Genomic DNA, 72,089 nt, shown 5'->3' on the forward strand with positions numbered 1-72,089 from the left:
TGGGTATTATTCTATGATGCAGTTCACAATTTTTTTATCAATTTTGATGGCATCTCTCTTCAAAGCTGGTAGAGGCTTCATACTACAGGGTTCTCTAGCAGTTGCTATCAGTAGTTCTCCTGGCTAGATGTCACAGTGGTGTAGATTTATTTATTTATTTATTTTACTGGATTTATATACCACCCTTTCCCGAAGGACTCAGGGCAGTTTACAGGGTATTTAAAACAAAGATCGATACAAAAGTTAAAAACAATGTCTGCGTAGACCTTGCATGGTTGACTACAAGATCTTTTCTCAGACTCCAGTATACTATAAGAAACTGCTGAGGAATATGCTGGTCACCCATACTGATTAGGAATCCCACTTTTCTAATCTTGTTGTTAGTTGCGAAGTCATGTCCGACCCATCACGACCCCATGGACAACGTTCCTCCAGGCCTTCCTGTCCTCTACCATCTTCTGGAGTCCATTTAAGCTCACATCTACTGCTTCCGTGACTCCATCCAGCCATCTCATCCTCTGTCATCCCCTTCTTCTCTTGCCCTCAACCTTTCCCAGCATTAGGCTCTTCTCCAGTAAGTCCTTCCTTCTCATTAGGTGGCCAAAGTATTTTTCATCTAAGGTCTGGTAATCATTTAAAATAATCTCCCAGAATACAACTGTAAATTGTTTCTATATTTGTACATATATACATACTCATAAACCTATTCCATTTCAGAGCAAGCAATGCTATGCACAGTACAGAAAATAATTAATAGCCCCCTCCCCCAAAACCCCCCCCAAAGAAATAAGCTTTATAAGAGTTTTCCTAACCTAGGCATTCAATGCTGATCTTAATGGATAATAAGTCCTCAGATTTATTTGTGGTTTGTTGTTTGTAATGTAATTTTCTTCTATAAAAGACAATTTCACAGTTTACCTTTCTCTACAGAGTTAGTCCTGAAAAAACAGATATTATAACAGAATCAAAAGATTCTATTCTATTCTATTCTATTCTATTCTATTCTATTCTATTCTATTCTATTCTATTCTATTCTATTCTATTCTATTCTATTCTATTCTATTCACCTCAGATCACAAAAAAACTGAGTGAAACAGTCTCATAGTTTAGTTTATTATATTATATTGTTTGTTGCATAATCATCCAGATGTTCAGACTGGATTTGGCATTTTTATCCACCTATGAAATATTTCCAAAGGACAGGCAGATACTACTGTTTGATGGTATTAGAGGTATTGTTGCAGAATATAAACTGTTCTATTTTTTTGCTATTGACTGATGCTGAATTTGTCAGTGCTGAAGTGTTCAAATGGTGATCCAGTTGTTTTGGGATTGCGCTCAAGGCACCTATTACTATTGGTACTATCCTTTGCTTTCTTTTGCCACAGTTGTTCTATTTCTATTTGAAGGTCTTTGTATTTTGTTATCTTTTCCAGTTCTTTCTTTCTCTGTATATTAATAAATTATTGATTCAATGTCATTTCTAAGGCTTGTAATTTGCTGCTAGAGCAGTTCATGACATGCATCCAATCCTTATGTTTAGGTCAAGGCAACTGTTGCAAAGCAAAGGCGAGGCATTCTCTGTCTGCCTGCAGGTACATAAAAGACCAGGCTATAGGACTCATCAGCACACCATCTTATCCTTCTGCCTTACTTTGCTCAGTTGTAATATCTCTTATTCCTTTTTTGAGCCAGTGAGTTCTATGTCATGTCAGTTTTCAACCGGCACACATATACCCAGCAGCAAATAAACATAGTGCTCCAGGTCGTGTTTTCTCTTTTTTTGTGTTGACAAAAGCAGTAAAATATACAATTGTTATTTTAAATCATTCAATTAAAATATAAATCAATCAGGTAAACCTTACAGAATGCAAAAGCAAAATGATAGTTCAGAACTCAAGGTCAAGAGATGTATGTTACAGTGTTGCCCAGATTATTCAATAACTAATCTATAATCTACAGTAACTTGATGCAGTATAGGAAGAAGCAGATTGCAGCAAGAAAAGAGGTGAAAATAGTGTTTCTTTTTAAAATCTCTATACCCAGAGCTTGAAACCTCCAAATTGACAGATATCGCTTCTCATTGGTTATGGATTTAATTGATTCAGTTCAAAGTGTTTGTTATCACCTTTAAAACCCCTCATGACAGATTACATCCCAGAGTTCAGAAGGAGCTGGCAGATGTTATCTCAGAACCATAGTACCATATCTTTCAAAAACCCTGGAGCACCGGGGAAGTACGTACCTGTTGATTGGAAAAGGGCTGATGTGTTTCCCATCTTCAAGAAAGGAAGGGGGGGAAAAACAGACCCAGGAAACTACAGACCAATCAGTCTAACATCAATACATGGGAAGATCTTGGAAAAGATAATCAAAAAACAGATCTGTGAACAACTAGAAGCAAACAAAGTTATAACCAGTAGCCAAATCATGCCAAACCAATCTTATTTCATTCTTTGATAAAGTGACTAAATTAGTATACCAGTGAAATGCTGTGGACATAGTATATACTTAGACTTCAGTAAGGCATTTGACAAAGTAGACCACAACCTGCTGCTTAGTAAGCTAGAAAAAGGTGGGATAGGCAACAACACCATCAGATGGATCTGTAGTTGGCTGACAAATATACTCAGTGAGTAGTCCTCAATGGTACTACATCCACATGGAGAGAAGTAAGCAGTGAGGTACCACAAGGCTCCATCTTAGGCCCAGTACTCTTCAATATCTTCATTAATGACTTAGATGGTGGAATAGAAGGGGAGCTCATCAAATTTGCAGATGACACCAAACTGGCAGAAATAGCCAATACCCCAGAAGACAATCTCAGGATCTAAAAACTTGAACAATGGGCCCTATCCAACAAAATGAGTTTTAATGTGGAGAAAAGCAACGTTTTACATTTAGGCAAGAAAAATCAGAGGTTTAAATACAGATTAGGTGAGACCTGGCTCAAAAACAGCAACTGTGAGAGAGACCTTGGAGTCCTAGTGGACGATCACTTGACTATAAACCAGCTTTCGGCAGCAGCAGCCCCAAATCCAAAATTTTGGATTGTATAAACAGAGGCATGGAATCAAGATCACGCAAAGTGTTAGTATCACTTTATAAAGCCCTAGTAAGACCACACCTGGAACACTGCAACTAATTTTGGTCTCCGTACTAAAAAAAAGATGTTGAGACCTTGGAAAAAAAAATCAAAGAAGAGCAACTAAGATGAACAAAGGCCTGGAGGCTAAAACATATGAAGAACTGCTGCAGGACCTGAGTTTGGCTAGCTAGTCTAAAGAAAAGAAAAAATAGGAGTGACATGATAGCAGTAATTTCAGTATTTGAGGGGCTGCCACAAAGAAGAGGGGGGGTCAAATTATTCTCCAGAAGGCAAGGACAAGAAACAATGATTGGAAACTGACCAAAGACAGAAGCAAACTGGAATTAAGAAGAAACTTCTGAACAGCGAGGACAATTAACCAGTGGAACAGCTTGCCTTCAGAAATCATGGACGCTCCATCATTGGAGATTTTTAAGAAGAGACTAGACAGTCATTTGTCTGAAATAGTATGGGTTCTCCTGCTTGAGCAGGGGGCTGGACTGGAAGACCTCCAAGGTCCCTTCCAGCTTCTATTCTATTCTATTCTATTCTATTCTATTCTATTCTATTCTATTCTATTCTAAATTTTTAGTCCTTTTTCTATTTAATAAACATCATCTAATTTCTCAGTAACACCAAAACAAAATAGGCAAAATAACACATTCAAAGTCAGATCTAATATTACTACATTAATAAGGCCCAATTTGCATTGAAATTTGTGTAGATGAAAATTCTGTTTAAAAATTTAAAATATGCGTTATTTATTATTTTATCTTCAAAACAGCTTAATAATAAAAACTCAAACATTATTAAATAAAACCAATCTATGAAAAATATAAGATAGTGCCAAGTGGACATAAGGGATGACAAAGCATAGTCAAACATAAAAGTAGCCATGAATAAATAATGTACTTTAAGCTAAAAGTAAACTTAGGAAAAAATAAATATTTTGAAAAGTTCAGGTTAAAAGATCTGGCCATGCAGAACACATTCAAGTTGTTCATTCAACATACCTAATTTTGATCTAGAATATAACAAACATACTTTTAATTAACTTTAATTTTCCTGTTGGTCTTTAAAGGTGATCCCATGTATAAAATTTGGAAAAATGCAATTTGAATGTTAATGAAGCATGGATAATTGTGGCTAGACAATGATTTATTATTTAGAATGACATTGATTTAGAATGACCTTGATCACCATTAGCAGCTGTTGATGGTTGGCAATTCCTATGATGATCATCAAATAGGTGATCTCTTTGTATATTGTTAATACAGGAGGATGACTAATATAGAGAAGAAATCATGGACTTTGGACACCATATCAGAGATTTGCTAAACAGGATCCAAACTTGGAAAAAAGAGCTCTGCTAAATAAATAGTCTAGCCTTCAGGAAAATGGAGAATTTTGTATCATATAAACAGGAACCTTTCATTACAGTACATCACATTAATGTGTAGGTACTTAACTAGCTTAACAAATGGAAATAAAGAATTTCATTGTAAACTTTTACTCTCAAATTAACTTAAAATTAAATTAATATTATTATTATTATTATTTAAAAAATGTTAAGGTAATTTGTGCAGCTAGACTGTGTCATCAAAATATTTTTCCCTTTCACAAACTTTTGTTTCTTATTTACTATCCAAGGAAGCTATGAATGCTGGTGGCAGTTTGGGAATGAAGAATAATATAAACTAACATTTAATTCATATGAAATAAAAATATTATGGGTGAGGATACTTGGATAACAGCATGAGATCTGTAGGAGATGACCAATCAGAGCACAAAGGCAGGGTCAAATGCATCATCAGTTTGGAATCTTTACACATACATAAGAGAGTCCAGCCCCCATGAATCACATTTACTCTTATCTAATGCAAATTTGACTTGACTGTTAGTACAGGGTCCCCACTCCGTGGTCTGTGAACCAGCACCGAGCTGTGGCATATCAGCAACTGGGCTGCACAAACAGGTGAAGCCCCATCTATATGCAGGCAGCATGTAAAACTATGTCCCCTCTGGTCTGTGGAAAACCCTTTCTCCACACAACCGGTCCCTGGTGCCCAAAATGTTGGGGCCCGCTGTGTTTTTAGATCAGATTCTTGTATGTAGGTAGCATGTAATAAACTTTTAGTGCTTTGAATTCAACTCAATCAAGAAATCAAGTTCCTGGTTACTTGCATCTCATAACATCATTGTGAGTCCCTAAAATACCAAATGCAAAACTTTGAATTTCTCGTGTAAATGAAAGCTCAGCTTACCAAGGTTCATTTTTCATTTTGATAATCTAACTGGAAAAAAAAACCTGAAACCAGACTGAGCTATAATTTTTCATGTCCTGATAAAATTTATATTAGGTTAAATAGAGATTGATTTACAATCAGTATAGGTTAGATCAGTGGTGGTGAACCTATGGCACGCATGCCAGAGGCAGCACTCAGAGCCCTCTTTGTGGGCACTTGCACCGCCGCCACTAGCAGCTCACGCAGGTCCATTAGTCTGCCACTACTGCCCGGAGCAGCAGCCCCACCCAGCATAAAGCAGGCAAAACGGCCAGCTACCAAGGTGTTAAAGCATCAAGATGACCACGCCAGTGGGCCACACACACCACCCTCCCTGAGGGAACCACAATGCTAATGCAGCCCTGGCACTTTGCAATAAATAAGTGGGTTTTGAGTTGCAGTTTGGACACTCAGTCTCTAAAAGGTTTGCCATCACTGGGCTAGATTAACATGTATAACACAGTCATACACCTTCTTGTGGAAGCTTGGTAAAGCTTATGACGGTAATTTATCAGCCTGATAGTTACCAATATGTTTCTGAATCAAATTTAATCTACTGATGATTTCATTTTAAGTCTAAACATGATTTAAATGGCCTTCTTCTCTTTTATGAATAAAGAATCACATGTGCCTTCACCAAATTCGTAGACATTACCCAGTAGAAGTCAGATCCTGAGGCAAAGAAGGATAACTTGGTACTACCGTATTTCCCGGCGTATAAGATGACTTTTTAACCCATGAAAATCTTCTCAAAAGTTGGGGGTCGTCTTATACACCCAGTCGTCTTATACGCTGGAAAATATTACTCACCTCTCTGATCTTTTCTCTTTCCTGCTAGACGGCGGGATCACTGGGTGAATGGAGGTAAGCGATGGCGACCCGTGGTTAAGCAGCTGACGGCGAACGGTTGATGGAGGGCAAACTCTCGTCAGCTCCTGGGGCAGCTACTGCAGCCGCCGCTGTTGCTCTCTCTAGGACTGGCCATGCTGGCGCTTCCAATGCTGGTTGTCAGGTCTCCGACGAGAGGAGGGGCAGGCGGTCCCCAGAGGTGCACCGCTTGACAGTAGAAAGGGAGCACCTTTGCTCCTGTTGAGGCACCACCTGACCCACACCGACCAGAAGAATTGCTTGCCCGGTCACAGAGTGCAGAAGTGAGAGCAGCAGCGCACCAAGCGAGAGAGCTCAGAGGAAAGAAGGTGAGCCCCCCCCCCCTTGGTGGGGAATGAGCAAAGCTGGGCCAATCACAGAGCAGGTGGAGCAGGGAAACATTACGGGGGAAAAGGGGGTGAGGTTTAAAAGGCGAGGTGGGCAGGACGTGGGCGTGGAGAGGTTCCGTTAGAAGTAACGGAGGAGGCTCCGGCCGCTTTCTGGATCGGAATGTGCGAACTGAGGGTGCCGCTACAGTCCTCATATTTCCCAAGGTTGCCCGTCATGCCAGAGGCATTCTTCGTAGCCCCAGATTCTTTAGCTCCCCACTTTTCTTAATTTGGGTGAATTTTGTGCTCTGTAGAGAAACATTAATACGCAAATGCCGATTGTTTAACCACACAAAACTCGGGGGAAACCTTGGTATTTGGGAACCGAAAGGCTTAAGACTTTTCATTTCTGTTTTATGCACGGGCTGGGTGGATCACGAAGTTTACCTCTTTTATTTTAGCAACATCGTGGCACTTATAAAAAAAGGGTACTAACGCTAAATGAGTTGTTAATATGCAGATTGTGTGCCAAGAACTGAAATATTGAGTTATTAGCCCAAACCCTATAATTTAACAGGAAAAGTAGGGGGTCATCTTATACGCCAGAAAATACGGTATTTTAAATTCTGGTGTTATTGAGTGAATTGATATCAAGTAATTCTGTTCTGAGTCTGAGTTGGTAAAAGGACAACCCAAAGGCTATAGTATCCATTTTCTTTCTGTATTTTTAAGAGCTTTGATGGGTGGAAGGTATCAAAGTAAAATAAGTCCCTTTGCATGTTTGATGTTCCTAAAAACTCTGAAACACCTTCCAAACAAGAATTCTAGCTTCATGTTAAGATTGTTGCCTTTGATCCAATAAATGTTAAAACCTATTTCATTTGCAATGCTCGCCTAATCTATTCTTTAGGGAGCAGCTAGTAATATTTTTACTTATTCTTGCAATCATGCTATCTCCCTTTTCTTCAAGAGTTTTATTTTTGTTCTTGTATCTCAAAATCAAACTCTTCATATTGTATCATTTCTATAAAAAGCAGCTTTTCTGGAACCTGCTTTATGCAATTTAATATTCTTACTTTTACTTTGCCTGATTATTCAGGCCTCAAACACACCAACTTCTTTCTAAGCCTAAGAAAGGCAACTTAGCTTAACATCAGTAGAGATGTGTATTATTTTGCAGCAGTCAACAAAGCAGTACAAAGCAGAGCAAAGAGGTGCTTTGCTTGTACTATACCTTCATTTAACCAAGCAGCCTTTTAATGATCTCTGCTGCCCTAGTTCTTTTTGCATATTTATAGCCACATAGTTTAACATTCATGTATGTAGTTTTAGTTAGATATTAAATCTGTACTGTATGTTAATGCAATTTATTCTATTATGACAAAAGAAAGGGAGGGAGGGAGGGAGGGAGGGAGGGAGGGAGGAAGGAAGGAAGGAAGGAAGGAAGGAAGGAAGGAAGGAAGGAAGGAAGGAAGGAAGGAAGGTTTTAGAGCAGACATGTCAAACTCGCAGCATCACATGATGTTGCACGATGTATCGGGACAGTTTTGCCATTGGGGCAGATGTGGCTTCCATGTGACCCGTTCAGCCCACGGTCCGGCAGTTTAACACCCCTGGTTTAGAGCAAGAATACATAAAACTTTTAATAGCTGACACCTGTGCTTGGTTGTTCAGCTAGGACTGTATTCTAAAAAGTGGGTAGAACATACGTATCTTTTATTGGGGGTCTTTTTTCAGTTATTAACCACTATATATAACAGAGACAAATTTAATTATTCATGAAAAATCAGACAATTCGTTAAGAGAACATTCATGTTGAATTGATAAGAACAGTCTTGCTATTCAGAACATGTTATCCTGCGCAGTCCAGCACACAATAGGTTAGTTTAGTTTTTATTTTAATACATACTGCAGAAGAACAGTTATATAGTACAAGGGTTCAGAGACCACAGAAAGAGCTCTAGGGAGACTTTTTTTCTATATTGATTTTTGAAAAGATAAAAGGGAGAATCATCATTGTTGAAGATGTAAGCCATTTGACCAGAGAGGAGGGAAATTTTATTCTAGGGGGAAGAAAAAAATCCAAAACACTTTACAGTACATTCATTTCACAGAGATGTAGGAAGTTGAAAAATGAAAAAAAGAAAAAAAAGAATATTGGAATGGAAGAAAGAATCACAAAAAAATGAAAAGTGTCCTCTTATACTTTTAATGTTTGAAATGCACATTGGTTATGATTCTCCCCTCTGCCCCCTTCTGGTTAATGGAGTAGAGAGAAACCACTGAGGTCATGTTCCTCTTTGCTGTCACTATATTACATTTCTGCTTGACAAAACAGATTTCCAGAACACTTTCACCTATATTTGAAGTGCACATTCTATGGCATTTTAACAATGTTGATAACACTGACAGGATCTTTACATAGGTAAATAACTTAAAGAAAGAACGAATGAGACATTTCAATTTAAACAGTTTCTCTTGGTTTTCTCTCCTTCCTAGATTTGATGCACTTTCTCACATAGATGGAAGAGATTCAAGTGTTTATAATGATTAAAGAAATGGCACATGTGAATGGAAATTTTTCCCCTGGAAAAATTCTGAGCTATAAACTATGTGCTATGTCTATTGCTCGTAGACTCTATTCTTGTTTATTAGACTTGGTTCTTTGTTCACATTCCTTATAAAGTGATTCTATTTCCGATGTTGCAACTACTTTGATAGAGTTCACCTTTCACTATTCCTGTCCAATAAAATTAAATAACTACATAGAGGTAGTTTATAAGAACCTTAAAGACCTGAATCTCCTAAGGCCTTTGGTGAGGAAGAGTAAAGACACTTTGCTTCATCCTTCTTTGATCTGTCATTTCTTCTCTCTCTTTCTTTGTTTCATTAACATCATCATGGTTGTCGTCATTGTCATCATCATTTTCACCTTTAAACGTTGTTAGTGTATCAATTATTATTTTATTTTGGAAGTTCTCAGGGTAGTTGGGAGTCAGGTCATATACAAATGTGATAGATAGATAATAAATAAATAAATAAATAAATAAATAAATAAATAAATAAATAAATAAATAAATATTTTGCTATTTGATAATAAATACATGAGAATTAGAGATAACAATATGTCTAATTTTTGTGCACCATATTCATAACAATAATAAGCAAAATAGTTTATAATATGCCAGAATAGTATTCATTGCTTTTTAGATATATTTAACTCTATATAATGTATATATTTTTTATTTTATTTATTTTAATCCCATTTATATCCCGCCCTTCTCCGAAGACTCAGGGCGGCTTACAATATAAGCACAAATGAAATGTGCTTAGCAATAGCCTTCATTCTATGTATATGCCTGCTTATTAGGGCTTTCACACACACCCCCAAGCGGCATTATTACAAAGTCAGCTTATTGCCCCCAACAATCTGGGTCCTCATTTTACCTACCTCGGAAGGATGGAAGGCTGAGTCAACCTTGAGCCTGGTGGGATGCGAACCTGCACTAATTGCAGGCAGCTGGTGTTACTTAAGGAGGCATTAGCCCACTGCTCCACCAAGGCTCTTACATATATATAATGTATATATATAAATCAGAGGGAGATGGGTGGTTAAGAAATATGAAATATAAATAAATAATAAAATATAGCTAACCAACTAGAATTTATAATGAAACATTTCATATGCTTGTTTTTAAAAAAAGTTTTATTCTTCTCGAATGATGTGTCATGTTTAAATTAATTTAAATTTATATCTCTCTGAAGAAAACAAACACTTTATCTAGTAGAATACCAGACAGTAAAAACATTAATGTCAGCAATTGAAATCTCTCTCATTTCATCTTGTTCTAAGTTGGATAACAGTATGATTCATAGCCCTTTGCTTTGGACCATAACCAATCATTTTGGTTGGTTGACAACCAAGCAAAACCAACCAAGTGAAAAAATAAGACAATGTAAAGACATAGAAACATTTTTTTCTAGTTGAAGCATGGCAAAGGCTAATGAAAATTGTATTTTAAAAGCATCTAGAAGTCCAATAACATATTAACAAACCGTAATAATAATTCCTAGCTGATAGATGATCTATTTCCTTTGTCCCTTCTGATAGAGTGCAGTCTAAAAATGTATAACTATCTTGCAATTGATGTAACTGTAAATTTGAATCTATAAACATTTTTTTATATTTTATATTTCTTTCTCGTTCTTTGAAAAAAATTGAAACCCTCATCTGATTAAGAAGTCTGAAAAACACGAAGTCTTGCATACATTTTTTGTGTTAATTAGACTAGTCTTAATAAGCACATCATCCAACCATGACTTTCTACATTGAAGGCTTTTGTAGACAGTACAAAATTTTGTTGGATTGACTTGATTAGAAAATGATTCAACTGATTAATTCTACTGAAGATTATTTTCAATGCAATACTTTTACTTCCAGGACAATTCAGCCACTGCTGTTTGTACTCTGACATGTATTGCCTAAAAATGAAATGGAGAACTGAAGGGAAATTCCCCAGCTCTGTGGTTCACAATATGCTATTTCCAACACTTTGCTGCATTGTCCCAGTATGATGATGATTTTTCCCATGGATCTAAATGACTATGATTGCCTTTAGTCAGTATTGCTACCTGTGACATAAACTTGCAAACCAAATAGCTATTTTGATAACATGGTAATACATTTTTCTGTCTCCATAGGCATCACACTTTCATAGTTGGTCAAAAAGACCCCTGCAGGTTTTTGATTGGAAAATCATGAGTGGCACATCTTTTGATGTAAAATCGAGCAGAAAGGAATAGGCATTCTCAAAAAATCAATTGGATTCCTTTGCTTAGAAGAATGACCCCAAATTTTTATTCTGAATATAACTGAACACAGTTCAGCCTTTCTCACCAGCTTAATATGAGATTGCAGCAACAGTAGTAGAAATTTAGTATACATTCAAACTGAAAAACCTTGATAGAATTCAGACATTGATAATATTCCTAGCCTACAATCATCACAGTACAAGAACTTTCTGTTTTTCTAAGGCAATGCTTTAACATAAAGTACAAGTGCTGAAAAGAGCACCATCCATTTGCTTCTCTCTTTCTCACCTTTTGACATATCATATATCTTTGTACTGTCTCTCAGTGCAAAAGTGGCAATATTTTAGAACCATTCACATAGAAAAGGAGAAAATAAAAATTAAACATCCAAAAGATGCCAAAATAATAACACTTGCTATGTATAAACATATGCTGAGCCATACTTATGAATATAAATATGGTCTTCTATTGAACTATTTAGATTTTTGTTATTTTTGAAATTAATTTGAAGATCTATCATTGGGTACAAAGGCATAATAAGATTTTGTGTATAGCAGAATTCAATATGTGACTAAAGGAGTGGTGTAAAGGCAAAGGGTTTGGTTATATTAGTCGCAATGTCTGCAGCTGGTCCAATGAAAAAGTGTACAAAAGAGATGGTTTGCATCCATCAAAGAAAGGGAATGAGTTATTTGGCAATAAATTCACAGATTTTCTGCAGAAATATTTAAACTGAACACCAGGGACAGTGAGTTAACTGATAATAGAATATTGCTGTCCCCAGCAGTCTAAAAATTATAGGGTTATCAGTGCATGTAACATAAAGGTGTGTGTGGACAAGAATAGCAACCTAGCTGCCAAGCAAAATCAAGCTTTTAACAGTGAGTGCCACACCAAGTGCACTAATTAAATAGGTGGTAAGAAAATAGGGGAACTCAGGCACAACACAAGCTATGTAGAAAGTAAACATAGGGTCAATCATAAAGGACTCAAATGTCTGTACACCAATGCACAGAGCATGAGCAATAAACAGGCTGAACTAGAAATTTAGGCAAATGAGGGCAGATATGATATTGTTGCCATTACAGAAACTTGGTGGGATAAAACCCACATATGGAACACACAGCTAGAGGGATTTAAATTATTTAAAAGAAATAGACCAAATAAAAGAGAAAGTGGAGTTGCTCTCTATATAAGAAATAACTACATTTCTACAGAAATAGAGCACAACAATGATGAAAACTGTCTTGATTTGGGTCAATATAAAAGGAGAAAAAAATGACACTGTCATAGGTGTATACTATAGGCCACCCAACCAAACAGAGGAAATAGATGAACTTTTTGCTAGTCAGCTAACTAAGGTATGCAGGAAGCACATCAGTATAGTAGTGGGGGACTTTAATTACCCTGACATCAACTGGGAGACAAACTCTGCACCAAGTGGAAGATCAGACAGATTCCTGACAAAGCTAGCAGACAACATTGTCTGCCAAAAAGTAGAGAAGGGAACTAGGAGATCAGCCATAATGGACCTAATTCTCACTAATACATATGAAATGATTGAAGGTGTTGAAGCCACAGGAACCTTGGAGGGGGAGTGATCTTGCAATATTGAAATTCAACATTATTCAAGCACAAGCAATAGAACACAGTCAAACTAGTGTCTTGGAATTTAAGAGAGCTAATTTCAATAAACTTAGAGAGAGCTTGTGAAGGATTCCATGGAGGAGAATCCTCAAGGGGAAAATAACTCAAGAAGCTTGGGAAATTTTGAAAAGTGAGATTATAAAAGCCCAGTCTAGCACAATTCCAACGAAGAAGAAAAATAACAGCTCTCAAAAGAAACCAGCATGGCTACATACTGTAAAAAACTATCTGATAACTTGAAAGACAAAAAGGACAAATATAAAAAGTGGAAAGAGGAGCACATAACTAAGGCAGAATATCAGCAAATAGACCGAGACTGCAAAGATGAAGTGAGGAAAGCTAAGGCTCAAAATGAACTAAGGCTTCTGACAAAAAAAAGCTTCTTTCAACGTGTAAAAAACAAGAAAAAAATTAAGGAAATTATTGGTCTATTAATGGGAGAAAGTGGCAAGAAGGTGACAAGCAACAGGGAGAAAGCAGAACTATTTAACTTGTTTTTTGCATCCATCTTTACACAAAGGGAAAAACATTCCAACCTAGCAAAAACAGTATCATAGAAAACAGATTAGAAACACAAGTTGAGATAGGCAAGAAAAAGGTAAGTGAGCAAAGTTCAAATCACCAGGATCAGATGAATTACACCCCAAGGTTCTGAAGGAAATGGCAGATGTGATCTCAGAACCACTGAATTATATCTTTCAAAGATCCTGGAGCACTTGGAAACTGCCAGAGGACTGGAAAAGAGATGATGTAGTTCCCATCTTCAAAAAAGGGGGAAAAAATCAATTCAGGAAACTACAAACCTATCAGTCTGACATTAATACCTGGGAAGATTCTGGAAAAGATAATCAAACAACAAATCAGTGAACACCTAAAGTCATTGCCAAAGGCCAACATGGGTTTGTCAAAAACAGATCATGCCAGACAAATCTTATTGCATTTTTTGACCAGGTAACAAAATTAGTGGACCATAGGAATGCTGTGGATATGATTTACTTGAATTTCAGTAAGGCATCTGATAAAGTAGATCACAACCTACTACTTGATAAGATGGAAAAAATGTGGGTTAGACAGCATCACCATCAGATGGATTCATAGCTGGCTGACTGGCCGAACTCAGCATGTGGTCCTCAATGGAAATGCATGTACATGGAAGGAAGTGTGTAGTGGGTGCTGCAGGAATCTGTTCTGGGCCCAGTGCTCTTCAACTTATTCATCAATGATTTGGATGAGGGGATAGATGGAGAACTCATCAAATTTGCAGATGACATCAAGCTGACAGGAATGGCCAACACTCCAGAAGATAGGCTTAAGATACAGAAGGATCTTGACAGACTTGAACATTGGGCGCTATCTAACAAAATGAAATTTAATGGTGAAAAAAGTAAGGTTCTACATTTAGTCAAGAAAAAACAAATGCACAGGTATAATATAGGTGGTACCTTGCTCAATAGTAATAACTGTGAGAGGGATCTCAGAGTCCTAGTGGACAATCACTTAAATATGAGCCAGCAGTGTTCTGCAACTGCCAAAAAAGCCAACACAGTGCTAGGGGGCATTAACAGAGGGATATAATTGAAATTATGTGAAGTGTTAATACCACTTTGCAATGCCTTGGTAAGGCCACACTTGGCATACTGAATCCAGTTTTGGTCACCATGATGTAAAAAAGATGTTGAGACTCTAGAGAGAGTATAAAGAAGAGCAACAAAGGAACAGTTTCTGGAATTGGGTATCTCTAGTTTAATGAAGAGAAAGATGAGGGGTGACATGATAGCAGTGTTCCAATATCTCAAGTGTTGCCACAAAGAAGTCAAGCTATTCATGAAAGTACCTGAAGGCAAGACAAGAAGCAATGGATGGAAACTAACCAAACAACCTAGAAGTAAGGAGAAAGTTTCTGACAGTTAGAACAATTAATGAGTGGAACACCCTGCCTCCAGAAGCTGTGAATACTCCAAACACTGGAAGTTTTTAAGAAGAGACTGGACAGCCATTTGTCTGAAATGGTATAGGGTTTCCTGGCTGAGCAGGGGGTTGGACTAGATGATCTCTAAGGTCACTTCCAACTTTATTTTTATTATTTTATTATTATTATTATTATTATTATTATTATTATTATTATTATTATTATTATTATTATTATTATTATTATTATTATTATTCAGCACTCTAAAAAGCAGAGACCTCACCCTGCCAACAAAAGTGCGTATAGTCAAGGCTATGGTCTTCCCAGTTGCAATGTATGGCAGTGAAAGCTGGACCATAAAAAAGGCTTAGCACCAAAGAATTGAGGCCTTTGAACTATGGTGCTGGAGAAGACTCCTGCGAGTCCCTTGGACTGCAAGGCGATCAAACCGGTCAGTCCTAGAGGAGATCAACCCTGACTGCTCTTTAGAAGGCCAGATCCTGAAGCTAAAACTCAAATACTTTGGCCACCTAATGAGAAGGAAGGACTCACTGGAGAAGAGCCTAATGCTGGGAAAGATTGAGGGCAATAGAAGAAGGGGATGATAGAGAATGAGGTGGCTGGATGGAGTCACTGAAGCAGTAGGCGTGATCTTAAATGGACTCCAGAAAATGGTAGAGGACAGGAAGGCCTGGAGGAACGTTGTCCATAGGGTCGCGATGAGTCAGACACGACTTTGCAGCTAACAACAACAACAACAATGGTGGACATGGGTTGCTGCCAGCATCCTAAGTACCAACCAAATATCTCCTTAAAATGTAAGATGTTCTGAGTAGTGCAGTTTTTTGTAGCTTTGCTAGAGTTATTGCAGGAAGCTGAAATTTCTTGATATATTTTGCAAAGTTTTTGGACACAGTTCCCGCTGCCCCAATGACAATGGGTATCACTGTTGCATGTTTCATCCATAATCATGCAGTTTCAATGGGCAGGACACAATATTTCGTAATTTTTTTCAGTTCTTTTTCTTTGACTCTGGCATCTCCTGGTACAGTGATATCAATCAAGTGTATACTTCGGTTATCTACGACTGCGATATCTGGCATGTTGTGTTCCAAATGGCGATCTGTCTGTATTCGGAAGTCCCACAAGATCTTCACCCTCTCATTCTCAACAACTTTTTCCACCCTATGTTCCCACGACTTTTCAGACACAGGCAAGTTGTATTTTATTATTTATTTATTTATTTATTTATTTATTTATTTATTTATTTATTTATTTATTTATTTATTTATTTATTTGATTTATATACTGCCCTTCTCCTGAAGGACTCAGGGCGGTGTACAGGGAAATAAAAATAAGAATACAGGATACAAGATTTAAAGTTAAATGATTGTGCCCAATGTTGTAGGTTAGTTAAAATAATGTTAAAACCCAAACCCATCAGGCCAGGCCGGCTTGTTCGAATAGATAAGTTTTTAGATCACGCCGGAAGGAGCGAAGGTCGGGGGCCATCCGGAGTTCAGCCAGTAAGCGGTTCCAAAGGATTGGTGCACCCACCGAGAATGCTCTCCCCCTGGGGGTCACCAGCCGACATTCTCTGACCGGTGGTACCCTGAGGAGGCCCTCTCTGTGAGAACATACAGGATGGAGGGAAGTTGACGCCGGCAGTAGGTGCTCCCGCAGGTAATCCGGACCCATGCCATGTAGGGCTTTGTATGTCATCACCAGCACCTTGAATTTCACCCGGAAGGCAATTGGAAGCCAGTGCAGCTCACAGAGCAGAGGTGTAATATGGGAGTATCGGGAGACCCCCAAAAGAACTCATGCAGCTGTATTCTGTACCAGCTGAAGCTTCTGAGTGGTTCTCAAGGGCAGCCCCATGTAAAGAGCATTGCAGTAGTCTAGACGAGAGGTCACAAGTGCATGAGTGACTGTACGCAAGGCATCCAGGTCCAGATAGGGTCGCAACTGGCGCACCAGACGAACCTGGGCGAAGGCCCCTCTAGTCACAGCTTCTAAGGAGAGCTGTGAATCTAAGAGGACACCCAAATTGTGAGCCTTATCTACGGGGGGTAATAACTCACCCCCAATATTAAGAGATGTAATAATCTGAATTTCCTGACATGCCGGTATGTACTGCCATTCAGTCTTGTCCGGGTTGAGTTGAAGCCTGTTCCTCCCCATCCAGACCCGAACCGCTTCCAAGCAACGGGACATCACGTCGAGGGCATCACTGGGGTGGTTTGGGGTCGAGATGAAAAGCTGGGTATCATCAGCATACTGATGATAACCCACTCCAAAACCATGGATGATCTCACCTAGCAGCTTCATATAGATGTTAAACAGGAGAGGTGAGAGGACTGACCCCTGAGGAACTCCATAAATGAGAGGTCTCGGGGTCGATCTCTGCCCACCCGCCAACACCAACTGTGAACGTTCCAGAAGGTAGGAGGAGAACCACTGAAGAACAGTGCCTCCCACTCCCAATCTCCTGAGACACCGCAGTAAGATACCATGGTCGATGGTATCAAAAGCCGCTGAGAGGTCTAATAGGACCAGGACAGAGGAACAACCCCTGTCCCGAGCTCACCAGAGATCATTCATCAGAGCGACCAATGCCGTCTCCATGCTGTGTCCGGGCCTGGTACAGGATGATGATGATGATGATGATGATGATGATGATGATGATGATGATGATGATGATGATGATCATCATCATCATCATCATCATCATCATCATCATCATCATCATTATCTTTATCATTTTGCTTTGTTTTAAAAAAGAATCAGGAAATTCCATTTATATAAAATATACTGTTTACAGACTCCACCTTTATATTCTTACTATCTTCAGAGGATCACAATGTGCTCGGCCCAAACCAGTATTACTTGTGGAAAAATAACTTGTCAGTCCATTAAACATCTGAAAGGTAGAAACATCTATGAATATGGACCTATATATTTTGAGGTTATGGAGGGGGAAATAAAAAAAAGAAGAGTACAGCTTTCAGGGTCCAAAGGACTAATTAGAGCAGTGACTGACATATCTTAAATTGCTAGAAACCATTAAATGAACAGTATGCATTGCTCATTCTTTTTATATGAGCATTTTGTATTTTGATGTGATAAATATATAGGAAAATGTGCCAAATAAGTTTGGCTTTGTTGCTTCTCCATTGTAACCAGACCCGTTTCTTGTTATTTTGCAAATGCACACTACGATGCCAGATGGGGTATTCAGGTTGCAATGGTACATTGCACACTAAAAGTCAACAATTGGAGAACTTAGAACAAACCCATTAATCAAATTCCATACTATCACTTCCTTATTTCTCTTGGTCTGCTTTTTTGTCATTTTCTGGCTTATTTCCAAAAGTTTCATATCCTAAGTAATAATTAAAAAGATGGCAGGGGGGTAGGTGGGTTGTACTCTTTAAAAGCATTATTTCTGGTTTGTAATTTAGTGCAATATGGATGCAAATTTCTTTTTTACATGTAACGCAGATAGCTGTAGCATTTGCAAATATTTGCTGTCTTAAGTTTATATATAAAATAAGAGTTCTCTACAGTGGTACCTGTAAGGCTACTTTTAAATAAAAATATCAGCACTTCCTTATCAATTTCCTGAGCAAAGGATATAGCTGGAAACATAGACAACCACAGGCTACCAGAGTTTCCTATAAAGCTTTGACAAGATATTCTTGAATGATATTTTAGAGTCTGTTTCTGAATCAGACCTCCAACAGTGAAAGTAGCAGGCAAAAAAAAAGTCAACAAGTTGCCAATATTTTTTTAAAGCATTGCATTGTGCAATTGTTATATTTATATATGTAAAACAGGTTGCTGTATTGCAGGGTATTTAAATTTTGAAAATCTTCCGAAATTGTAACCAAAGAGGTCTTAGGGGTTTTCAGTTGTTCTTTATTGTGTTCCCTTAGCAGTTGTTCTGACAATATCTGGCAATTTTTAAAAATGCAAAAAGACTAACAATAAATATCCTTGCCGTTTGACCGTCAGAGTATATATTTAATCGATGGGTTATAAACAATGAAGACTCAGTGTGAGCATTTTTTGAATTCTCCATTAGAAGTATCACTGAGTAGGCAGTCCTGGAACAAAGGAATAAAAACTGATCCCAGAGCTCCCAGACACAAAAAATAGTTGGCAGATGTATGGAAATGCAAGGTAAAAGTTTGCAAATTGTAAATAGGATAATGTTTCAAAGGAAAAACCATGCTCAGCGCATGTTTTAGTTCTAAAGGTCTAAAAGTCACTGTAGCAAAAATAAGATGTTTTACTTATGTGTGTATATTTTGTGTGTATTCTTTTTCAACAGCAAGTGTGGAAATTGCTCATAAAGCAAAATCTGTTATTTTCCCACTTTTTTGCACTAATAACTTTGTAAGGAATAATAAAGTACAAATTACGGACTGATATTATTGGAAAAATAAAAATTGTTCTTTAATAATATAAAAAGGCTGATGCTGGAATTGTAAATTAGATATCTGATCCACTTGGAATATTATAATGTGTGAAATTATTTTTATTGTTCAATACTGTGTATTATGCTTTTGTTACTTTACATTTTCTTACAAAATATCTTAAATGATAGAATATTCATTTAACAGAAACTGTTTCATTTAAGCTGATGATCCTTCTATACCTAGGGTAATATAGTCTCATTCTGGGGTGCTGCCATTATTTTTGAAATGTTTGAAACTCGGGTCGAATCCCGAGTGCCGCGTAACAAAGTGAGCGCCTGTTACTCGTCCCAGCTTCTGCCAACCTAGCAGTTTGAAAGCACGTAAAAATGCAAGTAGAAAAATAGTGACCACTACGGTGGGAAGGTAACAGCGTTCCGTGCACCTTTGGCGTCTAGTCATGCCGGCCACATGACCATGGAGATGTCCTTGGACAAGCGCTGGCTCTTCGGCTTTGAAACGGAGATGAGCACCGGCTCCTAGAGTCGGAAACGACTAGCATGCATGTGTGGGGGAACCTTTACCTTTACCTTTTTTACTCTAATGTAACAACAAAGAAAACACAAAACATAGCCAAAAAAATTCTAAAAGAATATGAAAACATCCTGACCACAATAAGCAAAACCTGAATCCTTTTTTTTTTCAATGAAAAAAAAGTTTCACAAAACTGAAAAGCATATTTTGGCACAGGATTGATTTATATCCAGATTTTCATCATAAATATGCCTCATAGATTTATTCTGCATAAATATAGGGGCTTGCGGGCCAGGCAGAGGGTGCACAGTGAGGGAAGAAGGCCATGTACCAGTGCAGCCCAAAGGCGGCCTTGCGCATGGGGGCCTGCTGCTCCTGGCGGTGGGATGGCAACAGCAGCCTATTCCTTCTGGGCCAGGGCGAGTCAGCGCGCTGTTGCCACCCAGCGTGGTTGCGGCAGTGGGATGTGGCTGCCTCCTGGGATAAATTACCTCCTGAGCTTGTCTCTTCCACATCAGTAAGACTGACTCTTCACTCCCTATTCTCCAAGAAGCTGTCAGAAGCTACCCCTCACCATTCAGCTCTGCCTCACTGTTCTGCAGAAAACTGTACTGTAATCAATTATGGACTGAAATTCAGCGGCCTGGAGACTAGGCCCCTTTTCAAGCCAACTGTTCCCTCCCCTCCTGAAAGCATAGAAGATGCCATCATTTTGGAGAATTGGAGGCAAGAGGATACCCTAAGGGTATGTTGTGATTCAGCGTCAGCCTGTGATACCGGCAGCTGAGTCTGATGATTCTGAAGAGGAGGAGGAAGAGGGGTTTGGAGAGCCTTTGGTGTCAGAGGGAGGCTCTGATGCACTGCAGGACTCTCAGCCTAGCCCCTCCCATCACGTTCCTCATCAGACTCAGCCGTGTGAGCATGAGGTATTGGACGTAGATGATTCACAGCTGGATCTATTCTGGGATGCTAGGAGCAGGAGGCAATCCAGCAGAGTAGAACAGAGAAAGGCAATGAGGCAACTCGGTGAGAGGAGAAGAAGGCAATGAGAAGCCACGCCTTGGGACTGCTGATAAAAGGGAAAGGTGTGGGAGGTGCTGGTTGCTGAAGGCAACCATTTGAAGATCTTCTGCTAGAATCCTGGTCTGTTATTCCTGTTTAACTCTTGTTTGAACTTTTGGTTTAACTCTTGTTTGAACTTTTGATTTATTTGTAAATAAATTTGGTTGGGTTTTTCCAGCCTGTTGACTATAAAAAGGGGTTGTCTCTGACATTCAAACAGAGCTGGTCATAGGCTGGAACAGAACAGGGTACGACCTAGAGAAGGACTGGACAGTACTTCTTTAGACTTTTTGTATAGTCTCTTTCAAGGCTGGCCATTGCCCTCACCTTACCAGACATCTGAGGCAGCACCCACATCCCTTGTGCCTTTCCTAGCCACATCTGGGGCTCTCTCCCTGGTCACTTCTCCTACCAGCAGTAACCGTGACATGGAAGAGCATCTTGAAGTCATGCAGCAGAAATTACAGGAAGAGTTACCAGCCTTTTTTTTGAAGTCTCATAATTATGCAATGTATTCCCAGAACGTAGAATTCATCAATGAGATTCTGCATCTGAAAACATGTGGCCTAATGATATATCAAATGGCAGTTGTGTTGTGCCGTTTTGTGGCCTAGAACTATTTTGTTCATATGCACCTAGAGGTGAGGAAGTTGACACAACATCTGGAGAACTGGAGCATCCAAGTGCGGTGCTGGATTAGAGGACTGCCTTTCCACATCTTCCTGATGGGTTTCTTCAGGAATAAACCTGAATTTTACAGAATTTACGATGCCTATTCCACATTCTTCTTAAATCCACAAGGTTTAATTAAGTGTCACAGAGTAAGCAAGCTCATGCCCTCCCAGCCGCTTCAGAACAAGCTGAAAAACCTTGCTGTAGCCTCTTTGGCAGGCCTGGAGCTGTCAGACAAGAGACCATCACTTTTGCCGTGGCTAGTTAACAGCAAAGGGCATCAACTGACTGTAGGGGATAGTTAAGCCTTGCCCTCTTGTCAATACCTCTTTTGGTTCATCTGCCTGTATGGTAAGGAGGATGCCACTGAACGACCCATTGTTATCTGTGTTTCTTCTGTATAGTGTGCATATTGCCCCATGTTGTTGTTGTTAATTGCACTAGTAAGTGCTGTAAAGATGATTGCATAGATATATTCCGTTCATCATAGGTATTTCTCAGTTCAGGTATATTGCCAGAAATACACTAGAAGGTGATTTCCTGATTTCAGTTCTATGACACACAGACACAACATAGGAAAAGTAATATTTATAATTAAAATGTACACAATTAAAAGTCAATCAAATGCATTATCTACATATTGAATACATTCAGAAATAGCCTGCTAGAATTATAATTTTGAAAGACAGCTATATAAAAAATCTATATAAAACAATAGCATACTCAATTTATTCAATAATATTGCAGAAAAAGATCACATCTGTAAAAAAATATGTGTGAATGTCTTCTTAAAAATGACTTACTTGACTTTTTAAAAATACCATTATTCATGTTCATAATCCATTTCCAATCCATGGTTGGTCCTGAACATTGTTATTGTAAAGGAGCATGCCACTGCTTCAGACCTACTATTCCCATTCTAGCCCTTATTGTAATTAGCTTCTCTGGGATTTTTGACAAATGTAAATCTTGTTTGTTAATGCTGGTAGTTCAGATAGACTAATGGACTTGGAAAACCACCCAAAAGTTTTTATTTTCCAATCTGCATGTGTATAAAATTGATTTATTATAAAGTTAACCATTTGGTAAACTGTGATAGGAATTCATATTTCAGTATAATGGTCAGTTTAATGAAACTTCAGATACAAGCAAAAATATCATAAGAAATTTATTAAACATAAAACTGTAATATTATCCTACAAAACACAGTGAGTTGGATTCAGGTTTAGTTATTCTTAGGGTAAACCAGTTGGAAAGAGAGTGATGGATGGAATTAGCCAGACTAGTAATCCAATTATTTTAATGAACCTACTCTAGCCACAATTTTAGAATGCATTCACAAAGACATGCATGGGAATTAAATTTATATTCAACCTAGTATTATTCTAATACCACTTATATTATATAGCCTTGACTGAAGAATTAAATTAATATATTTGATATAATGTTTATACATAATTTTTGCCTTGGACCATGTATGGGATTTGTTCATTTATTTATGTATTTATTCTAGTATTGCATTGGGTTAGGCAAACACTTAACCATCTAAATGTTCTGTGCTAGTGCACTTATGAAATGTTTATCATGGTTATGAAAACTAATGGCAGAAAACATTAGCTTAGGGCAAATATGCATATTATGCCAAGATTCATATTAGGAGGAAAATAATTGATGTGAACACATCCTGGTTGTTACCTGATGGCTTCAGACATTCACAGACATTCAGACTTTCCCAGTGTACATCCAGAGAAAGAGGAAGATTTCTTTTGTCACAGAGAAATGTACCAACCTTTCCTCTGTTCTGGGAATAGAAAAATTGAGGGGACTATAACTCAAATGATTAAGAAGGCAGATGAATTGCTTGGACTCAATGTCATACAAATTCAAGGGAGGAGAGATTTCACCTTGTAATCAGGGTATAGACCTGGCTATGCCAATTTGTACTGAAAGAAAAGATTCAGGGATCTAGAGGCAGAAGTCTACCAAGCTCAGTCCAGAGTTCTAGTGGGTTGTAAGAGGCAAAGCTAGAAGGTGGTGAACAAACAGAGAATAATAGGATCATGGAAACAAGAATTGCTCCTGTTAGTCAAGGGATTAAACACCGGAGAATTCTACTATTAGTGTGATTTGTTAAAGTAAGATTCTAATTGCACAGCAAGAATACTATGAATGCAGCTCTGATGTTGGAAAGTGTTTTTTTTTTCTAAAAGAAAGCAAGCATTGTTCCTTATTAGTCCTAGCTGTGGGCATACTCAGTTAGGGGCCATTATCCTTGTTTCCTGAGTAGCAGTGTAACTGTCTTTTCACTGATTTTGAAACTGATATAATTTTTAAAGCAAAGTGGCCTACTAGGATCTGGCTTCTCATTAACGTAGAACAGGGGTGTCAAACTGCCAGCCTGCAGGCTGGTTGCATCATATGGATGCTGTGCACACCCCAGCTCCAGCAATGCAAAAAAAAAAGTCATGATACGTCACGACACATCACGTGACATGGCAAGTTTGACACCCGTGTCTTAAAATGTCCAACTTGTTCTTATTCCTTGTCTTCCTTGTCTGCTCCAGATGATGGAGAGTCTGCAGTTCATCAGATCAGGTGCTTCGACCTCTAATCAAAGGAATGAGAGTAGTCCCTAACCATCATATTTCTTGAGGAGTGCTTTGTGGTTACAATGTGATCACAGCAGAAAGATGCCTTGCTTTAATTAGAAGTTTTATATGGTCAAACAATATATTCTTTTCTGTCAACTTGTTCATATGCAATTTTCCCCCCCTAGATTCTTACCAACAATGTTTTAATTTTGTTTACTAAACTGTATATCATGGACTTTCTGATACATTTAATGACTACATAATAAATCATCAAGCATCTTTTATTGCAATAGGTACTGTAAATACCCAACAAGAAACAAATGCTATAAATTATTGAGTGAATGTTGTGAATTTAGGTTTTTTTATTTACATAATATGAGCATCTAATGTACAAAATACAAAACTTTGGTGAATTGTTTAGAAGCCTTTCAATTAGGAATTTGTTTTCAAAATAGCATACATTTAGGTTTCTTTAAGAGTATTTGGATTTCTATGCGACAAGATGAAAGAAAGCACTGTTTGTTTTTCTAATATGCTACACACATTCTACACTGCCTCTTACTTTCAGTGTATTCTAGTCATCTTCCCTCCAAAAGATTGTTCTGGAAAATTGTTATATACTTCTCAAGTAAAAATAGAAAAAAATAATATTTATATTTAATACATTAGAAAGGAACAAGGTTCTTTGAGAGTCTTGTTCAAACTCTATCGGGTCATGAAAGTTGTCAGGGAGGTTACCTGCAGTTATATCTGTGCTGTGGTGTCAACCTCTTTGAGTGATGGACTGGAACCTCCTGCTTTGAAAGAAGTGATAGAATGCTCCTCCTCAAGAGGCTGTCTCTGGATCCAGTAACCACTGTATCTCCTGTCTCCAATATTCCATTTGTTGGGAAGATTGTTAAGAAGGTGGTCTTCATTTGATGAGAATCCTGGAGGAAGGAGATTATCAAGACTCATTTCAGTTGGGTTTCAAGTTGGTATTTAAAATGGAGACAGTCTTGGTCATGATGGTAATTGACTTGTGGTGGAGCTGCAATGGATTCCCCCCCAGGACTCACAGGTTCTTCTCAATAAACAGGCAGTTTATATGTGCCCTTTCCCAGATTGGAAAGGTCTTCAGATTGTTACTCATGCCATAATAACCTCACAACTAAACTATTGCAATAAACTCTATAGGAAGACCACTCAGCTTCAATTGATCCTAAAGCAGTGGTATGAACAGCATTGGGCGTGCCTTAATATGCCAAAGTGACGCCTATCCCACACTGATTGCCAGTATTCTTTCTGATGTTATTGAAGATGTGGTTATGACCTGTAAGAGTCACTTTGGATAGTGAGGTGACCATATAAATTTAATAAATAAATAATGAAGTCCATCACATCAGAAGGACTGCATATCTCCTGTGGAATGATCCTAGGGGGATTACCGGTAGTCTGATAGAATTGGTGCACTCCAGATCCCTTCAATTAAACGAAGTTATATATCAGTGCCAAGGAACTATGCTTTCCCTTCATATCCATGTGGCTTCCATTCTTATGGCATTCCAGAAAACCTTAAAGACCTGCTGTTCTTTCAAACCTTGGTTTAAGATAGTTAGAACTCCTGACAGATTAAGTATCTTGATGTGCTTATTCAGACTCACAATCATGTTGTTTTTTCTTTTTTTTAAAAAAAAATTTTTTTATAATTATTGCATTGTATTTTCTATTCTGTTTGGTTTTATTGAATGCAGCTAAAATGAACGAACGAATTTACAAATAATAAATATAAATGCTAGTTAATTCCTTACAATGTTGATCTAATTTGGAAAAGATAAAGTACTTTTGCCAAAGCTGCTGATGGATGGAAATAGAATACACATGACACAATGTAATGTGAAACAAGTCAATTCACAGAAGTTAACTCATTTGCAAAACATTATTTAGCTCATTCCAAGTGTGTGTTTTAGTTAGCCCTTAGAACTAACTTTCTTCAAGATTCTGTGAAACAAATTTATATCTTTTTTATTGAAGTGACAACTTTCTGAATGCTAAATTCTTTATTCATTGATAGTGTTGATACAGGGGTCCATGTCAAAAATTAATCCATGCGGATTAGGATTTTTTTTTAATGAAATGAAGCTATCTTACTCCATCATTAAGGTAATAGCATTTTGACTGTATAATTTCTTAAAATAAATGAACAGATGATATTTCAGCAGTTATACCTCTTTTACTGCATAATGTGATTATTATTACCACTATAAAAATAACTAACTGTAATACAACTCATCAGTTCAATGTCTATGGAGATTCACAGTCATCCAGGTCAAGCTGGTCCCAAAGGTGCTTTTTTTCAAAAGGTAGCTGGACTTTGTTTTTTCTTGAAGATGTTTCACTGTTCATCCAAGAAGCTTCTTCAGAATTGAATTGAAGAAGCTTCTTGGAGGAGAAGCAAGACATCTTCCCAAAAAACAAAGTCCAGCTGCCTTTTGATAAAAAGCACCTTTGGGACAATTCATCAGTTCCTAAATTAAAGTTGTTGATTTTGACCTAGAAAGATGTTTGAGGGAGTGTGTTCGTGTTCCAGGTATTGTGAATTATCTGTTTAAGGAAGTAAAGGCTGATTTCAACACACTTCTTAATCTCTGGGAATTCTCAAATATCTGCACTGACATAGAGAAAAGAAAGAGAAGCAGAGATGGGGGAAATTATAGCTCAATAACAGAGTACATTCTAAAGATCATATGTTCAATTTGTGGGATCTACACAAGTAAAAAGATTGGACTGTAAGTGACAGGATGCTATAAATGCAACCTGACAAGTCTGCTAATCCAAAATTCTAGTATAGAGGAATAGTCTGGCTTCAGCTCATCTAACATTCATTCATTCATTCATTCATTCATTCATTCATTCATTCATTCATTCATTCATTCATTCAGCATTTGTACAACATTTATTTGTGGAATCATATAAAATTAACCTATTAAACTCATTAGATATTTAACTTCTTATCTAAATTTAATTTAATTTGTATCAGTAGCCTTTAGAAATTACACTTGGGCAACAGAATGAACAAATGCCATACCTTTACATCAGGGGTCTCCAACCTTGGCAACTTTATGACTTGTGGACTTCAACTCCCAGAATTCCTCAGCCAGCATCGCTGACTGAGGAATTCTGGGAGTTGAAGTCCGCAAGTCTAAAGTTGCCAAAGTTGGAGACCCCTGTTTTACATGTTTCTGCAGAAACTGGAATCATCCAGATACCTGTAAGAGTCTCTGTGGGTTTTACTCCACTAGTCATAGCCAACTTTTGGGAATGGTGCTTATCTCTGTTTAAGTCATTGAGATACTGTCCAGAAACATTTCTGTGGTCATGTGGCCAGCATGACATCACACCACACCATATGGTGAAACACAGTTATCTGTTACCTTCTCATCGAAGAGTTACCTATTTATTTACTTGCATTTACATGGTTTTGAAATGGTAGATTGGCAGGTGATGAGGCAAGTGATGGGAGCTCACTCCGTCACACAGTGTTAGGGCTCAAACCGCTGGAGTATAGACATTCTCCAGCTTCTTTTAAGCCACTGAGCCACCATACTTCCTTATCCCAAACTTTAATATTCTTAAATAACATTACTTTCTTAATATTAAACATGTAAAATATTTGTTGTGGAGAAATACTAGTTAAAACAGAAAAGCCAAAGAGGACCTTTGTTGCTCAAACTTATTCTAAAAGTCACAGCTTTGTTATTGCAATGAGAAAATGCTAAATGCAGTAAGCACTTTATTGAAAGGCTTACTTTTCAAAGTAGGTTTTATAGGATGCTGTATTTTAATACAAGCTCTGAAATAGGACTCTTTTTTTAAAAAAATTCTGAATAGACAGTAACAGAAAACATTAAAATGGTAGAAAACCATTCAATTAACTATCTTTCAGCTTCTCTGGATTGGATTTTAAAGGTTTCCATTTTTAGCAATCTTGCTTGAATTTAAAAGGCCAGTCATGATGCATTTGGAATGGTGTCTAGCCAAATATCATAGAAAAATGGCATTACAAATGTCTCCTGAAAGATATTAAAATCCTTTTGAAGACTCTTCTTCACAACTGAGTCCTTCCCATGAACAAAGATTTATTCATTTTACATCCAGTTTTTTTGCAGCTGCGTATAATGAGATGAAAAGGAAAAATAAATAATTCTGATTTCCTTTCCTCCACAAAAATAAAATACCATGTTATCTTATATCTATAGATCACTTTCTAATTTAAAGTTAGGTCCTAACAGAAACTCTGGTATTATTGAAAATCATGGACTGTTTATTTTGCATAGACAGCCTTCCCAAGCCTAGAGTATTCTAGTTGTTATTCACTCATGCAATCTTTAATCACTATTACTATTATGGCAATACTTTATAGGAGATGAATTTTAACAGTTATAGAAGTCTCGAGACTTGGAAAAAGATACAAAAAAATTCATACAGAAAAATTATATTCAATATCGGAAAATTCCTATTACCCTTACAGCAGCCTTTACTAAAGCTTAACTCTTGGTTATAGGTTAAGAGGAATATATGGAGTTGTTTCTTTACATCATTATGAGGCGGCCAATTTTCCATTTGTTTCATTGTTCACTGGTTGCTCTTTGGCTAATTATTTTGCCATTTCTATTGGTGTTTGATTTTTTGGGGAGGCACATTCCAATCTGTTTCTCCAGAATGATAATAACAGTGAGCTGCAGTCATCAATCATTCATCATTTAGAGATGTTCAGTCATCAATCAATTATCCATAGGTGTCAAAAAGCTATGCGATGACTGTTTGACTCACAATGAAAAAATAACTCCTTTAAGAAAGTGAATGTGCCTAGTTTACCCTTTTTTTAAAAAAAAAAGATACATATATTTTGTAAAGAGGATATACCTTCAAATGAGTGTCACTAGAAAATGGAGGCAAATATTATAATATTTGCAACAAGGTTGCTTCACTCACATTAACTTAGTTTCCTGTTAGCTTTAATTGGGATCTCATTTTCTCTTCCATTTAGGTATTTTGTTATGGGAATCCATAAAACTGTACTCGACACAAAATGCCACCTCTAATTTTGACCTGAGATTGTAATCTTCTTTCAGTGATTTGAGTCTAGCAGTTAAGTTGCTGGCCTATAAACCAGGAGATTATGATTTTATAAACTGGGGGTGTCAAACTGCCGGCCTGCAGGCTGAATGCATCATGAAGAAACCGTGCCCACCCCATTGCTGGCAATGGCGAAAAAGCTCCAATATGTCGCGCTACATCATGTGACGTTATGAGTTTGACATGTCTGTTCTAAGCCTTCATTAGGTATGAAAGCCAGCTAGGTGACCTTGAGCCCAGCAACTTTTCCCATTCATAAGTCATCTACAAGTGACAGGTTATGGAATACTATAAAATCAAGTAATATTATCCCATGCTGATTATGAGATTGTAAATGGATATGGTGGTGCAGCACTTAAGATCTGATTCCAAAAAATGTGGTTCAGAGTGTGCATATTGTACCTTTCTAGCATACTTTAGAATAATTGTGTATTTTCCTGGCTTCCTGTTGTTATCTTCTGCTTTAAATTCATAGTAAGGGATACAGCTGCTTTAAAAAGTTCTCTCTGGACTTTCCTTTTTTTTGTGGGGAAGAAAATTGAACCTGACAGTCCATTGGAGACCTATCGCTAAGTTATATTACTGATGGCAACAGGTAACCCAAAATCTTGAATAGGTCTATGGACAGAGACAAGAGTAGGAATAGGTGAAGAAGTCGTGGGGCTCTTAGAACTGAAATATGATCCATAGACATTTGGATAAACCAGTAAATTACCCATTCCTGAACTTACTAAACTTCAAGAGCTTTATTAAAGGTATGCAAACATGTATATGATGGAATCCTGTTATTTGTCCCCAGTACTCCTAGACAGGCCAGAGTGCTCCCTCCTATTTGTATCTATAAGAACTCTAAGATAAGCTTAGAAACAGTGACTTGTCCAAAATCACACAGCAAAGTTCAAGTGCCAATCCAATGCCTTTAATCTCTAAACTGCGCTGGCTCTTATCACTATTAGACCATCGGATATTATTCCCTGTTCTGTACAGAGATTTAGAGGATATTAAAAAAAAAATCACCTACAGCAGAAAAGTTTCCAATATCTGCTTGAACACATACAATTAAAGTTATCTCACCCTTGGGCTTAGAATCTCCAGAAAACTAATTCAAGAGGTTGACTTACTGTCCAGAACTTTCTTGCCCATTGTTGTATTGTTGATAGGTTGGTGTTTGTTCTGATTGATGTTCATGATGATTACAAGGTGTTGCACCCAAAGCCTAGAGAGAGGGGGATAATATATTTCAAGTTCGTCCTGAGTATATAAACTCTCTGGTCTGAGTATTCTTCCTGTCCTGCTCATTACCTTCTTTTCTTTCACAGGAATTTAACATGGCTTTATGGAACAGGAAAATAGCAAAAAGCCTGATTTTTTAAAAAAAAAAACCAAAAAAGCCCTCCCCAACTGGTAATATATTGTACTTTTCTCTCTGAAACTACTTATGACAGCTGTTAAATTGCAAGACACGGAATTGGATTCTATCATAACAATTTCCTAGTTTATTGCAAATTGTAGCCATGGCAGTTGGTTATAAATAAATGAAATTATAGATTCCTGATATACAGAGATTTAATAGGGAATGTAATCAAATCATTCTAATTCATCAATACACCAGACTCATTTACAGAAGCTACAATGGCTCCTTGAGCTCATGTAGAAAAATTGCATGTTTATTTTGAGGATGAGGGAGGGAAGTAAGCATTTGGTGAAAATATAATAATTTAATCAGATAAAAACAGCTCAGGATACAAATAAATAAATAAATAAAAGAATCAGATTTCAAATATAATCTATACTTCTGTTCCAAGTGCCCAAAGACCTCTGAAAAGCAGAAGAAAACTAGAAGAACAGAGATTTACAATTTTAAAAATTATAGAAACATACAGGTGTTTTCCATTCAGAGTTTGATTCTAAACTGATTTTTTTCTTTCCTCACTCCTTACTGTTGTAGGGTGGATGTGTTGGGTTTTTTTTGGGGGGAGGGAGTTAATAGTGTTATTTTGGGCACAATCATCACTCAAATGCTCTGAAAGTAAAACAAAGGAAGAAAAAAAACTAACCAACCTCTGGCCACTGACCTGATATATATGACAGTCAGTTTGGCGTAGTGGTTAAGTTGTTGACCTAGAAATCAGGAGACTCTGAGTTCTAGCCCCACATTAGATATAAAATTCAGTTGGGTGACAGATTTGCAGGGAAATAGGAGGAGAAAGGAATATTATGTATGTATATTTGCTGTCTTGAGATAGGAAAGTCTAATAAATAAATAAATTGTACCTATAGCATAGAATACATTTTATCAGATAGATTCCTGACAAACCTAGCAGACAACTTTGTCACCCAAAAAGTAGAGAAGGGAACTAGGGGATCAGCCATATTGGACCTAATTCTCATTAACAAGGATGAAATGATAGAAGGTGTTGAAGCCACAGGAACCTTGGGGAGAAGTGATCATGCAATATTGGAATTCAACATTCTGGAAGCACAAGCAATAGAACACAGTCAAACTAGAATCTTGGACTTTAAGAGAGCTATTTTCAATAAATTTAGAGAGAGCTTGGGAAGGATTCCATGGAGGAGAATCCTCAAGGGCAAAACAACTCAAGAAGCTTGGGAAATTTTGAAAAGTGAGATTATAAAAGCCCAGTTTAGCACAATACCAACAAAGAAGAAAAATAACAGCTCTCAAAAGAAACCAGCATGGCTCCATAAAGAACTCTCTGATAAATTGAAAAACAACAAGGACAAGTATAAAAAGTGGAAAGAGGAGCACATAACTAAGGCAGAATATCAGCAAATAGCCTGAGCCTTCAAAGATGAAGTGAGAAAAGTTAAGGCTCAAAATAAACTAAGGCTTGCGACAAAAGTCAAAAATAACAACAACAATAACAACAACAAAGCTTCTTTCAACATGTAAAAAACAAAAAAAGTTAAGGAAATTATTGGTCCATTAGTGGGAGAAAGTGGCAAGAAGGTGACAAGCAACAGGGAGAAAACAGAACTATTTAACTCATTTTTTGCATCCATCTTTACACAAAGGGAAAAAAACAGTCCAACCTATCAAAAACAGTACCATAGAAAACAGATTAGAAACACAAGTTAAGATGGGCAAGGAAATGGTAAGTGAGCACCTGTCCACCCCTAGACGAGTTCAAATCACCAGGACTAGATGGACTATACCCCAAAGTTCTGAAGGAACTGGCAGATGTGATCTCAGAACCACTGAACTATATCTTTCAAAAATCCTGGAGCACTGGGGAACTACCAGAGGACTGGAAAAGAGCTGATGTACTTCCCATCTTCAAAAATGGGGAAAAATGGATCCAGGAAACTACAGGCTAGAAGTTTTTAAGAAGAGACTGGACAGCCATTTGTCTGAAATGGAATAGGGTTTCCTGTCTAACCAGGGTATTGGACTAGATGACTTCTAAGGTCACTTCTATTATTATTATTATTATTATTATTATTATTATTATTATTATTATTATTATTATTATTATTATTATTATTCAGCTTCATTTTTTTTTCTTTTGCCACAATTTGAATTATTTGAAATAATCTCATGTTTAAATGCTATTGGGATAAAACAGGTTTGAAGGCACATCTTAGCCTTCATGAAATTCTAACAGTTCCAGTAGAATAATACCATTATAATAATATGGCAGTCCTGTAATAATTCAGCAGGACAAAGTGGAATTAGAGTCGGATTCTCAAGAAACTTCTGGAGGACTGAAATTCTTATTACCTGCCTTGAAACAAAGATTCTGGGAGTTTAAAGAATAAAAAGCAATTCAATAAGAGAATTTTTTTTAAAAAAATAATAAGACAGAACTAACAAATACCAAGGAGAGTTGAGATTGCTTCTCTGAAATAGCTGTTGATTGTATTTATGTGGACCAGAGAATGCCACTTCAATGTTTTATATTCAAGACAGCTCTTTGGATTTTCTACACGCTTTTTCACTTTGCAAGCTCTCATTTAGATGGTTAGATTTTGACAACTGATCAATGCTGCATTGTATTCAACTTATGACAGCAAATTTGAATGGCAGCAAATTTCAAATACTTGAAGCTCAGTTAATAAAGGCAGTCTTATTTAATAATCTGAAGATAAACATTTGGTAATGGGTATTACGTCTTCTTAAAAAACAACCCTGAATGCTTTGTTCCATTAATTAAATTTCTACTTTAAAACAGCTCTTGGATAAATATAAGTGTTCAGCGCAATCTTATAAAAACTACTCAATTTCTATTGCTGAAAAATATGGAATATTGTTATGAGAGAAACCTATATCAAAAATTAACATCATTTTCCTCATCTTCTTTCACCTTATTGTATTACTTTTAATTCTATTGAGAGAAGATAACTGAACACCTAATCATTAAAAAATTAATAACACCAATATCTATATTAACTTTCTGAAGATAAAGCAGATCTTTTAGAAATATTTTAGTTACAAAAAAACTGTGGTAAAATATTTTCTAGGGAATTTCTCTCGTACATGCATCCCAACTGGAAGATCCATATTCCAAGGGTTCATTAGAACTGAAAGTCTGGAGCTTGAAGATAAAAAGGAACTAATTACTCATTGAAGTACTGTCAGTCTTGCAGGGCAGTTCAGACAAATAACATGCCCAGAAGGACTAGTTCTACTGTATTGAAAGGTTTCATTAACAGAATATTACAAATCTGAAAGTAAATTTCTCCCCAATGGCCTTTTTTAGCTCAGATAACTAGCTCTTCCCCCTGTCTCCCAAACTCATTTTCATATAATTAGTTCTGTCTGTCTAGTTGCTTTGAATCCTAGTGACGTAGATTTTCTCTAAGACATCCCCATATACCACAGGTCTGCAACCCACGGCTCCGGAGCCGCATGCGGCTCTTTCAGCCATCTCCTGCGGCTCCCAGTCCTCTGCCATGTGCAGTCCAAAAAAAAAAAAAGTGGGACTAAAAAATTTCGACCAATCAGTTCAAATATGCAGGGTAGGTGCATATCTCGCCTTGGCTCCACTCTTTAGTCAAACCCTGTTCTGCGCATATGCGCATGTACGCACATGCACACACATTTTTTTGCGGCTCCCAGTTTTTCCTTTTGTGAGGGAACCGGTTCCGAGTGGCTCTTTCACTGTTTCAGGTTGCTGACCCCTGCCATATACCATTATAGATATTGTCTGTTTATGGAATTCCTAACTCCTTCCAAGAATAAGCACCTGATATAAGAAAAGATCTCCTTCTCTTCTGAATTTGAGATTGAATCATTTCTTGGAGAGATACAATTAATAAGCATGTATAGGACACGGTGGCTCAGTGGGTTAGGATGCTGAGCTTGTCAATCAGAAGGTCGGCAGTTTGGCGGGTCAAATCCCAAGTGCTGCATAGCAGAGTGAGTGCCTGTTACTCATCCCAGCTTCTGGCCACCTAGCAGTTCAAAAGCATGTAAAAATGCAAGTAGAAAAATAGGGACCACTACAGTGGGAAGGTAACAGCGTTCCGTGCGCCCTTGGCATCTAGTCATGCTGGCCACATGACCATGGAGACGTCCCCGGACAAGCGCTGGCTCTTTGGCTTTGAAACATAGATGAGCACTGGCCCCTAGAGTCGGAAACGACTAGCACGCATGTGTGAGGGAACCTTTACCTTTACCTTTTATAGGAAGTCACAAATGAATTACTCATTTGTAAAAAAAACCGTACTCATAAATAAGATTCTTCAAAATACAATTTATGATGACCCACAACCAAGGTACAAACGATCCTTGGTTATAACCTGGCTAGTAAGGACTATCTCTTCTGCTGACCTGATATTAATATCTCTTCTGCTGACCTGATATTAATATCAGGTAATTGATATTAACATAGGTATAATTGTGTTCAAATTATAAGATGAAACCTTTTTCTATGGTAGTAACCCATTTCTACTCTAGACAGAATATGCATGTGTACCAAGTAGGCTGATGAATATGGCACAATTCTGCATGTAACTGGATTTTTCATTTTATTATTGCCAGCAATATTTCCTCTCTGGATACTAGATAAAAGTCCTTAACATTGCTAGAATTCTTTTTCCCTTAAGAAAGCTCCACATATTGAAAAGTTAATGGACAAATATATATTCCTGAAAAGCAGATGCAGTGGTACAAAAAACTTTTCTTCGTTATATTTTGCTGGTCAGAAAAAAGAGGCAAACCTATTTAAATGTTATTCATCTGTTTTGATTCAAGAACCTCCTACCACCTTATTTAGTTTGGTCCAAATGCTTCTAAAGGAATTATATTTTTGTAACTGAAATGTGCTGTGTCTGGAGGGAGGTGAGTTTCTCATTTTTCAATCTCCACCATCCTTTTTTTAAAAAATAAATAAATAAAACAATTTGGATGCATGTTTTTTCCCCCCCAGTCCAATGACTCTAGCATCATTATACTGTATCTTCATATAGCAGCTGTTAACGAATCTGGGATATCATTTTAATGCTAGGAAAAGCAGTTAACTAATATATATATATATATATATATATATATATATATATATATATATATATATATATATATATATATATATATATATATATATATATATATATGTTTTCGTAGATTCTCGCGGGTGTCTGTATGTGTAGATCTAGAGTCTCGGGTTTCTTCCCGCGTTCCTTTCATCTTCAGAAAGTTGTGGCGACGTTTCGACGAAATCCCATCCGTCATCATCAGGCCGGAGTGTTCCTCCTGCTGCTTCCAGGAGCAATGCGTGGTCTGGCTGTTCCTTTCCTTCCAACTGCCGGTGGGGCTGTGTTCTGACTGGGTGGAGGCGTGGCTGCTTTCTGATTGGGTGGGGGTGTCCTCCGATTGGGTGGAGGCGTGGTTGTCTTCTGATTGAGTGGAGGCGTGGCTGTCTTCTGATTGGGTGGATGCGTGGTTGTCTTCTGATTGGTTGGAGGCGTGGCTGTCTTCTGATTGGGTGGGGTGTGTTCTGAATGGGTGGGGTTTTTTGTTGTGTTGTAATATCCTGAGTGTTGTGATTTGGTGTCCTGAGGAGTGGGCTGTGTAGTGGCCTCCAGAGCTTTGGTTTGGCTCCGAGTTCGAGGACCTGCTATGTATCTCTGGTATGGGTCAGTCAGGTTCGTGTGTGCGTTCTTCTGCTTGGGTGATGGCACTTTTGCTTGACTTGTTCTGTCTTCTGTGTGGGGGAGTTTTTGTTCTGGGTGTGGATGAGTCTTGCTGGGGCTGGTGGCATTTGGGGTTGTTTGTTGGTTTTTTAAATCCTTGTTTGCTGAAATTCGTTTCTCTATCAATGCTGGTTTCCAAATGTCATGTAGGCGGGAGGTGTCGTCTCGCTTGTTCATACTGTCTGGGTGTTTTTCTATTTCAATGGCTTCTCTGATTATTCTGCTATTGAGATGTTCTATTTTGGCGATTGTTTTTGTACCTTCAAAATTGATGTTGTGTCCCGTAGTGTTTATGTGTTGTACTAGTGAAGATGTGTGATCTTTCTTCTGTACTGAGTTCTTATGTTCTTCTACACGTACCTCTATTCTTCTGTTAGTCTGTCCGATGTATGTTGCTGGACAGGAGGCGCATGGGATTTGGTATATGCCCTGGTTTTCCAGTTCTATTTTGTCTTTGGGATTTCTCAGGATGGTTGATATCTTTCTGTCAGTGTTAAATGCGGTTTTGATGTTATGTTTGCGTAGTACTTTACTGATTTTGTCGGTTGTTCCTTTTATGTAGGGCAAGATGGCTCGTCCGTTGTTCTGTTCTTCTTCTTGGATGTTTTTCTGTTTCGGAGTCCCCTGCTGAATCATATTGGTGATTTTGTTTTTTTGGAACTTGTTTGCTGTCAATATGTCTGTCAGGGTGTGTAGTTCTGTTTGTATATGTGTTTTATCTGCAAGGCGTCTGGTTCTTGTTATTAGTGTTTTGGCTACTGAATTTATTTGTGCTGGGTGATGATGTGATTGCGCATTGAGGTAACGGTTGGTGTGCGTTTTCTTTCGGTAGACTGTGTGTCCTAAGGTGCCGTTTTGTTTTTTGTATATAAGTACATCCAGGAAAGGTAACTGGTTGTTTGTTTCAATCTCCATGGTGAATTTTATTTTGGGATGTAGGCTGTTCAGGTGTGTTAGGAAGTTTTCTAGCTCCTTTCTTCCGTGGGGCCAGATCACGAAGGTGTCATCCACATATCTGAGCCACAGTTTTGGTTTGTTTGTAGTCTTTTCCAGAGCGTTAGTTTCAAATTCTTCCATGAAAAGGTTGGCGATAACTGGTGATAGAGGGGATCCCATTGGTGCGCCTTCTATTTGTTTGTATCTCTGGCCTCTGTGTATGAAGTATGTGTTTGATAAGCAGTGTTCTGCTAGTTCTATAATATGGTTTGGTGGTTGGTATTTGCTTCTTATTGTTGATAGAGCTTCTTGGACTGGCACCTGGGTGAATAGTGATACCACATCGAAGCTGACTAGCAAGTCTTTTTGGTCTATCTGTAGATTTTTCACTAATTCTATAAAGTGGTATGAGTTTTGGACATATGAAGCTGCCATTTCTGCTTGAGGTTGTAGTTGTTTTGCTAGGTATTTAGCTAAGTTTTGTAGTGGTGAGCCTATAGAACTTACTATGGGTCTTAGTGGGATTCCATCTTTGTGTATTTTGGGGAGGCCATATAGTTTTGGGCATCTGGATGACTTCTCCCTGGGAATGATTGTTTGTTGGATTTCTTGGCTTATAGAAGTTGATTTTATCTTTTTCTTGGTGGTCTTTTCTAGATAGGTTGTGGGATCTGTATATATAGGTTTGTATGTAGTTTCTTTGAGTAAGTTGGACAGTTTCTCTTCATAGTCTGATGTGTCCATTACCACTGTAGCATTGCCTTTATCTGCTGGTAGTATGATTATGCTGTTGTCTTTTCTTAGGTTTTGCAATGCTACTTGTTCTTCTTTTGTTAGGTTGCTTTTGGGTGGTTTGCTTGTGCATAGGATGTGGGTGACTTCATGTCTGACTTGGTCTGCTTCATCTGCATTGAGTTTAGTTAAGCTGGTTTCAACTCCACATATGATGGTTTCTGTGGGAATTTTCTTTGGTGCAACAGCGAAGTTGAAACCTTTTGCTAGGACGTTTGTTTCTGCTGTTGTTAGTCTTCTGTGGGAGATGTTATGCACTACTTGTTGTAGATGTTGTTGTGATGTGGTTGTTTGGTTGTTGTAGTTCTCTAATTGTTTGAGTTTCTTTGAATGTCTGTTGTTTTTATAGATGGTCTCTGTTTCTGCTCTCCAAACCGCCAGTTGTTTCACTTTGTCCCATAGTATCGGGTGAATAATGTTGCTGAGTTTGAGATGTAATGTTAGTAGGTCCTTGTTTGTTTGGTCTAATTGAAATCTTTTATTGTGGAGTTCATTTCTTAGTAATGCCATTTCTGTTCTTCTTAGAATGCGTTTGGTTGAAGTGGTATTGATGTGGAATTTCAATTTGAAACAATTTGGTCTTATATTTTGGTCTCGACATTGGCATAGGAAAGGTATGTCACTTAGTATTCTTGCTCTTCGTACTTCTGACTTTTCGTAAGTCCTGGTTAGTTGGTAGATGTCCTCCCCGTAGAGGTATGATATTTGTTTTCGTAGATTCTCGCGGGTGTCTGTATGTGTAGATCTAGAGTCTCGGGTTTCTTCCCGCGTTCCTTTCATCTTCAGAAAGTTGTGGCGACGTTTCGACGAAATCCCATCCGTCATCATCAGGCCGGAGTGTTCCTCCTGCTGCTTCCAGGAGCAATGCGTGGTCTGGCTGTTCCTTTCCTTCCAACTGCCGGTGGGGCTGTGTTCTGACTGGGTGGAGGCGTGGCTGCTTTCTGATTGGGTGGGGGTGTCCTCCGATTGGGTGGAGGCGTGGTTGTCTTCTGATTGAGTGGAGGCGTGGCTGTCTTCTGATTGGGTGGATGCGTGGTTGTCTTCTGATTGGTTGGAGGCGTGGCTGTCTTCTGATTGGGTGGGGTGTGTTCTGAATGGGTGGGGTTTTTTGTTGTGTTGTAATATCCTGAGTGTTGTGATTTGGTGTCCTGAGGAGTGGGCTGTGTAGTGGCCTCCAGAGCTTTGGTTTGGCTCCGAGTTCGAGGACCTGCTATGTATCTCTGGTATGGGTCAGTCAGGTTCGTGTGTGCGTTCTTCTGCTTGGGTGATGGCACTTTTGCTTGACTTGTTCTGTCTTCTGTGTGGGGGAGTTTTTGTTCTGGGTGTGGATGAGTCTTGCTGGGGCTGGTGGCATTTGGGGTTGTTTGTTGGTTTTTTAAATCCTTGTTTGCTGAAATTCGTTTCTCTATCAATGCTGGTTTCCAAATGTCATGTAGGCGGGAGGTGTCGTCTCGCTTGTTCATACTGTCTGGGTGTTTTTCTATTTCAATGGCTTCTCTGATTATTCTGCTATTGAGATGTTCTATTTTGGCGATTGTTTTTGTACCTTCAAAATTGATGTTGTGTCCCGTAGTGTTTATGTGTTGTACTAGTGAAGATGTGTGATCTTTCTTCTGTACTGAGTTCTTATGTTCTTCTACACGTACCTCTATTCTTCTGTTAGTCTGTCCGATGTATGTTGCTGGACAGGAGGCGCATGGGATTTGGTATATGCCCTGGTTTTCCAGTTCTATTTTGTCTTTGGGATTTCTCAGGATGGTTGATATCTTTCTGTCAGTGTTAAATGCGGTTTTGATGTTATGTTTGCGTAGTACTTTACTGATTTTGTCGGTTGTTCCTTTTATGTAGGGCAAGATGGCTCGTCCGTTGTTCTGTTCTTCTTCTTGGATGTTTTTCTGTTTCGGAGTCCCCTGCTGAATCATATTGGTGATTTTGTTTTTTTGGAACTTGTTTGCTGTCAATATGTCTGTCAGGGTGTGTAGTTCTGTTTGTATATGTGTTTTATCTGCAAGGCGTCTGGTTCTTGTTATTAGTGTTTTGGCTACTGAATTTATTTGTGCTGGGTGATGATGTGATTGCGCATTGAGGTAACGGTTGGTGTGCGTTTTCTTTCGGTAGACTGTGTGTCCTAAGGTGCCGTTTTGTTTTTTGTATATAAGTACATCCAGGAAAGGTAACTGGTTGTTTGTTTCAATCTCCATGGTGAATTTTATTTTGGGATGTAGGCTGTTCAGGTGTGTTAGGAAGTTTTCTAGCTCCTTTCTTCCGTGGGGCCAGATCACGAAGGTGTCATCCACATATCTGAGCCACAGTTTTGGTTTGTTTGTAGTCTTTTCCAGAGCGTTAGTTTCAAATTCTTCCATGAAAAGGTTGGCGATAACTGGTGATAGAGGGGGTCCCATTGGTGCGCCTTCTATTTGTTTGTATCTCTGGCCTCTGTGTATGAAGTATGTGTTTGATAAGCAGTGTTCTGCTAGTTCTATAATATGGTTTGGTGGTTGGTATTTGCTTCTTATTGTTGATAGAGCTTCTTGGACTGGCACCTGGGTGAATAGTGATACCACATCGAAGCTGACTAGCAAGTCTTTTTGGTCTATCTGTAGATTTTTCACTAATTCTATAAAGTGGTATGAGTTTTGGACATATGAAGCTGCCATTTCTGCTTGAGGTTGTAGTTGTTTTGCTAGGTATTTAGCTAAGTTTTGTAGTGGTGAGCCTATAGAACTTACTATGGGTCTTAGTGGGATTCCATCTTTGTGTATTTTGGGGAGGCCATATAGTTTTGGGCATCTGGATGACTTCTCCCTGGGAATGATTGTTTGTTGGATTTCTTGGCTTATAGAAGTTGATTTTATCTTTTTCTTGGTGGTCTTTTCTAGATAGGTTGTGGGATCTGTATATATAGGTTTGTATGTAGTTTCTTTGAGTAAGTTGGACAGTTTCTCTTCATAGTCTGATGTGTCCATTACCACTGTAGCATTGCCTTTATCTGCTGGTAGTATGATTATGCTGTTGTCTTTTCTTAGGTTTTGCAATGCTACTTGTTCTTCTTTTGTTAGGTTGCTTTTGGGTGGTTTGCTTGTGCATAGGATGTGGGTGACTTCATGTCTGACTTGGTCTGCTTCATCTGCATTGAGTTTAGTTAAGCTGGTTTCAACTCCACATATGATGGTTTCTGTGGGAATTTTCTTTGGTGCAACAGCGAAGTTGAAACCTTTTGCTAGGACGTTTGTTTCTGCTGTTGTTAGTCTTCTGTGGGAGATGTTATGCACTACTTGTTGTAGATGTTGTTGTGATGTGGTTGTTTGGTTGTTGTAGTTCTCTAATTGTTTGAGTTTCTTTGAATGTCTGTTGTTTTTATAGATGGTCTCTGTTTCTGCTCTCCAAACCGCCAGTTGTTTCACTTTGTCCCATAGTATCGGGTGAATAATGTTGCTGAGTTTGAGATGTAATGTTAGTAGGTCCTTGTTTGTTTGGTCTAATTGAAATCTTTTATTGTGGAGTTCATTTCTTAGTAATGCCATTTCTGTTCTTCTTAGAATGCGTTTGGTTGAAGTGGTATTGATGTGGAATTTCAATTTGAAACAATTTGGTCTTATATTTTGGTCTCGACATTGGCATAGGAAAGGTATGTCACTTAGTATTCTTGCTCTTCGTACTTCTGACTTTTCGTAAGTCCTGGTTAGTTGGTAGATGTCCTCCCCGTAGAGGTATGATATTTGTTTTCGTAGATTCTCGCGGGTGTCTGTATGTGTAGATCTAGAGTCTCGGGTTTCTTCCCGCGTTCCTTTCATCTTCAGAAAGTTGTGGCGACGTTTCGACGAAATCCCATCCGTCATCATCAGGCCGGAGTGTTCCTCCTGCTGCTTCCAGGAGCAATGCGTGGTCTGGCTGTTCCTTTCCTTCCAACTGCCGGTGGGGCTGTGTTCTGACTGGGTGGAGGCGTGGCTGCTTTCTGATTGGGTGGGGGTGTCCTCCGATTGGGTGGAGGCGTGGTTGTCTTCTGATTGAGTGGAGGCGTGGCTGTCTTCTGATTGGGTGGATGCGTGGTTGTCTTCTGATTGGTTGGAGGCGTGGCTGTCTTCTGATTGGGTGGGGTGTGTTCTGAATGGGTGGGGTTTTTTGTTGTGTTGTAATATCCTGAGTGTTGTGATTTGGTGTCCTGAGGAGTGGGCCACTACACAGCCCACTCCTCAGGACACCAAATCACAACACTCAGGATATTACAACACAACAAAAAACCCCACCCATTCAGAACACACCCCACCCAATCAGAAGACAGCCACGCCTCCAACCAATCAGAAGACAACCACGCATCCACCCAATCAGAAGACAGCCACGCCTCCACTCAATCAGAAGACAACCACGCCTCCACCCAATCGGAGGACACCCCCACCCAATCAGAAAGCAGCCACGCCTCCACCCAGTCAGAACACAGCCCCACCGGCAGTTGGAAGGAAAGGAACAGCCAGACCACGCATTGCTCCTGGAAGCAGCAGGAGGAACACTCCGGCCTGATGATGACGGATGGGATTTCGTCGAAACGTCGCCACAACTTTCTGAAGATGAAAGGAACGCGGGAAGAAACCCGAGACTCTAGATCTACACATACAGACACCCGCGAGAATCTACGAAAACAAATATCATACCTCTACGGGGAGGACATCTACCAACTAACCAGGACTTACGAAAAGTCAGAAGTACGAAGAGCAAGAATACTAAGTGACATACCTTTCCTATGCCAATGTCGAGACCAAAATATAAGACCAAATTGTTTCAAATTGAAATTCCACATCAATACCACTTCAACCAAACGCATTCTAAGAAGAACAGAAATGGCATTACTAAGAAATGAACTCCACAATAAAAGATTTCAATTAGACCAAACAAACAAGGACCTACTAACATTACATCTCAAACTCAGCAACATTATTCACCCGATACTATGGGACAAAGTGAAACAACTGGCGGTTTGGAGAGCAGAAACAGAGACCATCTATAAAAACAACAGACATTCAAAGAAACTCAAACAATTAGAGAACTACAACAACCAAACAACCACATCACAACAACATCTACAACAAGTAGTGCATAACATCTCCCACAGAAGACTAACAACAGCAGAAACAAACGTCCTAGCAAAAGGTTTCAACTTCGCTGTTGCACCAAAGAAAATTCCCACAGAAACCATCATATGTGGAGTTGAAACCAGCTTAACTAAACTCAATGCAGATGAAGCAGACCAAGTCAGACATGAAGTCACCCACATCCTATGCACAAGCAAACCACCCAAAAGCAACCTAACAAAAGAAGAACAAGTAGCATTGCAAAACCTAAGAAAAGACAACAGCATAATCATACTACCAGCAGATAAAGGCAATGCTACAGTGGTAATGGACACATCAGACTATGAAGAGAAACTGTCCAACTTACTCAAAGAAACTACATACAAACCTATATATACAGATCCCACAACCTATCTAGAAAAGACCACCAAGAAAAAGATAAAATCAACTTCTATAAGCCAAGAAATCCAACAAACAATCATTCCCAGGGAGAAGTCATCCAGATGCCCAAAACTATATGGCCTCCCCAAAATACACAAAGATGGAATCCCACTAAGACCCATAGTAAGTTCTATAGGCTCACCACTACAAAACTTAGCTAAATACCTAGCAAAACAACTACAACCTCAAGCAGAAATGGCAGCTTCATATGTCCAAAACTCATACCACTTTATAGAATTAGTGAAAAATCTACAGATAGACCAAAAAGACTTGCTAGTCAGCTTCGATGTGGTATCACTATTCACCCAGGTGCCAGTCCAAGAAGCTCTATCAACAATAAGAAGCAAATACCAACCACCAAACCATATTATAGAACTAGCAGAACACTGCTTATCAAACACATACTTCATACACAGAGGCCAGAGATACAAACAAATAGAAGGCGCACCAATGGGATCCCCTCTATCACCAGTTATCGCCAACCTTTTCATGGAAGAATTTGAAACTAACGCTCTGGAAAAGACTACAAACAAACCAAAACTGTGGCTCAGATATGTGGATGACACCTTCGTGATCTGGCCCCACGGAAGAAAGGAGCTAGAAAACTTCCTAACACACCTGAACAGCCTACATCCCAAAATAAAATTCACCATGGAGATTGAAACAAACAACCAGTTACCTTTCCTGGATGTACTTATATACAAAAAACAAAACGGCACCTTAGGACACACAGTCTACCGAAAGAAAACGCACACCAACCGTTACCTCAATGCGCAATCACATCATCACCCAGCACAAATAAATTCAGTAGCCAAAACACTAATAACAAGAACCAGACGCCTTGCAGATAAAACACATATACAAACAGAACTACACACCCTGACAGACATATTGACAGCAAACAAGTTCCAAAAAAACAAAATCACCAATATGATTCAGCAGGGGACTCCGAAACAGAAAAACATCCAAGAAGAAGAACAGAACAACAGACGAGCCATCTTGCCCTACATAAAAGGAACAACCGACAAAATCAGTAAAGTACTACGCAAACATAACATCAAAACCGCATTTAACACTGACAGAAAGATATCAACCATCCTGAGAAATCCCAAAGACAAAATAGAACTGGAAAACCAGGGCATATACCAAATCCCATGCGCCTCCTGTCCAGCAACATACATCGGACAGACTAACAGAAGAATAGAGGTACGTGTAGAAGAACATAAGAACTCAGTACAGAAGAAAGATCACACATCTTCACTAGTACAACACATAAACACTACGGGACACAACATCAATTTTGAAGGTACAAAAACAATCGCCAAAATAGAACATCTCAATAGCAGAATAATCAGAGAAGCCATTGAAATAGAAAAACACCCAGACAGTATGAACAAGCGAGACGACACCTCCCGCCTACATGACATTTGGAAACCAGCATTGATAGAGAAACGAATTTCAGCAAACAAGGATTTAAAAAACCAACAAACAACCCCAAATGCCACCAGCCCCAGCAAGACTCATCCACACCCAGAACAAAAACTCCCCCACACAGAAGACAGAACAAGTCAAGCAAAAGTGCCATCACCCAAGCAGAAGAACGCACACACGAACCTGACTGACCCATACCAGAGATACATAGCAGGTCCTCGAACTCGGAGCCAAACCAAAGCTCTGGAGGCCACTACACAGCCCACTCCTCAGGACACCAAATCACAACACTCAGGATATTACAACACAACAAAAAACCCCACCCATTCAGAACACACCCCACCCAATCAGAAGACAGCCACGCCTCCAACCAATCAGAAGACAACCACGCATCCACCCAATCAGAAGACAGCCACGCCTCCACTCAATCAGAAGACAACCACGCCTCCACCCAATCGGAGGACACCCCCACCCAATCAGAAAGCAGCCACGCCTCCACCCAGTCAGAACACAGCCCCACCGGCAGTTGGAAGGAAAGGAACAGCCAGACCACGCATTGCTCCTGGAAGCAGCAGGAGGAACACTCCGGCCTGATGATGACGGATGGGATTTCGTCGAAACGTCGCCACAACTTTCTGAAGATGAAAGGAACGCGGGAAGAAACCCGAGACTCTAGATCTACACATACAGACACCCGCGAGAATCTACGAAAACAAATATCATACCTCTACGGGGAGGACATCTACCAACTAACCAGGACTTACGAAAAGTCAGAAGTACGAAGAGCAAGAATACTAAGTGACATACCTTTCCTATGCCAATGTCGAGACCAAAATATAAGACCAAATTGTTTCAAATTGAAATTCCACATCAATACCACTTCAACCAAACGCATTCTAAGAAGAACAGAAATGGCATTACTAAGAAATGAACTCCACAATAAAAGATTTCAATTAGACCAAACAAACAAGGACCTACTAACATTACATCTCAAACTCAGCAACATTATTCACCCGATACTATGGGACAAAGTGAAACAACTGGCGGTTTGGAGAGCAGAAACAGAGACCATCTATAAAAACAACAGACATTCAAAGAAACTCAAACAATTAGAGAACTACAACAACCAAACAACCACATCACAACAACATCTACAACAAGTAGTGCATAACATCTCCCACAGAAGACTAACAACAGCAGAAACAAACGTCCTAGCAAAAGGTTTCAACTTCGCTGTTGCACCAAAGAAAATTCCCACAGAAACCATCATATGTGGAGTTGAAACCAGCTTAACTAAACTCAATGCAGATGAAGCAGACCAAGTCAGACATGAAGTCACCCACATCCTATGCACAAGCAAACCACCCAAAAGCAACCTAACAAAAGAAGAACAAGTAGCATTGCAAAACCTAAGAAAAGACAACAGCATAATCATACTACCAGCAGATAAAGGCAATGCTACAGTGGTAATGGACACATCAGACTATGAAGAGAAACTGTCCAACTTACTCAAAGAAACTACATACAAACCTATATATACAGATCCCACAACCTATCTAGAAAAGACCACCAAGAAAAAGATAAAATCAACTTCTATAAGCCAAGAAATCCAACAAACAATCATTCCCAGGGAGAAGTCATCCAGATGCCCAAAACTATATGGCCTCCCCAAAATACACAAAGATGGAATCCCACTAAGACCCATAGTAAGTTCTATAGGCTCACCACTACAAAACTTAGCTAAATACCTAGCAAAACAACTACAACCTCAAGCAGAAATGGCAGCTTCATATGTCCAAAACTCATACCACTTTATAGAATTAGTGAAAAATCTACAGATAGACCAAAAAGACTTGCTAGTCAGCTTCGATGTGGTATCACTATTCACCCAGGTGCCAGTCCAAGAAGCTCTATCAACAATAAGAAGCAAATACCAACCACCAAACCATATTATAGAACTAGCAGAACACTGCTTATCAAACACATACTTCATACACAGAGGCCAGAGATACAAACAAATAGAAGGCGCACCAATGGGATCCCCTCTATCACCAGTTATCGCCAACCTTTTCATGGAAGAATTTGAAACTAACGCTCTGGAAAAGACTACAAACAAACCAAAACTGTGGCTCAGATATGTGGATGACACCTTCGTGATCTGGCCCCACGGAAGAAAGGAGCTAGAAAACTTCCTAACACACCTGAACAGCCTACATCCCAAAATAAAATTCACCATGGAGATTGAAACAAACAACCAGTTACCTTTCCTGGATGTACTTATATACAAAAAACAAAACGGCACCTTAGGACACACAGTCTACCGAAAGAAAACGCACACCAACCGTTACCTCAATGCGCAATCACATCATCACCCAGCACAAATAAATTCAGTAGCCAAAACACTAATAACAAGAACCAGACGCCTTGCAGATAAAACACATATACAAACAGAACTACACACCCTGACAGACATATTGACAGCAAACAAGTTCCAAAAAAACAAAATCACCAATATGATTCAGCAGGGGACTCCGAAACAGAAAAACATCCAAGAAGAAGAACAGAACAACGGACGAGCCATCTTGCCCTACATAAAAGGAACAACCGACAAAATCAGTAAAGTACTACGCAAACATAACATCAAAACCGCATTTAACACTGACAGAAAGATATCAACCATCCTGAGAAATCCCAAAGACAAAATAGAACTGGAAAACCAGGGCATATACCAAATCCCATGCGCCTCCTGTCCAGCAACATACATCGGACAGACTAACAGAAGAATAGAGGTACGTGTAGAAGAACATAAGAACTCAGTACAGAAGAAAGATCACACATCTTCACTAGTACAACACATAAACACTACGGGACACAACATCAATTTTGAAGGTACAAAAACAATCGCCAAAATAGAACATCTCAATAGCAGAATAATCAGAGAAGCCATTGAAATAGAAAAACACCCAGACAGTATGAACAAGCGAGACGACACCTCCCGCCTACATGACATTTGGAAACCAGCATTGATAGAGAAACGAATTTCAGCAAACAAGGATTTAAAAAACCAACAAACAACCCCAAATGCCACCAGCCCCAGCAAGACTCATCCACACCCAGAACAAAAACTCCCCCACACAGAAGACAGAACAAGTCAAGCAAAAGTGCCATCACCCAAGCAGAAGAACGCACACACGAACCTGACTGACCCATACCAGAGATACATAGCAGGTCCTCGAACTCGGAGCCAAACCAAAGCTCTGGAGGCCACTACACAGCCCACTCCTCAGGACACCAAATCACAACACTCAGGATATTACAACACAACAAAAAACCCCACCCATTCAGAACACACCCCACCCAATCAGAAGACAGCCACGCCTCCAACCAATCAGAAGACAACCACGCATCCACCCAATCAGAAGACAGCCACGCCTCCACTCAATCAGAAGACAACCACGCCTCCACCCAATCGGAGGACACCCCCACCCAATCAGAAAGCAGCCACGCCTCCACCCAGTCAGAACACAGCCCCACCGGCAGTTGGAAGGAAAGGAACAGCCAGACCACGCATTGCTCCTGGAAGCAGCAGGAGGAACACTCCGGCCTGATGATGACGGATGGGATTTCGTCGAAACGTCGCCACAACTTTCTGAAGATGAAAGGAACGCGGGAAGAAACCCGAGACTCTAGATCTACATATATATATATATATATATATATATATATATAAAATATATATATACATTTGCAGACATATACCACAGTGCTTTAAGTTGTAATACAAATTGCTTTGTCAGTGTGTTTTGCAGTTGGGTCACACAACTACTCAAATGAACATTTCCACTTGGGCTTGATTTATTTCCTTACTTTGATATTGCTAAACATAACTACATAATAAATAATGGCGTTTAGTTTAAAAATAGACAACATTCATAAAAGCAGCTGTTTGTTGCACTATAGCAACTTTTCTACATTATGGTGTTTCTATAAAAATCTGCCATATCCTGCCTAGTTAATACTATTATGAAGGTATGCCATATGTTTGCCGCATATGGTGAACATTTTGGAACCCAGAGGAAAAGTCAGCAATGCTTTTTCTGTAAACTCTTCAATACTCACTGCAGGGGGGAAAGGGGAAAAAAAACATGTGCAAACCAAAGTTAGCAAGGAAATATACTGTTACTAGCTTCAATCAAATTTTCTTCTAGAATACCATGTTTCAGCCTAGAAGATTATCTAGATCAGGCATGTCAAACTGCCGGCCCGTGGGCTGGATGCGTCACTCCGAAACCACGCCCACCCCATTGCCAGCATTGGGGGAAAAGTCATGATACATCGTGTGACGTCACATGACATCATGAGTTTGATATGTCTGATCTAGATCATGCATAGACAATGCAGGATGAGAACCATGTTAATCTATTGGAGCAAAAACTCAGTAATTTTGTGGTACTTTTTCCAACAATTATTAAAAGGCACAAGTTTTTGTAAGCTGTATTTCACTTCAACAAATGCATAGATTTGGCAAGCCTGATGTTGAATTTAATTAGGGGTAAGGTCTGGGACAAACATTGTCCAAAATAATGGACACAGATTTGACCTCAGGACTCAGAAAAAAAAAAGAATTGATATCAGAGCATTTTAATCTCTCAGGAGACACCATGGAGACCTTAAAATAACTGTTTTGAAATAGCAGGTGTTTAACATCATCATCAAATAAGAAACTGTTTAAATGCTCCAGTATCAAAATACTTCAAATGGATATAACTATGCATATTCCTGCAAATTAATGTTATGTAAGAGATTCAAGAAGCAGTTTCTGCAGAGTTTAATTCCTTAAGTCTACATGATCTAGGACTATTTTTTCCATTTGAACTGTTGCCTCAGAACTTCCTTGTATTGCATTAGCCACAGCAGTGAAAACTTCCCAAAGATAATGACATTTCTATTAAACACATTATTTATTTAAAATCTCCACTGATGACAAACTGGTAAGCCATCTCAGTAAATCCAAATTATCCCAGACTGTGACATCAGAAAGCAATTAAATCTTTGCCTCCAAGAACATATGGAAAGTGATATTTTGATTATTCAAACAAATTAGACAGTTTTACTACTGGGAGAAAAATGGTTACAGTTTCCAATCAACTGTTTAAAAGTTATTTAAGATTTTTAATAAGATATTTTAATTTGATAGATTTTTAGTTAGTTAAAGCTAAACCGCAGAATAATTATCATAAGACAGAAGAACTAAGACCAACATTTTGGACAACTTTGATGGTAACATTTGACCTTCCTGACTAAGAGACAAAAAAAATAAATGTTGTACACAATTCCCATTCAAATTGAGTCCTAGACTTGAAACCAAATCTCAGTTCAGACTTTCTAATCACAGATCCCCCACTGGCAACAAGTGGAGCCAAGAAATGTATATAGTCTTGTTTATATATTGGCAAGTTTAAAGAAGGAAATCAGTGGCTCCATATTGCAGAATAAGACAGACTGCCAGACCCTGTTGCTGGTATATTTCCAACATAGATTTACTGCCACCACTTACATAATTTACAATACTTATTGAATCTCAGTCTCAACACACAAAAATGCAAGCCTGGGGGTTTCATTTTCAGAGAAAGATAAAACCTTTTTTGTTTTTTCAGTACTTGCCTTTATTCTCTTTGTGAGTCAGGTAATTATATATAATCAGCTATAAGACGTACTGATAAGATCTCAGGTAAGCAAAATAACCGAATAAATTTTGGTTATTCATTTAATAAATAATCAAGCATATCGAATATATCAAAATGTGATACATTAATCAAGAACCTTAAACTTATCAAGAACCAGATGAATCCCAGAAAATTTTGGCTTGTACTCTTTTCCAGTCCTTTGACGTAAAGGAAGTTCACCCAACTAGATTTTCTGTGAGTGCTGGGAGAGAAAATAGCTACCATGGAGGAAAATACAAGTGGATGAATCATTACCTGAGCATCAGCTTTCCATGTAATTCCTTCAGCATCTGTTTAAAAAAGTCTGAGTGATAAAAACATCAACTTCCTGATGACAATGCTGTTCCTGAAGTGGTGGGAATATGAAGCTTTCACTGATCCAAGGATGATGTCATTGAATGATTGGCATTGTGATATAATTCTGTCATTGGCATTGTACCTACCAATGGGAAATTCTGTTTCTAGCTGTATTTATCAGTGATGATATGACAAGAAATTACTGCCTCATATTTCATTCTTCGACAAAGTGACTAAACTAATAGACCAGTGAAATACTGTGGACATAGTATACTTAGATTTCAGTAAAGCATTTGATAAAGTAATCACAACCTACTCCTTGGTAAACTAGAAAAGTTGGAATAGACAACATCACCACCAGATGGATCTGTAGCTGGCTGGAAAACCTTACTCAATGAGTAGTTCTCAATGGCACTACATCCACATGAAGAGAAGTAAGCTGTGAGGTACCACAAGGTTCCGTCTTAGGCCCAGTACTCTTCAATATCTTCATCAATGACTTAGATGAGGGAATTGAAGGGGAATTCATCAAATTTGCAGATGACATCAAACTGGCAGGAGTAGCCAACACCACAGAAGACAAATTCAGGATCTAAAAAGTTATTGACAAACTTGAACAATAATGGAGTTTCAATGTGGAGAAAAACAAAGTTTTAGATTTAGGCAGGAAAACTCAAAGGTACAAGTACAGATTCGGAAAAACCTAGCTTAAAAACAGTAATTAGGAGAGGGACCTTGGAATCCTAGTGGACGATCACTTAACGATGAGCCAGAAGTGTGCAGCAGGACCCAAAAAAGCTAATACAGCCCTTGGTTAAATAAACAGAGGCATAGAATTAAGATCACATAAGATCACTTTTGTTGTTGTTGTTAGCTGTGAAGTCGTGTCCCAACCATCGCAACCCAATGGACAATGTTCCTCTAGGCCTTCCTGTCCTCTACCATCTTCTGGAGTCCATTTAAGCTCACGCCTACTGCTTCAGTGACTCCATCCAGCCACCTCATTCTCTGTCATCCCCTTCTTCTATTGCCCTCAATCTTTCCCAGCATTAGGCTCTTCTCCAGTGAGTCCTTCCTTCTCTTTAGGTGGCCAAAGTATTAGAGTTTCAACTTCAGGATTTGGCCGTCTAAAGAGCAGTCAGGATTGATCTCCTCTAGGACTGACTGGTTTGATCGCCTTGCAGTCCAAGGGACTCACAGGAGTCTTCTCCAGCACCACAGTTCAAAGGCCTCAATTCTTTGGCCCTCAGCCTTTCTTATGGTCCACCTTTCACTGCCATACATTGCAACTGGGAAGACCATAGCCTTGACTATATGCACTTTTGTTGGCAGGGTGATGTGTCTGCTTTTTAGTGTGCTGTCTAAATTTGCCATTGCTTTCCTCCCCAGGAGCAAGCATCTTTTAATTTCTTGGCTGCAGTCCCCATCTGCAGTGATCTTGGAAACCAGGAGAATAAAATCTGTCACTACCTCCATTTCTTCCCCATCTATTTCCCAGGAATTGAGAGGGCTGGATGCCATGATCTTAGTTTTCTTAAATGTTAAGGTTCAAGCCAACTTTTGCACTCTCCTTCTTCACCTGCAACAAGAGGCTCTTTAGTTCTTCACTTTCTGCCATTAGAGTGGTATCATCTGCATATCTTAGGTTGTTGATATTTCTCCCGGCAATCTTAATTCCAACTTTTGATTCATCTAGCCCTGCCTTTCTCATGATGTGCTCTGCATATAAATTAAACAGGCAGGATGACAGTATACAGCTTTGCCGGACTCCTTTCCCAATTTTGAACCAATCAGTGGTTCTGTGTCCAGTTCTTACTGTTGCTTCTTGACCTGCATATAGGTTTCTCGAGACAAATAAGATGGTCTGGTATGCCCATCTCTTTAAGAACTTGCCACAGTTTGTTATGATCCACACAATCAAAAGTTTTTTTTTTATTGAAAAGTTTTAATATACATTTTATCTTTAACAGTCCCCCCTCCCCCTCCCCTCTCCCTCCCTCCCTACCCCTCTCCCTCCCTCCCTACCCCTCTCCCCCTCCCCCCCCCCGACTTCCCAGAGCTAAGTACAAGGTATAGAAAAAAACAAACAATCATAAACAACCATATACTAACAACCATAAACTCTAAAATCTATCACTCTCTGGCTTATATAGGATAATACAAACCTTAATAATATTAAACATATATAGAGAAAAAAAAGAAAGAAAAAGAAAGAAAAAGAGAAGGAAGACTTATTCAAATGCTACATGAAACTTCTTAGTCCCATATTTGTTCTGGATATACTCAATCCATTTTCTCCACTCCATAACATAACGTTCTTGTGAGTGATCTTTCAAATAAGCCGAAATCTTTGCCATCTCTGCCAGGTCAGAAACCTTTAAAGCCCATTCTTCTATAGTCGGCAGTTCCTCCTTCTTCCAATACTGGCCTATTAAGAGTCTTGCTGCCGTAATTACATTCAACATCAGCTTAGTGTCCACAACCGTAACATCTGTAATTATTCCCAACAAAAAAAGTTGCGGACAAAACTTTATCCTTTGCTTGAAAATCTTTTGCATGTTCCACCAAATTTTTATCCAAAAGGCCTTAACCTTTTTACAAGTCCACCATATGTGAAAATATGTTGCATCTTCATCACAACACCTCCAGCATTTAGGCTGATAATTCGGATACATACTTGCAAGCTTTTTAGGATCTAGATGCCATCTATAAAACATTTTATAAAAGTTCTCTCTTAAGTTTTGAGCTTGTGTAAATTTTACGTTCCTCACCCATATCTTTTCCCACGTGTCCATTGTAATAACTTCTTGGATGTTTTGGGCCCATTTTATCATACAATCTTTAACAAGTTCTGTTTCTGAGTCAATTTCTATCAATGCAAGATATATCCGTTTAATATGTGCTGGACCCTGATTTCTAATTTGCTTTATCAGATTTTCATCAGTCATTGTAAAACCAGTTTTCTGATCTTCTTTCCACCTGGCCCGTAGTTGAATATATTGAAACCAAGTTTGAACAATCTTCTCATCTCGCAAGAGGCTATATGGTTTCAGACACCAGACATTTCTTTCCAAGCTTAAAATCTCCTTATACGTAGTCACATCATGTTTAAAACCAACATTTATATTTTCTATTGAGTGTTTTGGGATTGCCCACAATGGTATCTTACAGTCTAACTTATGTCTATACTTCTTCCAAACTCTCAACAATGCCTGTCTTAAAATATGCACTCTAAACACATTATCTACCTTCTTATCATACAACAAATATGCATGCCAACCAAACAACAAGTCGTGGCCCTCAAGATTTAATAATCTCTCTTGTGTCAAATTAATCCAATCACTTATTCCTGCTAACGCAGCAGCTTCATAATATAATTTAAGATTGGGCATTTTAAGACCACCTCTTTCACGAGTATCCTGCATAATCTTAAGTTTAACTCATGGCCTTTTCCCTGCCCAAACAAATTTATTGATACCTCACTGCCATTCCTCCAGATTAGAATCTTTCTTAAGAACCGGTATCATTTGAAATAAGAATAAAAATTTAGGCAGGACATTCATTTTCACTGCTGCGATTCGCCCCAACAAAGACAATTGCAATTTTTCCCAACTCTCCATTTCTTTTTCAATTTTTCCCCATAATTTTCATATTTATTTTTATATAACTTTGTATTAGAGGGTGACAAAAACACCCCCAAATATTTGACCCTTTTAACAATCTCAAATCCAGTTAATCCTTCTAAAAGGGCCTTTTGCGATACTGTCATATTTTTTGCCAAAATTTTAGTTTTTTGTACATTAACTTTAAATCCAGAAACCTTCCCATATTGCATTATTATCTCCATCAGGTCCACAACAGAGTTCTCCGGCTGGGTCACTGTAACAACCAGATCGTCTGCGAACGCTCTCAATCTATAATCCTGATCTCTAATTTGTATACCCTTAATTCTTTCCGAATTCCGTATTTTTACCAATAATATCTCCAATGTTAACACAAATAACAAAGGCGATAACGGACACCCTTGCCTTGTGCCCTTCTCAATATTACATGCTTCTGTCAAGCTATTGTTAACTATTATTCGGGCAGTTTGTTTTTGATATAATGCCCTAATTGGTTGCAAAAATTTATCCCCAAAATTCATTTTATCTAAAACTTTCATCAAAAATTGCCAATTCAATTGATCAAAGTCTTTTTCAGCATCTAAAAAAATTAGCGCCGCAGAGATCTGGTTGTTCTTTTCCAAAAACTCTAACACATCAACTATATGCCTCACATTATTTTTCATTTGCCTACCACTAATAAACCCAGTTTGATCCCCATGAATCACCTGTTGCAGAACCCTCATCAATCTATTAGCCAACACCTTAGCAAATATCTTGTAATCTGTATTTAAAAGTGATATCGGACTATAGTTTTTTACTTGAGTAGCATCTTGATCTTCCTTTGGAATCAAAGAGATAAAAGCAGTTCTCCAAGACGGAGGCACCTTTCCCCCTCTCTGAATTGTCTGGAACAGTTCCTTTAACGGTTTTATCAACTATAATTGTAAATTTTTGTAGTAAACCGCAGTCAAACCATCCGTACCTGGCGCTTTATCCACCTTCAATTCCTTAATTGCTGTAAGAATTTCTTCTTCTGTAATCAACTGATTAATCTCCTCTTTTTGTGCTTGCGTAAGAACCGGGATGCTAGCATTCTCCAAATATACATCAATGTCTTTTTCATTAATCTTCTCCTTAGCATATAATTTAGAATAAAAATCCACAAAGGCTTCCTTAATAAGATCCTGTTGAAACACAACCTTTCCCTTATGCTCAATTTTATCTATATTAGAAGCCCTTTGCTTTTTCCTTAGTCTGTAAGCTAGCCATCTACCTGGCTTATTAGCATTGCAAAAAGTATTATGCCTGGCAAACCGCAAATTGGTTGCCACTTGGTCAGCCATTAGTTTATCAAATTGTCCTCTTAATAGCTTAATAACCTCCTTAGTCTTCACATCCAATGGGTTCAAAATCAAGGCCTTTTCTTTTTCCTTAATTTCATTCTCCAATTCTTTCCTTCTGGCTTCCAAAATACGTCTGTGTTTATTATTATATATATCAACACCCCTCTCATATAGGCCTTGCTAGCATCCCAAACCATGTCCATAGAAGTATCCTTATTCATATTAATTTCAAAAAAATCCTTCATCCGCTGTTTACATTCTTCCACATTTCTCTGATTTCTAAACAAATTCTCATTTACGCGCCACGAGCGCCTATCTCTATTGTCCTTATTGATCTCTAACCAAACTGGACTATGGTCAGAAATAGCTCTTGCACAGATCTTTACCTTCTTAATACTAGAAAAAAGTCATTAGTCAGCAAAATGAAATCAATCCTGGAAAAAGATTGATGTCTATCAGAAAAAAAAGTATAATCCTTTTCATACAGGTGTGTGTCACACCAAATATCTCGCAATTCCAAATCATCCTTCATTTCAAAAAAAGATTTAGGCAATCTGGCATTACTTCTGGTAATTCTCAATCCACATACTGCTGAAGTTTAGCTTGTAGGATTTTAAGTATAACTTTACTAGCATGTGAAATGAGTGCAATGGTGAGATAGTTTGAACATTCTTTGGCACTACCTGTCTTTGGAATTGGAATGTAAACTGATCTTTTCCAATCCTGTGGTCACTGTTGAGTTTTCCAAATTTGCTGGCAAATTGATTGTAGCACTTTTACTGCATCGTCTTTTAAGATTTTGAATAGCTCAGCTGGAATACTGTCACCTCCACTAGCTTTGTTGTTGCTCAGTTTTTCTAAGGCCCACTTCACTTCACATTCTAGGATGTCTGGCTCGGGATCAGTGACCAGCTCATCATGGTTATCAGGGATGTTAAGCTCGTTCTTGTATAGTTTTTATTTATTTTATTTATTTTATTTTAATTCCATTTATATCCCGCCCTTCTCCAAAGACTCAGGGCGGCTTACAAGCTTAGCAGTAGCCTTCATTCTATGTATATGCCTGCTTATTAGGGCTTTCATACACCCCCAAGCAGCATTATTACAAAGTCAGCTTAATTGCCCCCAACAGTCTGGGTCCTCATTTTACCTACCTCGGAAGGATGGAAGGCTGAGTCAACCTTGTGCCTGGTGGGATGCGAACCTGCACTAATTGCAGGCAGCTGGTGTTACTTAAGGAGGCATTAGCCCACTGCTCCACCAAGGCTAGTTCTTCTGTGTAATTTTGCCACCTCTTCTTAATCTCTTCTGCCTCTGTTAGGTCCCTGCCATTTTGGTCCTTTATCATGCCCATTTTTGCATGAAATGTTCTCTTCATCTCTCCAATTTTCTTGAAGAGATCTCTGGTCCTCCCTATTTCTATTGTTTTCTTCTATTTCTTTGCACTGTTCATTTAAGAAGGCATTTTTATCTCTTCTAGCTATTCCCTGGAATTCTGCATTCAATTGGGCGTATCTTTCTTTTTCTCCCTTGCCTTTCGCTTCCCTCCTTTCCTCAGTATTTGCAAAGCTTCCTCAGACAGCCATTTTGCTTTCTTGCATTTCTTTTTCTCTGGGATGGTTTTAGTTGCTACCTCTTGTACCATGTTGGAAATCTCTGTCCATAGTTCTTCAGGCACTCTGTCTATCAGATCTAATTCCTTAAATCTATTTGTCACCTCTACTGTATATTCAACAGGGATATGATTTAATTCATACCTGAGTGGCCTAGTGCTTTTCCCTACTTTCTTCAGTTTAAGCCTAAACTTTGCAATGAGAAGCTCATGGTCTGAGCCACAGTCAGCTCCTGGTCTTGTTTTTACTGACTGTATAGAGCTTCTCCATCTTTGGCTGGAGAGCATATAGTCAATCTGATTTATGTGTTGACCGTCTGATGATGTCCATGTGTAGAGTCGTCTCTTGGGTTGTTTGAAAAGAGTGTTTGCTATGACCATTGTATTCTCTTGACAAAATTATATCAGCCTGTACCCTGCTTCATTTTGTACTCCAAGGCCAAACTTACCTGTTATTCTGGTTATCTTTTGGCTTCCTACTTTAGCATTCCAATCCCCCATGATGATAAAGACATCATTTTTTGGTGTTAGTTCTATAAGGTACTGTAGGGCTTCATAGAACTGGTCAATTTCATCCTCTTCAGCACCGGTGGTTGAGGCATAGACTTGGACTACTGTGATATTGAATGGCTTGCCTTGGATTCGAACTGAGATCATTCTGTCATTTTGAGGATTGTATCCCAGTATTGCTTTTCCTACTCTTTTATTGACTATGAAGGCTACTCCATTTCTTCTGAGGGATTCTTGCCTGCAGTAGTACTGTATATCTGATGGTCATCTGAATTAAATTCACCCATTCCTGTCCATTTTAGTTCGCTGATTCCTAAGATGTTGATGTTCAGTCTTGTCATCTCTTGTTTGACCAGGTCCAGCTTGCCTTGATTCATGGATCTTACATTCCAGGTTCCTATGGAGAAAAAATCTTTATAGCATCAGACTTTCCTTTCACCACCAGATACATCCACAGCTGAGCATCCTTTCGGCTTTGGCCCAGTCGCTTCATTATTTCTGGCGCTACTAGTACTAGCCCTCTGCTCTTCCCCAGTAGCATATTGGACACCTTCCAACCTGAGGGGCTCATCTTCCAGTGTCATATCATTTTGCCTTTTGGCACTGTCCATAGGGTTTTCATGGCAAAGATACTGGAGTGGGTTGCCATTTCTTTCTCCAGTAGATCACATTTTGTCAGAACTCTCTTCTATGAACCATCTGTCTCAAGTGGCCCTGCATGGCATAGCTCATAGCTTCATTGAATTACGCAAGCCCCTTCGCCACGACAAGGCAGTAATCCATGAAGGGGAAGATCACTTTATTAAACTCTAGTAAGACCACACCTGGATTACGGCAGCCAATTTTGGTTACCATATCACAAAAAAGATGTTGAGAGTTTGGAAAAAAATTCAGAGAAGAGCAACTAAGATGATCAAAGGCCTGGAGACTAAAACATACAAAGAATGGCTGCAGGACCTGGATATGGCTTGTCTAAAGAAAAGAAGAAATAGTGGAGACATGATAGCAGTATTCCAGTATTTGAGGGGTGTCACAAAGAAGAGGGGGTCACATTATCCACCATTGCACCAGAGGGCAAGACAAAAAACAATGTTTGGAAATTGATCAAAGAGAAGCAACCTGGAATTAAGGAGAAACTTCCTGACAGTGAGGACAATTAACCAGTGGAGTAGCTTGCCTCCAGAAATCGTGGGTGCTCCATCACTGGAGATTTTTAAAAGAGACTGGACAGTCACTTGTCTGAAATGGTATAGGTTTTACTACTCAAGCAGGGGGCTGGACTTGAAGACCTCCAAGGTCCCTTCCAGCTCTGTTATGTTCTATTCTATTCTTTCAAGAAATAATCTGCTTTCTTGCTGAAGGAGACTGTTGCTGCATCCTACTTCCCAGTTTTGGGAATCTCATTGTAGCAGAATGATGGTGTAGCTCTATATTAAGACAGAAGACACTATTTGAGCTGAGTGGTAAGAATATTATCATGGGAAACAAAACATGCCAACAATTTAAAGTCTCTTTTTCTCCCTTTTCCTTTTCCAGAGGAAAGGGATATGAGAAAACTGAGGAGGAAAAACAAGTTACATGTTAATAGATCAATAAACAAGAAGAAATTAGTTGTTTATTCTCTACCCTCAACTTTTTGTCAAGAAGACTGAACACTAATTATCTGTACGTTCTCAGCATATCAATTATCCTTAAATTCTATAGACTCACAAGCATGTTTGTATTCATAGTGTCTCAGAGTCTGCAAGCAATCAGAACCACCCTAATGAACTCCAGCTGTCATTTAAAATAGAATAAAAATAATCGGGAGACAGAAAGACAGGTTGTCTGGAAGTGCCCCAGTTTCTGTTATTCTGGATCCATTTACTTTGAAATGTCTCAAACAAATTGTGACATTTATTGAATATTTCTGATTGGGTCCTATTCAATTTGTCATTTAATCAAATTCATTCCACCTTAGTAGAATTCCAGACCCTCTTATGGCTTCTTTCTGTGGCTATTATAAAAGCTTGCAGAGGTTTTTGTCCATACATTAGGAACACATCTGTCTGAAAGTAGGCAGCTTATTAAATAAGCAAACTTAGTGACAAAGCAGTGAGCCAGAACAGATCAATATGATCAATGATGTCTTGTTATTAAACCACTACTCTCTCACAATGTTTTCATCAGAAAAAGTTCTAACTTTATCCAACCGTAAAGATCAATGAATAGAAAGGTACCGTATAAATTGACAACTTAAATTGTGATATCAACTGTAATATATGTCAGTTTTACTGAAATGCCATAAACATTTTATCAGATATTTAGACCAGAAAGAGAAAAGGAAAATATAATGCAATACTATTTCTTATATTTTATATAGAAAAAATAAGAAATAGTTTTATGCAGAAGCACAAGCCTAACTAACTCTGAGTGGTCTACTGTCCACCCTGATTAATTGCGTTTCTAAGTAAACTTTTTCTCGGGTATATCTGAAAAGATATGAACTTTGAATTTTTTGCCTAGAAAGCATGTGTTATTTTTTTTTAAAAAAAACTTATGGCGCTTGACATTCAAATCCATTTAGAACAAAATGGTTACCCGGATTATTTGTGTTTATTATGTGTTTATTTTAGGGAAATGTTTATTTAGAATCCAACTATGTATCCAATTGCTAAGAGGTTTGGAGAAACTCTACCAAAGTTTGAAAATTTTAAGAAATGTTAAAGTCCAAAGAGATTACAAATCCTAGGCTAACTTTACTACAATCACCCTTTTCTTTAATATAGAAAAAGTTCTGCCCGCAATATTTGTCTCAGTCTTAAATGTAATTTATTTATCTGTGGTACATAAATATGACCTTGCACAATGTACTTATCTTACAAATTACTAGCACGAGAGACTGGGGAATGTGTGAGGTTGGACTGAATTACAACTACTGTGTGGTTTTTTTAAAAAAAATATATATATATTAATGTTCCACTTTGTGATTTTAATCTAGAGCAGGAGTCTATGGCTTGTTGTTAGCAATACAAATAGAAGATGCAGAAAGCCAATCTGAATTTGGGCATCACAAAGGCAAGTTTCAATTTGCTTATCAATTGTGGTCCCAGTACAGATCAGGCTTGCCCACAACTATTTGTTAGGGGGGAAAAATCATTTAAGGAAAGAACTATACATGATCCTTAGTCTGCAACCTTTCAGGTCTAGAAACAGAGAATAACATTTACAAAAAAACTAGATAGGCTTTTTAAAAAAATGGTTAAGGAGATCCCATAAATCTTAATTTGTATCGTTTGGTCTTAGGGATATTATTTTCTCTTCCCAATAAAGAAAGGACTAATGATTTAGAAAGAAACGTAATACTGAAAGCTAGGATATTTCAAATATATCATAAAACACTCAGTAGGGACTATCAAAGTATTTTATTTTTATTCTTTGAAAAACTGTCCTAGGAGCAAGCCATTAGCAACCTTTAAACATTAAATTTCATAAATGTCACAGACTTACAAATATCCAGTAACAAAATGGTATTTGCTTACAACATATATCAAATCATATATCAATTACAATCATAGACCAATATAAGGAGTCAATTACAAAGCAAATCGGTACATCAGATGCTAAATCTAAAAACCATGAAAAGACAGAACATATTAAAAGTTTTAAAACAGAACGTTATACATAAAAACAAAAGTCTAGAATCTAAAGGAGGGATAGGAGCTTTAGATGGATGCATGTCAGTGAATATAGATTAATATGTGGAAGACTGTACACATCAAATTACACTCTATTATGGTGCACCCGATGTCATTAAATCTAGTTTGTGGCACAGTTTATCATCAAACAAATTTTAAGGGCTGCTTTGCAGAACCTGGCAAAGTATATTTTGTAACAGGGTTGGTATTTGAAAGCAGCAGGGAGGTATAGAACTGTTCTGTGCACCCTGGATATTTATGTAGTAATGGTGAGATGAAGCTGGTATAAATACCTCTGCGATACAGGCACTGGAGAAGCACATGCTTTGATGTTTCTGTGTTTCCAGAGTCACAGGTCTCCAGGTAAGGAAACTTCCTGTGTAGATCTTTAAGATGAAGAGAGGGCATGACAGATACTAGAATAAAGGCCCTCCAATGTTTAGGTACTTTGAGTTTAGCTTACTATACCATATGGGAGACAGAGTATCTTTTGGATTCACTGGGAACAAAGCTTGGGATATTAGCTAGATCCAATTGGTGTGTTGCATCTGCTATATACTGTTTAATGAGTGCTTTGGCTTGATGATATCACATGTTGAATGAGCATGAAAGTGCAGACTAGAGTTGGATGATAATACCCAAATATTAGCTCAGACTATCCTATTCTCTCCTTGGCCTCATCCCATTAACTGTGAGTGTTGATTTGCCAGCCACATGGAAACAGGCAGAGCAGAGGCAACTCAAATCTCATCCTTGGGGTTCTCTCCAACTGTCAGCATAGTACCAGATAAATAAGCCTGGTAAGTATTAGTAAGTTTGAAAGTGGACTCTCAAGAATGGTTCAATTAATTTTCCTGAGCACTGCAGAAGATTGGACTATGTGATTCCTGTGGTTCCTTCCAACTCCATAATTCTATATTTTTATAAAAAAAAGATCACACGATGGTGGCTAGTGGTTACAGCTTCAGTATTTTTTAAAATATTTATCTATGATTCTATATTATGAAGGTATGGCAGAACCCTGGTGAATTATGTATAGCTTTTGTTCTTATTTGATGTTTGAAGAAATGAAAGTCATATGCATGAAGTGGCTAGTCTGTTTGGAGGATTGTATGTAATCTATTTTGTTTTTAACTTATTAGTTTACTAATACTCTTGTGTTTCCAGTAGATCAGGAAAAATATTTGTAAGAAAAAAAGCCAGAATAGAAAAGTGGTATTGGTTATAGCCACAAAAACCTATCTTGTCTGCACCATGTTAATATTTATTCTGAATGTGAGTCAGACTGTTGTAGAAAGTGATATAGAGACTACATTCTCTTATCTGAAAGAGTAAATAATAATCAGTTATACCAAAGTAAATCCTACCATATTTCCCCAAAATGTAATTTAATATGTTACATTGCATTATATGTAGGGTGGGAAAGTTTATTAATGTGCCAGTTATTTTCATTGGATCATCAGAATTGGAAAGGCTGTATATGATGTTCTAAAATGATTATGATATATTTTACCAAAGAAGCAATCTGATTTTGGTCCCATACATACTTTCTTCCAATTTTGTCAACCTATCAAACGAGTAAAAGTTGTTGCTGACTCTTTTAGCCTTAAAAATACTTCAATTTTCCTCTCTGAAGCACAATTTTTGGTTCAAAATTTTACATGTTAAATTAAACATCCATTTAAGAATGTCTAGACTGGTTAAGGTCAAATAAAGTTTTATTAGAACTATATGTCTTCAAATTTAAAAGTTAAAGAATGTCCTACACATTGATAAGAAAACAGAGAAAGTAATAACAACAGTATTAAGCTGTATTGAAAAAAAACACTTGAAATAGAATTGTGGTTCAACATTGTCCATATATGCAGCTAAGAAACTCAATGGACTGAACAAATATGCCACCCTCAACTTTAAAAGGCAAAAAATAAGGAACACTGACAAAATCAAGATGCCCTTGGGATGACAACAACAAGCTCACTGAAGTCAACAAAAAAAGTTAGAAGTGAATACATCAAAGAGTGAAGAAGATCTTAAAGTTCAAACTCAGTGGAGAATATACCATCAATTAATACCTGGGCAATTCCACTCATTAGATACACAGCTGGAATAGTGGACTGGACTCAAGCAGAACTAAAATCCCTGAATAAGAAGACCTGAAAAATGAGAAATGTTTTGGGATTTTTGAATTCAAACAGACAAACACCTGCCATATAACACCCCAGACTTAACAATTGTTGATAAGAAAGAGGGGAAAAATGTCTGGATACTGCAGAAAGCAGAAACAAAGAGAAAATAACTAAGACCTAAAAACAGCATCAGGACAACTATGGCAAAAGAAAACAAAGATATTACCAGTAATAATAGGTCCCTTGGGTACAATTCCAAAACAACTGGAATACCACTTGAACACCATTGGCATAAATAAAATCACCACTAGTCAATTGCAAAAGGCAGCTTTACTCAGAACAGGTTACATTCTGTGATGATGCCTTTAACACCATCAAACAACATCTGTCTATCCCAGGTGCTTAGGAAGGACTCCAGAGGGGGACAAAAATGCCAAAGGCAGTCTAAATATCTGGCTATGTGATAATTGATAATAAATACATTTATTAACAATTTATTAAGAAACTATTAAGAAATAATAACCTGTTTATTATTCTGCCCTCCCTCACATATATACTGTATATACTTTATCTATCTAATATTTACAGTATGTCCTGTTTAAGGTTCTTACTCTTCTATTTTTCATCTGCATATTTTATGTATGGAACTTTCTTTTTTTTACAAATTTCTCCTGATCTTGCTTAAAATTATTCTTTCTGCCTTTTGCCTAATATCTCATTTTGTTTGTGTGTACATGCTTTTGTGTAAATAATGAAATGAGACCACTAGTACTAATTAATTAGATTAGTTAATATAGTTAAATTTACTTATAATGATTTTTGAAAGTCTAAATCAGGAGGGACTTATCTAACTAGAGAAAAAGTTGATTCCATAACTAATTTTCAGGCAGAACAAACAAACACAGGCCTTTAGGGCAGCAGTCCCCAACCTTTCTGGCTTTGCGGACCAGTGGGGGGGGGAAGAGGAGATGATTCCATGTGAGCAGAGGGCAAGTGTGCATGTGCAACTTCATTTGCATGAGTGGCAGGTACACGCACATGCCACTCACACAAATGGAGCTTTGCTCATGTGCATGCTTGCCTGCTGCTTGTGCAAATGGAGCTGCATGTGCACTCCCCGCCACTTTCGTCCCAGTTCAAGTTGGGTCATGGCCCAGGATTGGGCGGTGGCCTGGGAGTTGGAGACCCCTGCTTTAGGGGAATTGTGGTTACTACTGTTTTTATTGTAGTCATACCTGTTCAAATACTGCCCTTTCCATGTCTCCATATTTTTTGTCCAATTACTGCAATTACTGTGGGCGCACCTGCCCTATGGAATCAACTGCCAACGGAGCTCCGGATTGCCCCAGACCTTCGTTCATTTCTCCGGGACGAAAAAACCTGGCTCTTTGAGCTATCTGGTCTGGACTGAGGGGTTTTAATGTTTTTAAATTATGATTTTAATTTTTTGGGGCTAGACTTGATTTAATTTTATTTTCATTTTATATTGTATTGTTTTTAAATTTTGCCTTGTAAACCGCCCTGAGTCCTTTGGGAGTAGGGTGGTATATAAAAAACAAACAAACAAACAAATAAATAAATAATATAGGTTCTCAGGATAGTCTTAACCAGATTCTCTGTCCTGTATGTGTGACTTTGAATGTTCTTTGACTATCATCTGCCTGTTATCTTTCTGATACATAACATGACCAGATTATGGCCAATCTCTTCCTGCTAAACATAGCACACCATAGTAATAAGCTAAGATTCCACTTCCAAAGAATAGTGCCATCTGCTTTACTTGAAAATGGCTTTTATTCTGTGGTTAGCGGGGCTGTCTACAGGATGTGGTCAAAAAGGGAAAGATGATGGTAATAACATTGTGACTGAAGCTGTGCCAATGTGGTGAACATAAAAAATAAGTGGAGTTCCAATCACATCATCACAGTTACCATTGTTACTTTCTTAATTATACTTTGTAGAGATCACCAACATTGGAATAGAAAACTGTATTCTGACAATGGAGGTAATAAAGTAGCTATGCTGAATGCAATGTCACCCCAATTAAAGAATATTAATGGTGGGGTGTAAGAACAGAGATTTTCTGCCATTGCCCCTGCCCTTTGCAACATGGTTGCCCCCATCTTGACTTTTTGAAAGTGTCTCCCAACTCTCTTGGGACAGACAGAGAAGCATGCAGCAAAGGAAACGGTTAGAGCAGACATATTAAACTCCTGATGTCACGTGATGTCACATGACATATCAGAACTTTCCCCCCATTGCCAGCAATAGGGTGGCCATGGTTTCCTCATGACGCGTCTGGCCTGCGGGCCGGCAGTTTGACACCCCTGGGTTAGAACCTTGAATACCCTCCCACCTATTTTTAATTTTAATTACTCTCTTTGTATTTTAGTTGCCTCCTATTATAATACTTTATATAGCCTTTATGTTTTTATGTGCTACTTGTATACTACCTAGAGTTGCTTTGTAAGGGATATGAGCAGTATCTAAATGTGATAAATTAATAAATAAATATCATTTCCCCCATAGAATGACCTTCATGTGTTTAGTGTACAAATCTGAAAAGTGAACTGCCAGTGAATATGCTTACTAGGGAATGAAACATGAACTGCATTTTAGATCAGCTGTTTCTTGCATTATTACTTCTAATTCCACTGCATTAAATGCTACATCATAGTAGATCCAGACATGAAACCAAAACATGGCTGGACATGTGACAATCACCTTGGTTACAATGATAAGAGTACAATTCAGCTGGCAGAAAAACAGAGTGAGACGTGCTGAGCTGACAAAACAAAACAAAACGCAGTGACACTTCTGACATCTTAATTGCACTTAACTGTGTTGATTTCATTGACCAGCACAATTTTCTGCACACCTGATTTTCCCACCTGAGGTCACAGATTCTGCATTTTCATCAGTAAAATTTAACTTTAATTATTTCTGCTAAGATACCTGAATATTGGACTCCCTCAGGGCTCTGTACTGGCCCCATCTTTATTCAACTTCTATATTTCCAATATACCACCTATGCTATCAACAAAGTTCTCTTATGCTGATGACCTGGCATTAGCATATAGCCACAAGGACATTGAAGTTACAGAAGGTGTACTTACAGCCGACCTTACAACTCTGAGCACATACTTCCACCAATGAAGGCTAATCCCAAGTGTAAGCAAAACAGTTACATCATGTTTCCACCTTAATAATAAATTGGCAAAAAGAGAACTCAATGTATACCTAAATAATAAATTGCTCCCATTTGAGCCTACACCAAAATACCTGGCGGTCACCCTAGAGAGGACTCTGTCTTTTAAAAAACATATTCAGAATTTGGCTGCCAAGGTTAACAGCAGAAACAACATTTTGCAAAAACTATGCGGAACGACTTGGGGAGCTTCAGCTCCAACTCTTCGATGCACAGCCCTTGGATTTTGCTACTCTGTAGTGGAATACTGCGTACCTGTATGGATAAACAGCCCACATACAAGACTTGTTGATGTTCAACTTAACCATACAATGAGATTAATTACTGGGTGCATAAAATCTACACCTATTCACTGGCTACCAATTCTTAGCCATATGCTCCCCCCACACTTACGACGACAAGAAGCTCTCATTTGGGAGTATAGTATGATCCTGCTAAACTCCTCCCTACCCATTCATGGTTATACCTCTGTTCTCTTAAGATGTCGATTAAAGTCAAGAAATCCACCACTCCTCACAGCGCTTAAGCTGCTGGCCAAAAATCAGAGCACCACACAAAAGTGGATGGAAGCATGGAGTAGCTATACCTCCCAAGATATTTTTGAGCATATTAATCCTAATAATATACCTCCAGGGTTCAATTTACCCCGACACATATGGGTGACATACAATAGAATTAGAACAACTCATGGGGTGTGTGCCGACTCTTTGTATAAATGGGGAAAGACATCTTCAGCACAATGTGATTGCGGGACTCCCCGACAGACTATCCAACATATAGTGAGGGAATGCACTAATAGAAAATAGCCAGGAGATTTTAAGGACTTCCTCTGCATAACAACGGTAGCTACTGACTGGATTTCCAAACTCGACATCAAACTCTGAAATGTTATTTCTGTTTTCCTCTTAGGTTTTATTACTGCTTCTTTTTAATTGTTTCAACTGTTTTAACTTGTAAATATGAAATGTTTTTAATATTGTGTGTGACCAGCCATATGCTAAATAATAAATAAATAAATAACTTTAATTATTAACATTAATTTATTTATAAATATTTTGAAGATTTATTAAATGCTATTTTAAAAATATAATTACAGAACTGAAAGAAAAAAAATATTTCCAATACATTTAACTTTACAAATGGGAATACTGTAAGGTGAAATAATCTAAGGGGCTACCACAAAGAAGAGGGGATCAATGTATTTTCCAAAGCACCTGAAGGCAGGACAAAAAGCAATGGATGGAAACAAACCAAGGAGAGAAGCAATCTAGAACTAAGGAGAAATTTTCTGACTGTTAGAACAATTACCGTAATCAGTGCGACAACTTGCCTCCAGAAGTTATAGGTGCTCCAACAAAGGAATTTTTTAAGAAGAGATTGGACAACCATTTGTCTGAAATGGGATAGGGTTTCTCACCTGAGCAGGGGTTTGGACTAGAAGACCTCCAAGCTCCTTGTCCAACTCTGTTATTCTGTTATTCTCTTAATTGATGGGGGTTTTTTGGAATATTTTATCTGTTGTGTTTTTAAGTACATAAAGCACCTTTTAAAGACTAGATAAGCCATGTAATACAATGAATCTTAGAATTGTAAGATTGTCTTTTTTGTCTGAAGCAATGACATTAGCTGCTGAACAAGGGACTTCTGCATCAATAATTATTTTTTAACAAATTAGGCTGAATAAAATTCTATTATAAAAGGTGCCTTTGAGATGCCATGCTATTGTAAAATGAATAAGTGGATGAGGATGGAAGTTTGTTTTTTAAAAAAGAAAACATCTCTGTTGAATATTTAATTAATAGAGTACCTGAATTTGATTCAGGCTTGAACAACTTATGGAGTCATGGATATGGTACCACAGACTTCATTAACCTTGCTGCAGACATTTTATATTTGAGAGTTTTCTCTATTTGCATAAATTATAATAATACAAATATGATTATTTATTTATATTATTTATTCATTTTTGAAGAAGGGTCAACATGTCAGAATCAGAGTTCAGAATCAGAGTTTCTGAAGTACTGTAACATGTCTATGGAGATTCTCAGTCATCCAGGTAATGGTTGTCCCAAAGGCACTTTTTTCAAGAGGCAACTTGTTTTTCTTTGAAGATGTTTTGCTTCTCATCCAAGAAGCTTCTTTGACTCTGACATGGTTTGATCAGCTGCTTCCCCCCCCCTTAATCAGAAGTGGATTTATAGGGAGACCATAGCATACAGGTCGCCTACCCAAGTATAGATCTCAGCAAAGCTAATACGTATGTGGAGTTCAAAAATTATTTTATTTATTTTTCAAATGTATATGGCTGCCCATTTCACAAAACGTGACTGTGAATATATATATATATATATATATATATATATATATATATATATATATATATATATATATATATATATATATATATATATATGTAGATCTTTGGTCATTCGTTTTTTTCCCCACATAGAATTGAAGGTGTAAGAGCAACGTTTCGATGAAATCTCATCCGTCATCCTCAGGCTGGTGGCTTCAGCTTCGTTCTTCTGGGAGAAGTGTGTGGTAGTATATATGAAAACAATAGACATGTCAAATATATAAACATACACAGACACAGACATAATTTGACAACAAAGCCAGATCTTGAGAGATTTCCAGAAAATAAGGAATGAAGCTGATCTTTATTTCAGGGGAGAGAATATTTCATAAAATGGGTGCCACAGTAGGAAAGGCTGTCTGCTCATTCATGCCTAGTGTAGTTCCTGAGAACCAGAAGTGTGCCTATCTTGTTGGATCTGGTGGGACAAATGTTATCAATCTAGAAAATAACTATTTAAATAAATATTTAAATATTTAGTATTTAATTATTTATCATTACTTATTCTTTATTATTTGTGTCTTTATTTTGGTATATTTCTTTCCTTGTTATCTACATGGTCTTGAGTAAATTACTCTTCTAATCTAACTGTGTGTGAGTTGAAACCTGAAGGAGGACGGCTTGTTCCATACACACACTTTCCCTGCCTGAAAAGTTAAAAACTTGTGAAACTACTACTTCAGATGCTTCTGAAGGTGTCTGTCTTACTTTGTTGTGCGGCTTGCCAGAAACATGGGACCATTTGGGGAAAATTGGAGCAAATAAAGGGCTATTTGAACTGTCAGTTGATTGTTATACCCCTGTGCTGTGCCCTGGGTCATCACACCAGTGTTCACTTAATACTTGTTCAAAGTTACATGATGAGCACCCCTTAGTGCTTACAAGTTCTGAAATTACAAATATTGCAGTACCATGGCAGTCATTCACCCTTATGAGTGACTGCAGTGGCTCTGCAACATTCATCCTGGTTATTCCCTCCCTCCCCACTCCCGCCCCGGGTCTCCCTTTAATACTTATCCTTTGAAGATCAAGATCCTTTGCTTTCTTGGCTGCTCCAGGTATTCAATGCATTCACAGAGAATGGAGGCCTAAAGTAATGCAAGTTCATGTGAGATCAGTGGAGCTCACGTGATCTCATGGTGCTTTAGGCCACTGTTCTCTGCAATAGAGAATGGAACCAAAGCTGGGCACGTTTCCATGTGCCTCTGGAGGTCAGATCAGGGTGTTAGAGGCCTTTTCCAGGCCACTGCCACCCGTATCCAAGGCTAGGGGTTGCTTACATAGCCCTCCGGCAGCCCATTTCTGGGTGACAGTGGTCTGGAAAAGGCCTCTGGAGCCCAGATCAGACCATGGGAGGTCACAGAAGCATTCCCTGGCCTCAGATCTAGATGGCAGCAGCCTGGAAAAGGCCTCTGGAGCCTGGATTGGGCCCCGGGCGGGCAGCAGAAGTGGCAGCAGGAACTGCAGCTGAGAGGAGATGAACCTTTTCCAGGTGAATCCAGCATGACAAGAAGGGAGGGGGAAGCATAAGGTATCTTAGTGGGTCGGGGAGGCCTTGGGGGCCTGTTCCATCACTAAGACCTTCATGGCCTTTCCCATCCTGAGATACCTCATGTTCAATTAATGAGCCACATACATTTTAGCAAGCAAGGGAGTGACCTCGTTAGAGGTGTGAAATTCACTCACTGGCAATTTTGTAAGCAACAAATGTGAAAGATTCCTTGATTCAAGATACAATTTTACAGGATTAGATTATTTTTTCCCCTGTATTGACAATTCCATTAATCTAAACAAATCTACTTATTTATTTCCTTTGGCATTCCATATAATTCAAATAGTGTAAAACATTTCCTTTCAAACACATTTTCTATGCACATTTTCTATGCACATTTTCTATGCCATTTGTATGTCATATGTATTGGAACAGAATCTAGGAAATTGTGTTTTATTTAGACACATTTAAGCATGCTGCTTTCCCTAATATTTGTGATTCATATCTTATTACTGCCTTCCATATAATTTTCAAGAGGCAACATGTTAGTATTACATAATGTTACATTGCATACTCTACAAGGGTTTGGTTTTGGGTTTTGCATAATTAAGAATATTTTTAGGCATGGTCATAAATGCTTTCAAAGACTTTTCCCACAGTTTTACCATTTAGAATCATGAGGCTGAAAATATTGCTTGGTTGGGTTCAACTATTCTTCAAAAAGAAGGAACCCACAAAGTGCCTCAGCTGGAATTATTCTGGTTGAATTCTCTGCAGATTTTGGAATGGCAAAATGACTGTTTTTCTTCACTACTTCATAGAAATCTGAAATGATTGCTATTAATGCAGGTTATGCCTGAAGCCTTTCAGGTTTGGCTTTTCTGGAGTATTTTAAAATCAAATGTGATGCCAGCTGACTGACTCACAAAAGAAACATTCAGTTTCAGCTAAGGCACAAGAGGCGGTGCATTCTCAACTGTC

The 72,089-nt window shown here is 38.3% G+C and overlaps 1 protein-coding gene across 1 annotated transcript; it reads left to right on the forward strand.

The window, feature by feature from the left end:
• Window positions 1-20,217: 20,217 nt before the first annotated feature.
• LOC310639514 (uncharacterized protein C6orf136 homolog) lies at window positions 20,218-21,931 on the forward strand (the record flags this gene model as incomplete). Its single annotated transcript, XM_083361264.1, is given in 3 exon segments — window positions 20,218-20,637; window positions 21,203-21,565; window positions 21,569-21,931. Coding segments are annotated over 3 exon segments (1,146 nt in total).
• Window positions 21,932-72,089: the final 50,158 nt, after the last annotated feature.

This window comes from Vipera ursinii (assembly GCF_947247035.1).
Source record: "Vipera ursinii genome assembly, chromosome: 4".
In the NCBI taxonomy this organism is placed as follows: Eukaryota; Metazoa; Chordata; class Lepidosauria; order Squamata; family Viperidae; genus Vipera; species Vipera ursinii.